A 72089-nucleotide genomic window follows, 5' to 3' on the forward strand; every position below is an offset into this window, starting at 1 on the left:
TTTTGTTATATTTTTGGTGTCTATTGAAACTTTAAAGAACACACTTGTAATTAAACTCACTATGTAAATGAAATGGTTGTTGTTTCTTGTTTTTACTATTATGCAATTGTGATGATACTATACATGATGTCCTCCACCCCGGAACGTATTCCGCCGTTATTGGTTTTGGGGTGTGACAGATTGGTATCAGAGCATTGTTTATAGTGAATCAAGTATATCAACCTATAAAAGATATACGAACTATAAACACTTCGGGACTAAAACACTCTGACCAAGAATATATATACTTCTAAATGCTAAAAGATTTAACTAAGTATATATATATACACTCATTACTACAAAAGGGTCAGTATCATACTAGAACAAAACAAAAGTATTAACATTGTTGAACAACACAATTAAGATTAGAGACATATAGTCACATCTGGGGGGATGTAGCCTGATCAACTACATTTATCCAGGAGTGACTAGCATGTGCCTAAGAAAGATTGTGGTGTTGCAACAAGTCTAAAACCTTACCAACACTACCACAAGAACGTTAGAACAAGAATACTATAGGAATATTCTGGATACCACTAACTGCATATGTGATAACTAAAAGGGTCGTTACTGGTAGGACAATAGTTGCTAAGTGGATACACCATGGTTACATGTGACTAGGGCGCTATAGACTCAGAATCTGTGGCCTTTGCTTCATTTCCTATTCTTGTTTGATTGGGGATCTGAAGTTAGGGTTGCTTATTCGAAGGACTATCTTGCTTCGGTTACATGTAATTGGTATGCACTACGCAAGTATTGGGTCGAATAATAACGATTCATCTTATAAGTATCCTAGATTAGTACGTCTATTAACTTTCAGTCCCCCTTTCTCGCATAGATAGCATGGCTGACTTCCACCATCCCAACGATCCGTATTATCCAAACCAGGGCAACGGAGGATGGCTCGATGAGGAGTCAAACGATGACCACCCGATCCCTTTGGATGATCATCATGTTGGAGGCTTCTTGGATAGCTCCAGCTCAGAGCCAGAAGTTAACAACCTACCCCCTGAAGCTCCACACCCCAACCCCCGTCCGACATTTCAAGGTCCCACTCCCATGTGGGTAATATCCTTAAACCGATGGAGCGAGGAGCAGGACCAGCCTTTACCTTACAATGGAGACCGAAGCTTCTACAACATAAGCGATGGAGGATCAGCGGACCGAGTTTTGCCCATCATGGTCCGAAGGATTGCCAGGAATGTCGAGCAGGGTCAAGCAGCCATTGGCCGAGTTGTAGAAGTGGACGCCAGCTCGAATCTCAACACTGTTCGCATCCGCCAACTTGAAGAAGCTATGGATATGACAAGGAGGACGAACGAGGCTCTGCAGCAACAACTAGCTGCATCCCGAGCCGAAGTTAGGGAACTGCGAGCACGTCAAAGGACTCATGAACGACATCTACAAGAAGTTATGCTTCAACTAGCTTATCTGAGGGTCCGCCCAACGAGTACCCGTCGCCCATTGAGGATGTCTAATTACCTCACCCTTTTGTTAAGGACTAGCCTTTCCTTTTTATGCTCCGGAGAGCACTTGTCTGTAAACATTTCCAGCTTTGAAAGTACTCTAATTAGGCCTCTAGACTGCCAACATTTTCCTTATGGTTTGATGTAAGACCTACTATTAGGTCACTTTTCACGAACTTGCATTACATCATTAATACCAGTGAATTGGCAGTTAACTACTCTATTGCTATGAATCTCTTTCTGATCTTTGGATTATGTTGATTTAGTCCATAAAACACCCTTATCATATTAGCAATAGACTCTTACTATTGCTATCACTTCTATGAACTTTCAGTGAAAGTTGTCTCCACGCAAGCGTCTAAACAGAGGCAGACCAGCAACTCAAACCCCTCCTCCACCACCTCCTCCTCCGCAGTTCGATCCAGTGCTGTTTCAAACAGCTGTGACTGCAATTATAACGACAACCATGGCTCAAATGAACTCTGGATATACGAGCGGTGGCAACTCTAGATTTGGTGAAGTCCATCAAAGAGTGCAGGGATGCACTTATAAGGACTTCATGAACTGCAAACCTACTTTCTTCGATGGGACCGGAGGAATCCTAGCATTGTCTCAATGGTTCGAAAGAACTGAGGCTGTCTTTGAAATGTGCTCATGCCCCGAGGAGAGCAAAATTAAGTACGCTACTGCCACCCTCACTAACAGCCCTTACATGGTGGAACGACCATGTCAATGCACTCTCTTTGGTAACAGCCAATGCCATGGGCTGGGACACACTGAAGGACCTCATGAGGGCGGAGTACTGCCCTAGGGTGAAATTCATAAACTTGAGGAGGAACTCTGGAACCTCAAGATGACAGGGACCGCCATAGCAGCTTACACCGCCAGGTTCTGCGACTTGGCGGCTATGTGTCCCAACATGATCCCATCGGAGAGCAAGAAGATCGAGCTATACATTTGGGGTTTAATGCCCCCGTATTTAGGAAACGTTCTAGCTTCACGCCCTACGACCTTTGACAGCACCAAGAAATTGGCCCAGAGTTTAATCAATCATGAGGTTTCTTCCACACCAGCAACAACCCCGACAAATACCACCGTGCCACCCAACTCATCCGATAACAAAAGGAAGCGTGGGGATCAGAAGAAGGACAAAGGGAATCGATCTTCTTCCAAAAACCAACAAATCATGGCTGTCCATGCTGCCACCACTCCTGCTACTCCTGTATAGGCAAAAGCTTATGTTGGAAACCTGCCCAAGTGTCCCAAGTGCCCCTTCCACCACAACGACCCCTGCCGTGAATTGCAATGCTGCAACTGCGGCCGGAAGGGCCATACTGTCCGATTTTGCAGAGCCCCACCCAAACCTAACTCGCAAGTTCCCGGTTCGGGAGTGACCCAGACTTGTTATGGCTGCGGTGAAGCTGGCCATTTCAAGAAAAACTGTTCGAAGGCTAGGAATGCAGGAGGAACCGGAAGACTACTCGATATTGGTCACAACGAAGCAGTGGCGGATCCCACAGTAGTCATGGGTACGTTTCTTCACAACAACTCTTATGCCTGTGTCTTATTCGATAGTGGTGCAGAAAGAAGCTTCATAAACCAAAACTTTAAACACTTACTTAAATAATCCCCGCAACCACTAAAAGAAACATCCGTCGTAGAAATGGCTAACGGGAAGACCAAAAGCTCTAACGAAATCTACATAGGCTGTACCCTCACGTTAGACGACCACTCATTTCCAATCGACCTCATACCAGTCTCAATCAAGAATTTCGATGTCATCGTTGGCATGGATTGGTTGAGTCTTCATCGCGTCGATATCCTATGCTTCGACAAAGCCATTCGCCTTAATCCACCAAAACACGAAACTCTATTGATCTATGGAGACAAACCCGGTACGAGCCTTCGTATCATCTCCAGTATTTAGGCCCAGAAATACTTGCGTAAAGAATATCATGCCTTCCTTTCACACGTCGTTGACACAAGCCAGAAAGCAAAAGATCCAAAAGACATCCCCGTTGTATGCGATTTCCCTGACGTCTTCCCCGAGGACCTTCCGGGTCTACCTCCCAAACGTCAGGTTGAGTTCAGAATCAACCTAGTCCCAGGAGCTACCCCCGTAGCTAAGTCTCCCTATCGTTTAGCACCTACTGAGATGCAAGAACTGTCCGGTCAACTTAATGAGCTGCTTAGCAATGGCTTTATAAGACCAAGCTTCTCATCTTGGGGAGCTCCGGTCTTGTTCGTGAAGAAGAAGGACAGATCATTCCGTATGTGCATCGACTATAGGGAACTCAACAAACTCACGGTCAAAAATCGCTACCCTCTTCCCTGTATCGACAACCTATTTCACCAACTACAAGGAGCGAGTTACTTTTCCAAGATTGATCTCAGGACCGGGTACCACCAGTTACGGGTGCTAGAGGAGGATGTCCCGAAGATAGCCTTCCGAACCCGTTACGGGCACTACGAGTTCGTAGTGATGCCCTTTGGATTGAATAACGCACCCGCAGTGTTCATGGACTTGATGAATAGGGTGTGCCGTCCATACTTAGATCAGTTCGTCATCGTCTTTATTGATGATATACTCGTCTACTCTCGGAGCGAGGAAGAACACAGGAATCATCTACGACGCGTCCTAGAAACCCTACGATCAGAGAAGTTATATTTGAAGTTCTCTAAGTGCGAATTTTGGATCCGAAGAGTTGAATTCTTAGGACACATGGTTAGTGAAGAAAGAATCCGCGTGGATCCCTCCAAGATTAAAGCTATCGAGAACTGGTCAGCATCGAAGACGCCTACGAAAATTTGTCAATTTCTAGGCCTCGTGGGCTACTACCGCAGATTCATTCAAAACTTCTCTCGGATTGCGAAACCTCTAACCATGTTGACACAGAAGGGCCTAACATTTGACTGGGAAGAGAAGCAGGAGAAAGCATTCCAGACCTTGAAGCGAGCTCTACGCACTGCACCGGTCTTATCTCTTGTGGCATACTGCGATGTGTCGAACCAAGGGCTCGGTTGTGTCTTGATGCAACGAGGTAGGGTCATCGCCTATGCCTCAAGACAGCTGAAGACACATGAGGTTAACTACACCACTCATGACCTCGAGTTAGGGGAGGTCGTCTTCGCTCTAAAAATCTGGAGACATTACTTGTATGGAACGAAGAGCATAGTATACACTGATCATAAAAGCCTCTAGCACATATTGAACCAGAAAGAGCTCAACATGAGACAACGTCGATGGGTCGAACTACTCAATGATTACGACTGCGAAATTTGTTATCATCCAGGGAAAGCCAATGTGGTAGCAGACACCCTAAGCAGGAAAGAGTATTCTGGTCGAAGAGCCAAGTCGTTAACGATGACTATCCATTCGCATCTATCTGCACAGATTAAGGAGGCTCAGCTCAAAGCCTTAAAGCTTGAGAATGTGACGGGAGAATCCCTGCATGGAATGGATAAGAGTTTGGAGGTCAAGGATGACGGAGCCTATTATCTCATGGACCGAATCTGGACTCCGTGCCATGGAGGTTTCAAAGACCTGGTGGTGAAGGAAGCACATAACACTCGATAGTCCGTTCACCCATGTTCGTATAAGATGTATCTGGATCTCAAAAAGCTATACTGGTGGCCTAATATGAAAGCAGAGATTGCTACCTTCGTGAGTAAGTGCCTTACTTGCGCAAAGGTTAAGGTCGAATACCAGAAGCCATCGGGTCTTCTCCAACAACCGGAGATACCGGAATGGAAGTGGGAGCGGATCACAATGGATTTCATAACCAAGCTGCCCAAGACAACGAGTGGATTGGATACCATTTGGGTCATCGTCGAAAGATTGACCAAGTCCGCGCACTTCCTACCCATCAAGGAAACAGACAAGATGGAGAAACTCATGAGAACATACATTAAGGAAATAGTACGGCTGCATGGCGTCCCCATATCTATTATCTCGGATAGAGATAATAGGTTTACTTCGAGATTTTGGCAATCACTACAAAAGGCATTAGGGACGAGTCTAGACATGAGTACAGCCTACCATCCGCAGACTGACGGAAATAGTGAGAGGACGATCCAAACCTTAGAAGATATGTTGCGAGCCTGTGTGATTGACTTTGGTAAATCGTGGGATACGCACTTATCTCTTGTGGAGTTTTCCTACTACAATAGTTATCATACGAGCATCAAGGCAGCTCCATTCGAAGCCCTCTACAGCCGGAAGTGCAGATCCCCTCTGTGTTGGGCTGAGGTGGGTGACACTTAGTTTGCTAAAGGACGAGTTCCTGACAGCACTCTCACGGGTCCGGAGATCATTCGAGAAACGACCGAGAAGATTGTACAGATACACGAACGATTAAAAGCCGCCAGGGACCAACAGAAAAGCTACGCAGACAAACGAAGAAAACCCTTGGAATTCCAGGTGGGAGACCGAGTCCTTTTGAAGGTCTCACCCTGGAAGGGCACGGTACGCTTCGGAAAGCGTGGAAAGCTAAACCCAAGGTCTATAGGGCCTTTTGAGATTCTCGCTAGAATCGGCCCCGTAGCTTACAAACTCAACCTACCCCACGAGCTAAGTAACATACACCCTACCTTCCACGTCTCAAACTTGAAGAAATGCCTGTCCGACGAGACTCTCGTCATTCCACTCGACGAGATCGAAGTTAACGAGAGCCTCAACTTCATGGAAGAGCTTGCGGAGATTATGGATCGAGAAGTAAAACGAAAGAAACAAAGCCGCATCCCAATTGTGAAGGTTCGATGGAACGCCAAACGAGGACCGTAATTCACTTGGGAGCGCGAGGATCAAATGAAGCTCAAATATCCCATCTCTTCTCTTAGTAGTACTGTAATAACTTAACTGTTTGAATTCTAAATTTCGGGACGAAATTCCCTTAACGGGGGGGGGGGGGGGGGTGATGTGACAACCCAAAGTTTATTCCGTTATATTAATCCGTATCCACTAACGGAATATGTCATTTTATAAAAGTTCCGTAATTTGGGGTCGTCAAATAAATAAATATTTATTTATTTGTATTTCATGTGATTATTGTCATAACAAAATAAATATAACTTGTAAATTTTATTTCCATTTAATGGGATAAAGTTATAATATTTCAACCATTTAACCCGGGTAAAAAGTTTAACCCTCGCTAATCTTTAGCATCGGGCAGTCGTGTACCAGGTGCAACACCCGAGACCTATATAAGGAAGGTGAAACACTTCCTAGAACTCTTTTACCACTCAAGCTTCACTCTCTCTCTCTCTACTCTCTCTCTAGCTCGTTTTTTACTCCAAAACTGCAAATTCCGCCTCCAAAACGTAAGATCTTCTACCCTAACTTGTTCTAAACATCAATTATTGTTGCAATAGCTCAAAAATCACACAAAATGGCCATCAAAAAGGAGTTTACGGCCTAAGAACCTCCTTAGGCCGTAAACACCTAAAATGGTGCCAAATGTCCCGATTTTCCTTCTTTTAAGCTTAGATACTGGTTGGGGAATTTACCTAGGAGTGTTTAAACCTCAAAACAATAATTTTTAGGGTATAAAAGAGGGTTTACGGCCCAAGCACATGCTTAGGCCGTAAACACCCTCTAACCATTCAAAAATGCCCCAAAAACACTTCCAAATCATGTTTAGGCTTGAGATATGGCTTAGGGAATTTCCATTTCGAGTTTGGAACAATTAAACATCATCATTTGAGGGGTAAACTCCCCCAAACCATGTCAAATGAGAGTTTAAGTCCCCTAAATGGCCCTATACCTTCACTAGAAATTGTTGGGATTGAAACAAGGACTTTAAAATCAAAGATTTGATGGTGCACAAGAGTTCACGGCCTAAGCCATGGGGCTTACGGCCGTAAACTCCCAAGGAGTGGCCTTTGGGCCGTAAACTCCAAGGGGGTAAACTCTTGGACCCTTAGACACCCCTTTGGCCTTGTATAATTCCCTAGAACCACTTCTAAATCCATATGAAACTTAAAAGCTATCAAAAACACTCCTCCCATGAGTTTACAGACGTAAACTCATGGGGTATGTGGCCTCCTAACCGTAAACTCACTTAGGGTGGGTTTTAGGAGAGTAAACTCCAGTGTGAGGTCATACACTCCTTCCATGCAACTCATTAACCTTCTAGCACTCAACCATAAGACTTTTAATCAATTTTGGATGTGTAAATGTTTTAATAAAAGTATAAGTCACTAATTTCTTGTAAAACATATATCTCATATGATACTAGGGTCATAAAGGGTGTACAAGTCCTTACTTGACACCAAACGCTCGTCCAACACATTCACCCGATTTACTCGTTTCAGGTGAGTTCATACCCCTTAATGAACCTTTTTAACTGTTTTTACATGTTTTAGGGGGGGATACAAGTCAAATGTACAATTTATGAAAATCAATCACATGTGATTTACAATTCATAGTAAAAATCACATGTGATTTATCACCATTCTTTATAAAAGATCTCTACATTTTAAAAAACTGCTTTGAAAACAAAACTATTTTTAGAAAATATCTAAATGCATTCTTTTTGTTAAATTGTTATTAAATTATTTTCAAACTGTGTTTAAGTTACTTTTCTTATAAAAAAAATGTATCTACATTAATATATTTATATAAGTAAGACTTGAAGGACTTAGGACCGATAGCTCGCCTTATTTCCTTTTCTTGTTTGATGTGGTCTTAGGGTATCTGTTATCCGTCCGACTGTCGTTGATTTCTTAGTTATATATCATGTATATTTCTGTTAGATATAAAAGTCTTCATCATATTCAATACCTTTGTTATACAAAAGCCAAGAACCATACACACTAAGTTAACTATAATAGGTATAGTTAAGGCTACTACGACTCGTTACTGCTACTAATAAACACACTATAACTATTATCATTACAAGATGATACATGTATAAGAGAACGCTCTATGAACTATACAAAAGACTACTACTCTATAATACAAGAGAAAACACTAATCTAGAGTATAACACACTATTCCTCTATAAGACACTCTACCGCGCTTACATTTTGTGACCAGAGCTTTCCAGAAGGAAGGCGACACTACATGTATAGATCTATATAGGACAAACACTATTATATCCCGACTATTAAATACAGTCCGAGCCGACCAGGCTCAGGGGTGGCACTACTTCACTACACTACGTATGACCGGGAAGGTCATCGGACTCTCTATTTCTCACACTATTGGTCACATAAAAAGGAATACACTTATATCCACATTAATACACTAAGACTAAAGTCTAAGCTAACATCCCGAAGTAAGTAAGTATCTATTACTAATGGAAGTTTGCACCACTACTAGTGACAACAGGCATAACTTTTCCTTATCTACACTACATACTTGAGATTTACTATTGTGCCTGTACAACTAAAAGTTTTCAATGATAAAGTTTACACGCAGCTCAAAGGATTTCACTTACGATATACTTTCTGGAAAATATAGGATTTTCTAGAGTTTTCTACTACTTATAAATGCAGATTGCAGCTTTTAACACTATAAGTTTTAACACATTTTATACCTCAACCACACTAAATACTTATGAGCTCACCAGCTTTATGCTGATACTCGTTTTCAAAATAACTTGTATCCTCAGGTCAAAGATAGACAGGTATAGATGCAGCATTTTGGAAAAGATGGAGCATACAAGGTCCATCTCTTATTTTTGTTATATTTTTGGTGTCTATTGAAACTTTACAGAACACGCTTGTAATTAAACTCACTATGTAAATGAAATGGTTGTTGTTTCTTGTTTTTACTATTATGCAATCGTGATGATACTGTACATAACGTCCTCCACCCCGGAACGTATTCCGCCGTTATCGGTTTTGGGGTGTGACATTTACGGCGTTGAACGGTGTTCTTGAAGGAATTATGAATTTTTGAAGGGTTCACAGTCGTGACCGGTTTGCGGCCCTTGAAGGTTTGAAGATTTGAAGGGTGTACGGATGTGAACTCAAGAACAACTATGCTTGATCCGACGAAAAACACGTTTTAGATGCTCCACAATAACGCCCAAAGGTGATTCTTGATGATTTTTGGAAGAAAAGAGGGTATTTTGTTGTTTGCAGTTGAGAGGTTAGAGAGAGAATGAGGGAGTTTTCGGCCAGAAAAGTGTATATGAGGGTAGTAATGACGTATATATAGGAGGGGGTTCATGGTCGGTGGTGGGGTCCACCAGCCGTGAACTAGTTTACGGCTGTCATCGGGTTTATCGCTGTCAACACCAGTCAGGCCGAAAACTGCTGATTTTTGAAGGAAATTCGGGTTATCGCTCGATTTTGGTTCTGACCCATATATATATATATATATATATATATATATATATATATATATATATATATATATATATATATATATATATATCTTAGATGATTTTTGTTGGGTATTCAGTGTTGTGTCATGGGCTCTTTTTGTATATCTAGATTGGGCTTGTCCATCCGTTATTATTGGTTAGGGTTACGTTATTTATAATGCATTCATGTATGCCTTAGATAGGAGGTCAGTTATTATCATCATTGTTGCTTTGTAACCCAAAACACCTCTACAGTCGAAGTTCCTAAATGAGCTCTTCTGAGGTGTTAAAGTTTAATTATTCGACACCAGTCAAACCATTCATGTGTTCTTTATTGTGTTATCTATTACGTTGTCGTTTCTTATTCTGCTTGAATCTATCGATCATTATGGAATATCATTCCAACAATTGGTATTAGAGCAGGAGTCTGTTTTACTCATACGAATTCCTTCTGTGTGAATAATTCTTTAGGGTTTCCGCTTTTGTCAAATATATTAAGGCCGTCTTCTTCTTGTCGACGGTATTTATAGTGTTTGATAAAACCCTAATCTCAAGCTTTCAAGTCTGATTCTAGCAGATTCGAGGAATAAGATCATCCTGTCACACAACGATTCCCAAACCAATCCCATTAACATCTCAAACAATATTGGATCCACTACAAGGGTTCCTATTCTCTACACCCAAGATTACGAAGTATGGGCGCATCACTTTGAAGATTACGTAGTTGGATCTGAAGATAATGGTTATCTCATCTCGGAAGCTATCACGATCGTTTCGTTTATTCATTATGGAACAAACAGGACAGTGAAGACTCAAAAAGAGTATAATCAACTTTTGGTGGACGTAGAAAAATACTTCAGGACAAAAAAGATAAGTTGTTGTGTAATCTCAAAGCCTTGAGGATGATCAGATTTGCATTACAAGCCAATACCTTCCGTCTGGTCAGTTCATGCACTACCGCTAAAGAGATATGGGAGAAGCTGAAAGAACTGTATTCAACCAATGAGGATCTAAAGCATTCGATCCAAACCCGACTGCTCTCTAAGTTTGGAGCATTTTCACAAAAACCTGAAGAGACACTGCTCCAGACGTTTTATCGTTACAATAATTTGCTGAGCAAGATGATGAAGCATGGTATTGAAAGGAAGGAGATCGAACAGAAAGTAACATTCTTGAATGGTTTGAGAGCTGAGTGGATGGCAGTGGTCTCAACAGTAAAGGCTCATGAACAATTTAAATCATACTCGCTGGCGAAACTGATGGGTATCTTAAAATCACATGAAAGCACAGTAACTAAAGAAGCGAAGGTTGTGTCAGGTATAAGTTCTCTGGCACAGGTTTCAAAGAACAAAAGTGTGGCTGAAGAGGAAGAAGAATCTGACATGTCAGAATGTGATCCAACCAATGAGGAGTACGCATTGATGGTGACAAACCCAAAGAAGTTTGCTCGAAAGAAGTTTCCTGTCAATAAGAACTGAAACTGGAAAGGAAGCTATAGTTCTAAGAAGGTGAAGGAAGAGACGAAGAGCAATTCTTATAAGGAAGATGAAAAGAAAGAAAGCAAGGTTATGGGAGACTCAGGGTATGATTGTCACTACTGTCATGGCAAGAACCACTTTGCCAAGGACTGTATGCTGAGAAAGATGGCTGAGAAAAGGGATGGTGAAGATGATGAAGATTATTACATGCGAAAGTTGGAAGAAATAAAGAAAAAGAGGGCAACTAATGTTTGAATGAATGCCCTGATTGTGCAGGAAAATGTGGATGAAGATGAGTTTGGTGGCGTTGAAGTCTGTTCAACCGATTCTGAGGATGAAGAAGTTAGAAAACCCTAACATGGAAGAGCATACTTGGTAGGAGAGGAAGCTACTAGTTCGGCAAGGAGATGTCTAATGGTTACTGCTGGAAGAACATCTGAAGATGAGCATAAGGAGCCGAACCTGACAGGGAATAAGTGTTTTGTAGCCAAGCCCGTGAGTGAAAGGATCAACGACTGCGATCGGTTGAACAAAAAGGTACAAACCATCCTTGAATCACTTAAAGTTCCTATCACTAATTATGAAGAAGAATTAAACGAACTAAAATTTAAATTTTCCAACTTAAGTGGTAGTCTCATGCAAACTTGCCCAGCGAATTCTAACCTAACTGACCAACTCAGAAGGAAGTCTTCCAAGAGTGAGGAAAGGAGGGCATGGATACAACTGAAGGAGCAGGAGTTAGTTACGACTAGGGATGAGATTATTTATTTACGAAGCGATAACTTAAAGTTTTTGAAACAACAAAATGTTTTTTGTTTGATTGCAAAACGCTTATATACAAATATAACTTAGCTGCACCTAGATTGTGAAATAGGGAAAAAGATTCATAAGATGATTTTACCCTTCCTTGAATTTATGGAGGATGAAGTCATTGTTGAATGGGAATAAATAATGTCCTCAGATGAGATTTCGGTCACTTACAAATATGGACTAGACAAGATTGAAACCTTTATCGACTCCAAGAAGCACAAATGTATGCTTAAAAATCTTTTGGATGAAAATGATAGGTTGAAAATCAAGTCCGAGACCAAAGAAACATTTGACTCGTCAAATGCCAAATTATGTTCAGAACATAAAATGAATGTAGAAAACACGTCTGAAATTGATGAGGAAAGTGAGAAGGGCCATATCTCAGTGGATGATGTGGTTGATTGTTCTGAGTTTTTGAAGAGTGAAACCGAGACAGAAAAACCCCTCATCTCTGAAAACTCGGTTGAATATGCCAACTTTTCTAAAGACAAATCAAAGAAACTCAAAGATAAAGCAATGGTCTATCAAAAAGTTTAAACGGTGCCAAATCATGTGTATGTTGCTAAAGGTATCATCGAAAAACAAACAGCAGAATCGAAAATCTTGGTTGACACAGACAATGCTGAAGGGTGCGACGATTACTTATAGTCTTCCCCTATCGATAGTGTGACAACCCAAAGTTTATTCCGTCACATTACTCCGTTACCGTTAACGGAATATTCCATTCTATAAAAGTTCCATTAATTTGAGGTCGCTAAATAAATAAATGTTTTATTTATTTATATTTTATGTCGTTATAGTCGTAATAACATAAATGAAAACACTTAAATTACATTTCCATAGTAATTTGGAAAAAGGTTAAATTTTATTACGACCACTAAATCGGGTGCGACCAAAAGCCCCGTTTAACGACAGTATCGGGTAGATTCCCACTGAGCTCCAACTCCAACCCATATATAAGGGGGAATGGACTTCATTCCACCCCTTTTCACTCTCTCTCTATACTCTCTCTCATAAAACACGATTTCGTCCCGAAAACCGCAAGTTTCCGCCTCCAGATCGTAAGTTCTTGTACCCTAGCTTGTTTTAAAACCCATTTCATGTCATTATAGCTCAAAAATCATCTAAGAAGGCAAGGAGTAAGGAGTTTACAGCCCAAGAACACTCTAGGGCCATAAACCCCTAAAATGATGCCAAACTTGCCTTTAAACTCATCCTTGAGGTTGGAAACTAATTAGGGATTTAGCCTAGGAGTGTTTGCACCACAAAACAATCATTTTTGGGACATAAAAGAGGGTTTAAGGCCCAAGCACATTCTTAGGCCGTAAACACCCTCTAAACCATGTCAAATGGTAGTTTTAATCCCCCCCCCAAATGGCCTTATACTTCATTATAAATTACTAGGAGTGTAGTAAGGGCTTAAAACTTCAATAAAATCAAGGTATAGGAGTTCACGGCCGTGAACTCCCATAGGGGTGGTTCATGGGCCGTAAACTCCCATTTGGTCCCTTTAAATGCCTTAAACCCATTCATACCTTTTGGATTTGGACCTAGCAAAATTCCACGATCGAGATAAAGCCTTTGAACATCCTAGAACCCCTCACCATGAGTTTACGGCCGTAAACTCATGGGGAGTTGTCCCAGGGCCGTAAACACCATACGGAGAGTTTACTCTTGGAGAGTAAAGTCCATTCCTAAGCCATTCACACGCTTAAATGTTACCCGGGACACCCCAAACACTTAACCAAAGTGTTTTCCGCTCCTTAGAGTGTGTATACTTATTTAATTAGTATTAAATGTACTAATTGTATGTGAACATATGTTATCATATGTTAAATAGGTCACTAAGTGTGTCCAAGTCTTTACTTGACACCGAGCACCCAACCGGCACCTTCTTCGGATCCACTTACACCAGGTGAGTTCATACCCCTGAATGAAACTTTTAAATGTTTTTACATGTTTTATAGGGGGGAATACAAGTTAAACATGCCAATTATCATATCAATCACATGTGATTGATAAACCGCATGCACAAGGATTTACCACACTGTAAACTGTTTTACCGAGTACGACACTATAAATGGCTTTCTAAAATGTTTTCACTCGTTCAAATATTACTTATATTGTTTTACCAATGTTTCATTTAAAACTGATTTATGAGAGTTTTCTAAAGAATTTCCAAAGGTTTTCAAACTTATTTTACAAAAGAATACCCTGTCGTGATTTCTCAAGAATAAAGGTTTTCTTCCATGTTTTGATACTCCTTCTTAGTTTTAAACTCCTACTTGATAACGCTTTCACGCCGTGATGCGTTTATACTTGTTATTGCCTCTATTTCTCTTCTACTTGTAGTCGCTTATACCTGTTAGCTGCTCTTACTTCACCTGTTGTCGTTTCCACTTCGTGATACACTTATACCTGTTAACGCTTATACTTTACGATCCGGTTATTCCACACTGTACGCTTACACTCCACGATTCGGTTATTCCACACTGTACGCTTATACTCCACGATTCGGTTATTCCACACTGTTCATTATACACCACGATTCGGTTATTCCACACTGTACACTTATACTTCATGATTTGGTTATTCCACATGATCTGGTTATACTTCACGATATGTCTCCACTTGTTACACACTCAAGCGTAGGTGGATGTATGCCTATGCTTGTATAGATGTATATAAATAATGGTTGAAGGACTTAGGAAATTTTGTCCGCCCTATTTCCTTTTCTTCGTTGAGATGTGGTCTGGTGGGATCGGATGTCCGTCCGAAGGTCGTTTGATTCATTAGTTATATATTATGTATACAAGCATAGACATATAGGTTCACTCTAGTCAGTTCAGTTATGAGTCTCTACCTCTAGTTCAACACTTATATTGGAAACACACTACCCACTATTTGGGATGCATCTTCGGGACACGACCTTCTCTGTCGTCTAATTGGTAGCCAGAGTCTCCTGTAGGGAGAGCGGACATTGTGTGTATAGATCTGTATGGGATTGACTCCCCTGCACCCTGACTACTAGCTACAGTCCACGGCCTACCAAGCCAAGGGGTGACAAATGTCACATTTTATAGACGCTTGTAAGGCGTCAGGTACTCTAGTGTCGGTTAGTATGGTTACGAGTATCCCAGGTTACCTTATAATTCATGGCCTTAAGGTAACGGTATTTTACCAGCAATTTACACTGTATGTTGGGAACCCACTCTCAGAGTCACACTGTTTTTAAACCTTGCAAGCTGTATCTTTCATTTGATACTGTCTGGGGTCTGTATCCTATGTTTTAGACCTTGCTAGTTGTATCTTTCATTTGATACTGTCTGGGGTCTGTATTCCCTGTTCTTAGGCCTTGCTAGCTATACCTATCATTTGGTACCATCTGGGGTCTGTGTCTCTCTTTGTTAGACTGAGCGAGGCGTGTCGTTTGTTCGATACCCTCCTGGAGTCTATGATTCCTTTGCCTTAGTCACCAGTCTTCACTGCTGAGGCATATGTTATTTCCTTGATTCTCTTGCTTTCTTTAATAATCAAATTATGTATGTTGATAGTGATAGCGATTAAGGGAAAACTACTTTATACCTGTCACACCCCCGAACCAGACGGCGGAAACGTCCGAGGGCTATTGTGACTCAATTGAATACCATCACAATGAATATACATGAAACATAACATCATACATCACCAAGCATTGAAGTATTACAACTGGTAACGTTTACATTCAGTACATTGATCCATAACATTACATGCCCAAAAGTAAATTGTTCGATACTAATTAAACAAACAGCAAGACATTACTGAGTACATTTTTCCCTTTCGATTTACCTGTTACCTGAGAATACAAGTATTTTGAAAAACGTCAACATATGAAATGTTGGTGAGTTCATAAGTAATGTTTGAAATATAATGTTTTGTATTGTTTTGAAAACCACCAGAAAATCCGATATTTTCTGAAAAGAGCATAGTATAAAAAGTGTGAAGATCCGTAAGTATGCTTGTTTGTTTCTATAAATGTAAAAAAAAGGAATTTGTTAAACTTGGTATGCATCTCGTAGGTGTATGAATTGAAAAACCCTAGGAAAACCCGATGTTTTCCTAATACTTTGAATTAAGCGTCTTATATTTTGTTATTTTGTTGCGACGTGTGTATTCGATGAGTCCCGGTGACATTGGATTAATTATGGATTGTGAATTGTTATAAACACACATTAATGAAAATGACTAGTTTACAACTATACAACCGATCCCTTTGGCGCCGTCCGTACTATTCACTTAATCCAACCACCCGACTTCTCATAGCCCCACAACCGAGGAGGAAAAGAGGGTACGAAGCCCCCGATAATTCCATAAGTCGTTCAAGGCTATCGTGAATGCGAAGGGCCCTTAGCCCGACTCGCATTGGTGAATCTCGACTTCGGTAGTAGTACCAAAGGACCCTTGGGGCCCAACAGCACAAAAGCCGTTGAAATTCCTTTTACACGGAATTAGGTCATATAAGACCCAACTACATGTAAGCGAGTTTCCTTCGGGCCTAAAGATCATGTCATTGGGCTAGCTAGGCCCAACAAGCACGATTTGAAACTTTCGGGCCCAAAGATGGTGTATCGACATCTGGTGTATTCCCACGTGTGTATTGACTTCCCGAAATTTTCGCGTGTGTATTGAAGTAGCGTCGTGTTATTAAGCTCGGATTCGTTATTGATTCGAGACCGAATCAGTTCGTTTGATAACGATTTTGGGTGTTGAAGGTGTATTATATTTCGTCGATAGTCGTGGTACTAGTATTCCATCCTAACAGATTTATTGTTTAAAATCACTAGAATTTTTCTTTTGCAGCCCCTTTCTTTTGGATAAATTTTCAATTTTGGCCCTTTGTATAAAAGAACTTCCGTTTTAGTCCTTAAACCATTTTTCTTAACACTTTAGTATCAAAACTTATTGAAAGGGTATTTTTCAGCTCAAGTTTATTTGAAAAATAGTTTTAGTCCCTCAAGATGAAGTTTTCTCGGCTGAAACCTCAATTTTCGCAATTTTTACATTTTTGGCCCAAAATAGAAAATTTTTGCATCTTCAGTCCCTTTTGAAGATGAAAAGTATTTTTAACCCTTGAAATGGACTTGGAGCACTAGTAGTCCTCTGTTTTACATAAAAATACAGATTCAGCCCCTCTAGTTTGAAAATCTCGCAATTTGGGCCTTGTTGGGCCGAAAAGTGCATTTTTGGCCCATTAGGTTTAAAAATTTCCATTTTAGTCCTTCAAAAGAGTAATTTTCCAGAAAATACATTTTTGAAACTGTTTTAACTCACCTCAACCATCAGAATTTGTATTTTGACATTTTGGGCCCTTTAACTTTATATTTTTAACATTTAAAGTCCAAAAATGGGATTTTAGCCCAAAGGAGTTCATATTAACCAACTTGGTTAGTTTTCTAGAGTTGATTTGTATGAAATAATATGATTTATACTTATTTCATTCAACATAATGTAGATCTTGGTTTTTAGTTCCTTTTTGACTAGATCCAACACCATAATCACATAAGAATATGTAAATAAACATAGAAATCACACAAAGCATACATACACTCATAGATCTACACATTTGCTTGTATTCTCCTCCAAAAAAAACTTATAAAAACCGAAAAATAGGGGGTATGAAGCTCACCTTTGGGTGTGGTTTCGGTTTTGGAGAAGAGATGGAAAGAAATGACGTGATTTTCGGCCCTAGCAACCTTTCCTTGAAGATCTCGAGTTTAGGAGCTTCTAAGGTGCAAGATCACAAGATTGAATGAATTTAGAAGAGATTTTTATGAAGTGAAGGGAGTTAGATCATAAGTTAGCCATTAACTTACCTTAGATGATGAATCACTTTATGAAGATCCTTAAGCTTCTAGCCAAATTTTCAAGATCTTGGATGGAGAGAGTGGGTGATTCTTGAGTAATTTAGAGAATGTTTTTGTGAGGTGTGTGTGTGTGTGTGTGCTCTTGGCCGAAAAAAGAAGGGAGGGAAGGAGTGAGAAGCTTGACAAGATTGTTGCATGGAGATATGTGTGTTGCATGGAAAACCTAAGGACAAAAATGAAGTGTCATGAAATAAGTCAACTCTTCCTTTTCTTTTGGGCTTGTCTTGGGCCGAGAATAGAGAGAGGAGAGAAAGGATTTTTGGGCTTTTTTCCCCTAAGCCCATATTAGAATTAGTTTGAATGATTGTTGGCCTTATAAAATATAAGTGTGATTTTTATGCTTTATTAGGCTAGATTAGGTTAATTATGGTCCATAGTAGTTCATATAATTGATTTATTTCATTCTAGGCCCAATATGGCCCAAAATGTTGGAAATAAATGAAAGTGGGTCCAATTAGAGCCCATTTAAGGTTCTAAGCCCAAGATAGCCAAGTTGGAAGCTTATTGGCCTATTGGGCCCAATAAGGAAGTCCTAGTCCAAAATGGACCTACACAAGAACTTCTAGGGTTTCCAATTACTTGTTGACTATTTGAAATGCTTGTATGGTGTACTTGATTGAAATTTTGTTGCCATGAAGTAAGTATCTTACATGCTCTTAAGTTTTTGATTCAACATTTTACTTGAGTGTTGTGATTACAAGACACAAAATTTCTAGTTGTGACATTACCACATTTGTAAAGAAAATATAGGATTTTCTAGAAAAGACACTAATGTAATGGACAATCTAAAACTACCACTTTTATTGAAGTTATTTGGAGAAAATGACACTAAATACTTATAAACTTACCAGCATTTGTAAAAATGCTGATACTTGCTTTTCAAATAACTTGTATTCTCAGGTCAACATTAGACAGGTACATCCCGGAGCTGTTGATGAAGATAGCTTAGTACCAGGCAGTACTTATATTATTACTTGTATTACTTTGATGCATTGATATGTAAACCATGTAAAACTATTACTATTAATGCAATGGTTGTTGTACTTTGATTACTATAATGCATGTGTTGTGATACTTGACATGACGTCATCCACCCCAGAACGTTTCCGCCGTTCCGGTTTTGGGGTGTGACAGATTGGTATCAGAGCATTGTTTATAGTGAGCTAAGTATATCAATTCATAAAAGATATACAACCTATAAATACAAAGGGATAAAACACTCTGACCAAGAATTATACTTTAAAATATAACCATATTTTACCAAAGTATAAGAACATCCAAAACCTAAACACTCGAACACAAGTATCACAAGAAGAACAATAATAAAAGTCTTCGGATGTTAAGCATTACCGTCAAACCTGGGTAGTTATGTAATCGTAAGTTGGAACAAATGTAACCTGATCAACTACATTTATTCGAGATGCGATGAACGTGTGCTTGGGAGTGATGGTGGTATTGCAACAGGTCTGAAACTTACCAACTAGGAATGCTAGAGCCAAACATAAAGTTAAAAATACTATAGGAGTATTTTGGAACACTAAAAGATTCACACTAATCCGAGAACCATATTCAGAAGATAAGAACCAAACAAGAAATTAAAATACCATAGGGGTATTTTAGGATCCATAATTAACGTTGTGTGAAGAACTAAAAAGATCCTTATTGATATACCTACAATTGCAGAGAGTATACTCCCAAGGTTATATATAATAAGGATCCCATAGGCTAAGAATGTGTGGTTTCTCTCTACTTCCTTTTCCTTGTTTGGATGTGGATACCGAGTAGTATCATATATTCGAAGGCCTATCGGATCTAAGTTATATATGATTTGTATACCCTATGTAATTGTAGCAGGACTCGATATGGATCACTCAGTGAAATGTTAATAATCTCTTAGGATTCTTTAGACATTTCCATTCTCGCACGAACCCGGTAGACAACCCTATCCACTTCAGTGCTTGACAGAAGAGTTGATGCAGAACCAGAAGAGGTTCATTGAGAAGATTACCTGCTCGGAAATAAATGAACTGGGTTGAGACTATTGAATTCACCAAGTGCCTATATCTTTTTAGGGACATCGGTGAGAAATTCGCCTAAACTTCCGAGATTTCCTGTCATCCATCATGAAGTGATGACACCCGGAGTCGGATTCGGAAGTAAGGGGGAGTAGAAATTCAATGCGTCTTCACGAGAAGAGAACCCTAGGTAACTACCCGAAGGAAACCAACGCCGATACAAGTCAAAGATACGAGGCAGACAGAGGGAGCCAGTACATGGAACCCGAGAAGTGTCTTTTCCTCGTGTTCATCACACTAATACACCCATAAAATAATACAATTTAGTGACTTAGTGGTGACACTACTCACGCTACGTGTTAGGTAAAATCGTCTTTTCCCGTTGCCAGTAACATGATTAGAGTGGATCCCCACACCTCTATTGAGAGTGTTTAGCCATGAGCTTTCATGATGCCTCTCTTTCCGCGATTCTCGTTCCGAACCGTTCTCAAATCTCTCCAGGCCGGAGAGTGAAACCTTTCCCAGTATTAAGGTAACTTAGTAGGAACGACACCCATCTTATGGAATTTTTCCGATACTCACACTCCTACCTTGTACACCAGGACTACATCATAGGGATGTAGGTCGACACTCAGACAACCAGTACCCGAGGCACGGGAAAAATTTATGCCTAATACAGTCAGGACAGATATGTCCAGGGTTAGCCATCATCTCTCATTATCTTGTATTCCTTTCCGTGTAGGAAAAACCATGCCTCCGAAGAAGCGTAACCAGTCCACAAGCAAGAAACCTACTCTATTATTCGATGAAGCTACATTCCAAGTTGCGGTCTCGACAGCCGTAGCAGTTGTCATGGCTCGCCTGAATGCTAACAACGCTAATGTTAGCAAGGGCCTTATCAGGATTTCTGATCCTAGAAATGGACAGCAACAACCAACACCTGCATACCCAGCCACCCAAGGACCTCAATCGAATCCACTAAAGAGAAAACTCAAGATCGAGGAGGGAGGTACCTCGGCTCAAGGACCTTCCGAAGGTCAACAAGCTGAGACAGTCAATACCCCTGTCAATCCTTCCCTCCTGACTCCAAGAAGACGATACCTAGGAAGCCTCCCCCACTGCAGCAAGTGCAGCTACCATCATCATGGTGTCTGCCGGGAACTCATATGTGCTAGGTGCAACATGAAGGGGCATACTGCTCGTGTATGCAGAGCTCCAGTGGAGCGTATTGCATCAATCACCAATGTGACGGCCAATCCAGTTTGCCGACTATGTGGTGAGATTGGACACTTCAAAAGAGATTGCCCAACTGAAGGAAACAACAAGGACACATGAGGAGCCTAACTCTACTACTTAGGGAGAAGCATCAAGGAACCCGAAAGATTTTGGTACGTCTCTCGATCTCATATAACTAAACTGAAAACATTAAAAGGCTAATTCAAATGTAAATACTCCCCCATTAAGGCGAAAGTCGCAGCACTATTATAAAATTTAAAATTCATCAGGTAAAACTATAATGGCTAAACATATACGTTACGGCCATGTATAGTTAAGATCGATAGACCTAGAGTGAGTGAATGTCGCCTCATTTCCTGTCCCTCGTTTGGTTGTGGATTTAGGGAGGAGTCGCTCAGTCAACAGTCCTCCCCACCTTAATTATACATGACTAGTATATGTTAGGCGATTATAGAAATGCCTCGTGAGAATCCATTCATGAGAAGGTACTCTACTCGGAAACACTTAGGACTCTCTATAGTTCCACGTCGACTCTATCGGTCCAAGTATCCGCGGAAGTGATACGCAGGACGAAACCCGAGATGCCTAGAACTTGTGTGCCTGTTCGGCGCATGACCCTATTGATCTTCATTTATGTCATGTCGAAGTATGCAAATTTCGACGACTCTACCTATCATGGTTTGACGTAGTGCAACCATGTGTATGCCCTTTGTGCTGTGTAAAAGGAACTTTCTCTGTAGCCATGTCGGCAAATAAAGGTTCTTCCGAACCTAAACATAATACAAATAATCAAACCTAATACGATCCGTCAGTCGTCCCTCTTATTTCAAACCTTCCGAAGTACCCAAGAGAAGGGTACCGCGCACTGTTGACCGACCCCTCTTAGTCATATGGAAACCGAAGCGAAAGACACTGCAAGATACTCCAGAAGACAATAACCATCCGAAGCATACTTCGTAGATTCCCCATAAAGACCCTTCGCACCTCGCACATCAGGTTCGTGAACCCAGAGAATAGAACTCATAGGAACGACCACTATAACCAGGTATATGCATAAGGTGGTATGTAGTTGAGATCAAGAAGATTTAAGATGTGTGCTTCCTCCCTACTCCCTGTTCCTCGTTGGGTTGTGGGTCTAGGGTGGAGTTGCACAACTGAACATCCTACCGACCTCAATTATATACCTCCTGCATACACCAAGTATTAGTGGTTAAGCCAAGTATGAGCTCTACCACGAACCTCATAGTAAAGCCCTTCATCCTATTCCATAAAATAGGAGCTGGAGTCAAGAGAACCACTGCGGGTTGAGCCACTATACTGACCACAGACCCGAAATTTGTTGTCATACCGGTTAAGCTCACATGATAACTAACACCCTCAGTTAGTAAAGAGATTAAAGTTCCGAGTGATGGGAACCTATACTCACTAGGTTTGACCTAGACCGGGAAACACTCAGGAACTTTGGAAAAGTAGTTGCAGAAGATGTTCGCACTACTCAGGCACTTCGTCCACCCTGTTACAGACAAGTAGTGCCTATAACCCTCCACCCTCTCGCATGGAGGAAATCGTCGTCGCCCTGTAGACTATAGACTTCATTCTCCGAAGTAAACACTAGAATACCGAGAACCACAGGATAACCTCCGCAGCCAAGAATACTTGATCAAAGTGCAAAATTAGTTGCGTTAAGCCTCATGAACCAGATCCCGAAGAGATTATAGACTTAACACCAGCCTTGGTGTTAGTCGAGGGGTTATGCAGGAGCATGCACTTTCAACACTAGAATAAACCAAAGCCTTAGAGATTCATTGGACTATCAGGTGTTCCAAGAATACTATCCCACGCAGAGATAGTAGAACCATCTCCCGAGATAGTCCAACACTCGTCTGGTGAAACCCTATCTCCATGACCCCGAGGGTTTCCGTTAGAAATATCTCAAGATTCGCAAGTGCAGGTTCATTTTGCACGAGCTTGAGATATACACTCTACAGCAGACAGATAACCATAAATACACAACCCATCCGATGATCTAGAAAGCCTCTAAAAACCAATTTACAGGAAACACGAAACTAAAGACAACCCGAGCTTCCTAAGAACCAACCTAAAGGACTACACTACCAGTATAATAGAGAACGTTAGGAACTTCGAAATGGTGATCACGCCAGTGATGATCTTGCCATAGAAGTACACTATGTTCTAAGTGCTGAGAAGCTCTACCCTTCCGAGAGCTCAGGACCATCTGAGAATCCTCACGGAGATTTGGTCCAACCCTCGTCAGAACACTACTACTTCCGGATATTCCACAAGTTTCACAACCGATCGATCCACTTCTTAGACTTGATGTGTGTTTACCCGACGTCACTCTTCGTATCCCACTCATCTTGATATAAACCATTGAGAACCCTAACCTCGTAGATACACCAGTCGGAAAACGCTAACTACACAAGACGGAATCCGCATCCCGTAAGTGAAGGTTTGTTGGAATGACAAGCACAAACCAGAGTTCACTTGGGAATGCGAGGACAAAACGAATAGGAAGTACCCTCCTGCCTCTATCATTCATACCTACTTCCTTGCCTAGACCTGAATTTCGGGATGAAATTCCCTCTATCGATAGTGTGACAACCCAAAGTTTATTCCGTCACATTACCCTGTTACGGTTAACGGAATATTCCATTTTATAAAAGTTCCGTTAATTTAAGGTCGCCAAATAAATAAATGTTTTATTTATTTATATTTTATGTCATTATAGTCGTAATAAAATAAATGAAAACACTTAAATTACATTTCCATAGTATATTGGAAAAAGGTTAAATTTTATCACGACCACTAAATCGGGTGCGACCAAAAGCCCCGTTTAACGGCAGTATCGGGTAGATTCCCACTGAGCTCCAACTCCAACCCATATATAAGGGGGAATGGACTTCATTCCACCCCTTTTCACTCTCTCTCTATATCTCTCTCATAAAACCCGATTTCGTCCCGAAAACCGCAAGTTTCCGCCTCCAGATCGTAAGTTCTTGTACCCTAGCTTGTTTTACAACCCATTGCATGTCATTATAGCTCAATAATCGTCCAAGAAGGCAAGGAGTAAGGAGTTTACGACCCAAGAACACTCTAGGGCCGTAAACCCCTAAAATGATGCCAAACTTGCCTTTAAATTCATCCTTGAGGTTGGAAACCAATTGGGGATTTAGCCTAGGAGTGTTTGCACCACAATACAATCATTTTTGGGACATAAAAGAGGGTTTACGGCCCAAGCACATGCTTAGGCCGTAAATACCCTCTAAACCATGTCAAATGGTAGTTTTAATCCCCCTAAATGACCTTATACTTCATTATAAATTACTAAGAGTGTAGTAAGGGCTTAAAACTTCAATAAAATCAAGGTATAGGAGTTCACGGCCGTGAACTCCCATAGGGGTGGTTCATGGGCCGTAAAATCCCATTTGGTCCCTTTAAATGCCTTAAACCCATTCATACCTTTTGGATTTGGACCTAGCAAAATTCCACGATCGAGATAAAGCCTTTAAACATCCTAGAACCCCTCACCATGAGTTTACGGTCGTAAACTCATGGGGAGCTGTCCCAGGGCCGTAAACACCATATGGAGAGTTTACTCTTGGAGAGTAAACTCCATTCCTAAGCCATTCACACCCTTAAATGTTACCCGGGACACCCCAAACACTTAACCAAAGTGTTTTCCGCTCCTTAGAGTGTGTATACTTATTTAAATAGTATTAAATGTACTAATTGTATGTGAACATATGTTATCATATGTTAAATAGGTCACTAAGTGTGTCCAAGTCTTTACTTGACACCGAGCACCCAACCGGCACCTTCGTCGGATCCACTTACACCAGGTGAGTTCATACCCCTGAATGAACCATTTAAATGTTTTTACATGTTTTATAGGGGGGATACAAGTTAAACATACCAGTTATCATATCAATCACATGTGATTGATAACCCGCATGCACAAGGATTTACCACACTGTAAACTGTTTTACCGAGTATGACACTATAAATGGCTTTCTAAAATGTTTTCACTCGTTAAAATCTTTTACTTATATTGTTTTACCAATGTTTCATTTAAAACTGATTTATGAGAGTTTACCAAAGAATTTCCAAAGGTTTTCAAACTTATTTTACAAAAGAATACCCTGTCGTGATTTCTCAAGAATAAAGGTTTTCTTCCATGTTTGATACTCCTTCTTAGTTTTAAACTCCTACTTGATAACGCTTTCACGCCGTGATGCATTTATACTTGTTATTGCCTCTATTTCGCTTGTACTTGTAGTCGTTTATACCTGTTAGATGCTCTTACTTCACCTGTTGTCGTTTCCACTTCGTGATTCACTTATACCTGTTAACGCTTATACTTCACGATCCGGTTATTCCACACTGTATGTTTACACTCCATGATTCGGTTATTCCACACTGTACGCTTATACTCCACGATTCGGTTATTCCACACTGTTCGTTATACATCACGATTCGGTTATTCCACACTATACACTTATACTTCACGATTTGGTTATTCCACATGATTTGGTTATACTTCACGATATGTCTCCACTTGTTACACACTCAAGCGTATTTGGATGTATGCCTATGCTTGTATAGATGCATATAAATAATGGTTGAAGGACTTAGGAAGGTTTGTTCGCCCTATTTCGTTTTCTTCGGTGAGATGTGGTCTGGTGGGATCGGATGTCCGTCAGAAGGTCATTTGATTCATTAGTTATATATTATGTATACGAGCATAGACATATAGGTTCACTCTAGTCAGTTCAGTTATGAGTCTCTACCTCTAGTTCAGCACTTATATTGGAAACACACTACCCACTATTTGGGATGCATCTTCGGGACACGACCTTCTCCGTCGTCTAGTTGATAACCAGAGTCTCCTGTAGGGAGAGCGGACGTTGTGTGTATAGATCTATACAGGATTGACACCCCCACACCCTGACTGCTAGCTACAGTCCACGGCCTACCAAGCCAAGGGGTGACAAATGTCACATTTTATAGATGCTTGTAGGGCGTTAGGTACTCTAGTGTTGGTTAGTATGGTTACGAGTATCCCAGGTTACCTTATAATTTATGGCCTTAAGGTAACGATATTTTACCAGCAATTTACACTGTATGCTGGGAACCCACTCTCAGAGTCACACTGTTTTTAAACCTTGCTAGCTGTATCTTTCATTTGATACTGTTTGGGGTCTGTATTCCCTGTTCTTAGACCTTGCTAGCTGTACCTTTCATTTGGTACCATCTGGGGTCTGTGTCTCTCTTTGTTAGACTGAGCCTGGTGTGTCGTTTGTTCGATACTCTCTTGGATTCTATGATTCCTTTGCCTTAGTCAGCAGTCTTCACTGCTGAGGCATATGTTATTTCCCTGATTCTCTTGCTTTCTTTAATAATCAAATTCTGTATGTTGATAGTGATAACGATTAAGGAAAACTAGTTTTTACCACATAACTCCGTCCAGTCTTGGTAGAAGACTGCTTTTATTAAAGAAAATATAGGATTTTCTAGAAAATACACTAATGTAATGGACACTCTAAAACTAACACTTTTATTGAAGTTATTTGGATAAAATGATACTTGCTTTTCAAATAACTTATATTCTCAGGTCAACATTAGACAGGTACATCCCCGGAGCTGTTGATGAAGATAGCTTAGTACCAGGCAGTACTTATATTATTACTTGTATTACTTTGATGCATTGATATGTAAACCATGTAAAACTATTACTATTAATGCAATGGTTGTTGTACTTTGATTACTATAATGCATGTGTTGTGATACTTGACATGACGTCATCCACCCCAGAACGTTTCCGCCGTTCCGGTTTTGGGGTGTGACAAATAGTGCAGACGAAATTGTCGGCTTATCAAAGCGAACATCATGGAAAGTAAGGGGAAGGTACGTTGCTGAACCCATTAACAAACACTCAAGTTTTGATAAACCAAGATCAAGTGGAACCAAAGAGATACCGGAAGAATCAAAGAAAGCATCCAATGTATCTTCCAAGACAACCGAAGCTCACAAGGAGAAGCCGAAGTCAAGCTTCAATATTCATAAATCTCAAAAGCAATTGGCTGAATAGAAACGGGAAAGATATCAGAGATACATGAAAAATCTGCATGAGCGAAAATGGTTTTGGGAGTCTCAAAACCATAACCATGTTCCTTCCAAGAAAGAAACAAATGTCAAAGGAAATGCAAGTCAAAGAACAACCGACAGTCCGGTTTCGGTCCAAACTCTTACTATTCTCGGACCGAAAGCCTTATTTGAGTCCCAATTTATCTCAGAACCGAACATCTAGTCTCAGTTCCAACCCCAGATCTCAGAACCGAACTTCAAGCTTTGGTCCCAACACCAAGACTGAGAACCGAAAGTCTAGTTTTGGTAATTCTCGCAATCAACAAAAGCCTTATTCAGCGAAGGATATTAAAGGAAAGGGAAAGCTTGATTCAAACTCTAACATCAATCATAAGAAAAAGTCAGCTAACCCTAGGTCTCAAAAGAATATTCCAAAACCAACTAACAAAACTTCAATCGATACACTATAATTTAGACAAGACAAAAATAAAATAAAAGTTTACACCATCAAAAGGAAAGACGAAACCACTCTAATAAAAGGAACCTATTTGGTTGATCTTTCTGTTGTTGTTCCTTTTTCTGTAAAAGACTCACCAGGGCCCAAAAGACTTTGGGTTCCTAAATCTTCTTGAATTTCCAGGTTATAAGTGACGAGCAGTTCGATGACGAATGGTAAATAGATAGTGGATGCTCACGTCACATGACAGGAAGGAAGGAAGAGCTGAGGGAGTTTCGGTCCCTTAAGGATGGTAAATGTGTAAAGTTTGGCAATAACTCTTATGGAACTATCAAAGGATATGGGATGATAACCAACAGAGAGTTCACAATTCGAAAAGTGGCGTACGTGGAAGGATTGCAGCACAATCTCATAAGTTTATCTCAATTGGTTGTGGGAACAGGACTGAAAGTCTCATTCGATGATGAGGGATCATAAATTATTGAAAAACAATCCAAAAGAGTGATGTTGAAGTCTGAGCTCAAGGGATAGATGTATCCTTTAAAACTCAACCCAATTCGAGGAAAACCAACAATATGCCTTTTGTCAAAGGCGAACTCTAACGAAAGCTGGTTTTGGCACCGAAGGCTATCACACATGAACTTCAAAGATATTAATAAGTTGGTGCTTGGTGATCATGTTCGAGGCCTCCCTCTTCTTAAGTTTGATAAGGAAGACCTGTGTGCAGCATGTAAGATGGGAAAACAAATCCGAAAGAGCCATCCTACACGTATCAATACCAAGATCATTGAAGCTCTTGAACTTCTGCATATTCACTTATGTGGACCTTCGGCTATAGAAAGCATCGGCGGTAGTAAGTTCATACTTGTCATAGTAGATGATTTTTCACGCTTCACCTGGTTTACTTTCTATAACAGAAATCAGAAGCGACTCCCAAGTTGAAGGTGTTTATCAAGCAAGTGGAACTACAACTGCGAAAGGTGGTGAGGAACATTAGAAGTGATAATGGGCTTGAGTACAAGAATAAAGAGTTTGAAGACTTTCTGGCCAAAAAAGGAGTATCTCACAACTTCTCTACTCCTTATACTCCACAACATAATGGAATTGTTGAAAGACAAAACCGTTCCTTATGTGAGGCATCCAGAACCATGCTGAGCTTCGATCTCTTCTATTATACTTCTGGGCTGATGCTGTTGCAACTACATGCTATACTCAAAATTGATCCTTACTTAACAAGCGATTCTCAATCACTCCGTATGAGATTCTGAACAATTGAAAGCCCAACGTTAAGTTTTTTCATGTGTTCGGATCTAGGTGCTTCATTTTCAACTCCAAAGAGAACCGAAACAAGTTCGACGTTAAAGCCGATCAGGGAACCTTCCTCGGTTATTCACTCACTTCAAAGGATTATAGGGTTTTGAATAAACACTCTAAACGTATTGAAGAAACCTATTACGTAACCTTTGATGAAAACTATATGAAGAAGGTTCAACCTAGCGAAAATACCATGGGGGAAATATTTCCAGAATTAGGACAAGTCTTGGTTCCCATTTCCAACTTATTTGAAGAGTACAGAAGGCTATTTGATGAAGCAAAAAAGGCTATACACTCAGAGGTGAATGCAACAGACAACAAAATCAACCATCTAAAAAGGATCATCGATGAAGCTGTGAAAGACATGGAAAAGGATCCTTCTAAACAAATTGATGATCAACCCTCAATTGAACCTTCAAATAACAGCTCAATATTCAAGGGGATGGTTCATCTATATCTAATACAAACGAATTATCAACCGAGGGGGAGAATCCAACTCCAACCGAGGGTGAGAATCCAACTCCAATCGACGGGGAGGATCCTGAACCTGACAAGGGATACACTTTGCCATTTGAGGGGGAGAATGAAAATTCAAAGGATGAAGTCGATCGATCAGAATTCGCAGAAGAGGTAAATGCAGAGTTGGATCCTATTTATGACCCGAATTACCCACCTCTAACAAAGTGGACTAAGGATCATCCCAAAATAAAAATTATTGGTGAATCATCTGAGCGAGTTCTCACACGCTCTTAATTGAAAGCGAAACAAACTGCTCTATTCTCTCATGTTGAATTCTGCATGTTTAATTCGTTTGTCTCCAAAATCGAACCGAAGACGGTTAATGCTGCACTTGATCACGTTGATTGGGTACAAGCTATGCAAGATGAACTCAATGAGTTTGAATGTAATCAAGTTTGGAGGATAATTCCCGCCCAAAGGATGCTTCTGTAGTCGGCTTAAAATGGGTCTTCAGGAATAAATTAGACAAAGAGGGCAACATCATTCGCAATAAGGCTCGGCTAGTGGTGAAGGGATACTGTTAGGAAGAAGGAACAGATTACGAGGAGACTTTCGCTCCAGTGGCAAGGTTGGAATTGGTTAGAATCTTTTTGGCATATGTTTCACATAAAAACTTCGAAGTTTTCCAGATGGATGTAAAATGTGCTTTCTTAAATGGAGAACTAGAAGAAACTATATACGTTGAACAACCACCTGGGTTCGTAAACGAGAAATTCTCTGATCACTGCTATGTGTTGGATAAAGCTGTATATGGACTTAAGCAAGCACCGAGGTCCTGGTATTAAATGTTAACTCACTTTCTTAAAATGTCAAAATTCAAGCAAGGTTCGGTTGACCCAACCTTCTTTCGAAAGAAAGAAGACGAACATTTAATGATAGTTCAGATTTATGTCGATGATATCATCTTCGGCTCCACAAATCCTAGCTTAACAGTTGAATTCAGGAAGCTGATGGAGACTAAATTTGAAATGAGCGCAATGGGTCCAATTAATGTTTTCCGTGGATTGAATATAAGACAGGGACCAGAAGGCATTTTTATCAACCAGGAAGCTTACACGAAGAATTTGCTAGTGAAGTTCGGTATGGCGGGAGATTCAAAGGTGAAGGTTCTCATGGCTTTTGGCACGAAGTTAACTTCATCCCTAGAGAAACCTGGTGTTGACGTAACACTCTATCGTCAAATGATAGGGCTTCTTATGTATCTAACGACTAGTAGACCATACATTATGTTCTCTGATTGTTATTGTGCCTGGTTTCAAGCAAATCCAAGAGAACCTCACATGGTAGCAGTGAAAAACATTTTTTGCTATCTGAAGCGAACATCGTCTCTCGGTCTCTGGTACCCTGCTAGATGCGGATTCTTTGTTCAAGCCTTTTTTAATTCCAATCATGGAGGATGCGGTATGGACCGAAAGAGCACAACTGGTGGACACCAATTACTTGATGGCAAACTCATTAGTTGGCAGTGTAAGAAGCAAACCTGCGTGTCTCTTTCAACAGCCGAAGCTGAGTACATAGCTACAGCATCCTGTACCTCACAAGTAATCTGGATATAAAGCCAATTAAGGGACTACGGATTAAGTATGAAGAAAGTACCTCTCTACTATGACTCTAAAAGCGCAATAAGAATATGTCACAATCCGGTGCAACACTCAAAGACAAAGCATATTGCACTAAGATATCATTTCATCAAGGACCATGTTGAAGATGGAAACATGGAAGTTCATTTCGTTCTGTCCTCTGATCAAGTCGCTGGCATCATCACTAAAGCCTTACCATAAAAAACATTCAATAAAATTTTACAAGGTTTGGGGATGATGGAAGCAGAGTCGGTACCGAACCCTCAAACCTCTTTCTAAAAATTAGACAAGCGAAATAGAGCGAACGCTCGGTCTATTTCGGTTCCGGATTTTTTGGGGACCGAAATGAACCGAACGCTCGATTTATTTCGGCTCCGGAATTTTCGGGGACCGAAATGAACCGAACGCTCGGCTTGTTTCGCTTCATTTTTTTAAAGGTTTGGATTTGGTTGTATACTTTATAAATTATTTTAAGCTTTATATTTGCTTTCTCTTCTTTTTTATATTTCATTTCTTCTAAAGTTTTTAAAATTAATTTCATTTATTCTTTTTTATTTTTCTATTTTTATTATTTTTCAGAAAATTAAAAATACCAAAAGGATTTTATCTTCTATTTGTCGTGAATATATTTGTTTTGCTTGTATGTGGTTTGTTTGTCTTTATTCATTTCTTTACTAGGTACCAAGGATAATGTTGCAACATGATTTGGAGCTAGGGCATGTATGACAATTCTTATTTGAACTAGTTAAGTGTCCCTAGAAGCATGCTGCTGCATGTAGCCCAAAGTCTCTAAGACTATGAGTAAGGCCTTAATGATTCGATCTATACCTATCGTTTCTTCCGAATTAGGCTGCTACATTCGCTCAAGTCATGAGCTACCCTACTCTTCTCAAATGAGCCACAAGTTTTCTGCTTTGTCACTTTTATATAGCAGGGGTACTTTCGGTTCTTTAACCACCTCCTCTATATTCTCCATAAAATTTCATTTCACCAATGTAACGCTTGAGACTCTCAGCTATTACCACTGAGGTTTATGGTTACACAAAATTTGTGTCTATGATCTTAGATGCGTACACCATGTGCTAAGTGAGACCCAAAATCCAACACCTATAAAGAATTGACGGCGAATTTTAAAATTCAAGATCTCACTTGTTACTTATCGAAATCTCTTTTTATTTTTGCGTGATCTTTATGAAATTTCCTAACACCAAGGCATTTCTTCCCAAAAGATCCAGATTAGTTTTTGTTTTTTAGATTTCAATTACATACTTAGTCACAACAAATGATATCCAACCCACTTGTTCAACAGACCACATCGGTCTCACAATTGCTTCACTCAACTTTTGGTCTTATATTAAGTATCGAAGTTCGGTTGAAGATAAGCCACCCCTTAAAGCCATTATCTAAAAAGAAGCCTTTCGGTGTTTCTTAACAAACACTCGATTCTATTTTTCGGGGAACCATACAAGCACTTCAAGTCTCTCTTGACTTTGAAGGAAGAGATTCGTGCCCGGAATTATCTGCTTCATGTCATACTTGACATCACTCACATCCGATACATATTTTGATTTATTTCTTTATCTTTGGCACACTCTCGCACGAAAATTCTTTGTAATTTTCCAAAATTCTAGTTCATGTTACCAATGGCTTGTTTTGTTGTCAAACGGAGCGAAAGTGGTCACTTTGAAGCGAATGAATGAGTTATGTTTTGTTTGGGCCGTAAGTTGAAGATTCTTTTGAAGCAACAATATGTGGATAAGATTTTGCATCGAATCATAAGATATGTATTAAATTTGGGCGCCTGAATTTGAAACGGTTCCTATACCCACGCGTGAGGACATCTATCTAAGGAATCCAAGCTGTCACATCTCGCTTTTTCAGGCGACGTTTCAGCGATCATATAATCATTACATACAATTTTTTTTCTTTAATACAAGAGGATTCTCACACCTCTTGTACATCACTACCTTCTTTGATACAATAGGCGATTGTTTCTATTCATCTTCTTCTTAACATCAACAATGGCGGATTCATCATCTCTTCAAGATCAAACTGCATCCTCTTCATTGCTTGCAATCGAACCTAATCAGAACATGATCATTCACCTATCTCCATTCTTATATGATTCCTATATGTTACATGTCGTTGAATGTCTCAAGTACTCCCCACTCGTAATCGCTCTTACGCAGGTGGAATCAGTTCCCATGTCCCTGCTGTCTCAAGTATATTCTACTGCGACGTACGTCAAGACCAAGGAGAGGATCTACTTTCAAATTTTTAATCATAAGGCATCAATCTCAAAAGGTCGTTTTTGCTCTCTGTTAGGGCTTGCTGTCGATGCTTTAGTTATCTCTCCGGATTTCATCACCACAACTCAGCTGTTTACAATGTTCTATGAAATGGATTATACTGAGGTACGTACCACTTTCACAAAGTTCAAGAAATCTTTTTTACCTCCACAATGGAATGGTTTACTTACTATTCTTCACAAGGGGTTATCTGAATGGGTCGGTGGGTCTAATGGATTAAACAAGTGTTTCATGACTATTCTGTATGGTCTCTACAATGGACTCAACTTTGATTAAGGTTCCTTGCTCCAGTCTCAACCGCTGCAGAGTTTGACATTATCGAACAAACACTCTGAAATTTCTTGTGGTCGTTTCTAAACTCTTGTCACTCGTGGGGAAATTAACTCTCTTCAGATCCCTGTCATGAAGGATGTTGTGCTTTCCTCTATAGCACCTTTCACACCAAGAAGATTATTGTTGCTGATCCAACAAAATTTCCACACATTGGTTCAATTCTTGAAACAATGTATCGATGTGTTTCTATGGAAAGTAATGTGATGGCCGAGTACCGATTGCTTCCTCTTAAGAATCCACGACAATTGACTCATGAAATGCAAGTTGCTCTAGATGATGTTGAGAAGCCAACAAAGCGAGGAAAGAAAGCAAACTCCAAGAAGGTGGAAACCGAAGGACCTTCTTCCAAACCTGTTAAATCCAAGAAGCGAAAAGCTGAAAAAGCTGCTTCATCGGCTCCTAAGAAAGTTAAGAAGATGGCTCGGAAACCGAAGACTCATTCACCTTCCAGCTCTGGTAATGATGAGGAGCAGTATGCTGATGAGGAAGAGAAAGATCAACGTGAAGGTTCTCTTAGGGGTAATACACCACCTCGGTCTTAACTCAAGAAGGCACTCTTAATGATTTTGTTCCCACTCCTCCTCCATCACCATCGAAGACTACTGTTCAAGTTTCGGTTGCCCCAATTCCTCCATCTCCTACAACTCAAAATACTACCACTGTTCCACCACCACCACCTGTCAACTCAATATCCTTATCCACAACCCCATTACCACCTCCAATTATTTCCCAAGCAACTATCACCACTACACCGATCATCACAACCACAACCGAATCTCCAGTACAAGTCAACACATCTGATGTGGGAGAAAAGACTGAAGATAATCCTAAAGTTACATCCGATTCTTACTCTTACCGTCAGGAATCACCTTTCCTCCAAGCTCCTTCCAGCGATTGAACTTTTACGTGAGATGAAGGGTGTTTCGGAGAGGATTGTTTCTCCGCACCAAGGGGGAGAGGGTAGATCACAAGCTTCTCCTGTTCAACCTACTATTAAACCGAAGGTGATTGTCAAAACCGAACTGAAGGATAATGTAGCTTCGAATTCTGGTAATCGAGAGAAGAAGAAAGGTGCCACTGATGAAAATGATGACAGTGATGAAGACAAAGAGACTATTGTTGATGCCCTGAAACGCATGAAAAGGGATAAGGAGATAGATGAAATTAAATCTTCGGGTTGCAGGGGAAGAATAAGAAAGGGAACGAAAGAAGAAAGAAGAGCATGATACTATTATCTGCAAACAAACTCTTTTCCCTCCTTGGACTAGGGAAACACTGATCAAATAAGAAATAGAGTTTCCTAGCATGTACTTGCTAGAATCTGTTACTTTGTTTGATTGTGAGAATACGAGGGACTCACAGTTTGATATGCCTATAACATGAAAGGCATTTACTTTTCGCTTCTTTGCTTCAACTGTTGAAGTTCCCTTCCCACATCCTCAAGTTGATCGTGAACTCATTGATTTCTATCTCAACTTTGGTCAACCTCAGTATCTGACCTGGAGTGCACATAATATTACAACGGTTAAGGTGTTGAAACCTAGGCCTGCAAGGAAATTTGTTAATGTTAATTTCAAAATAACCCGAGGTTCAAACTATTGGGAATAGAGCATTGTAACACTCCTATGGTATATATGTGTCACACCCCGCTAAAGCGGAAACACGAGGCGTGACAGTATAAAGGGTTTCATAGCAAAAGTTAAAACACAACACCAACCATAGTATTAAAAATCATTACAAATTTACAATGGGTTTGAACAACTTTTAAAAGAAATTACAATGAAAATAGAAATACAACACATGCGAATGCTCCTAAAAGTGAAGTGTCCCTAAGTGCCACTTACTCGATAATTCCTGAAAAAGCATGTAAAACGAGCGTCAACTATAAAAATAGTTGGTGAGTACTCATAAATTTATAACATAATATAGTTTGAAATTCATGATAATCTGAATATTTATAACAGTTTCCATAAACAAATGTTCATTGCTAAAATAAGTAAATAAGTTTTTGTAAACAAAGTTCGTTTTCATCATGAGAAATAAAGTATGTTGCCCAAAAGAGATGCAACGTTCATATTCTCATGGGAAATAAAGTTGACTGCTATAATTTATAAACGAGCTTATTGCCATAATAAATAACAAGTTTATTGCTATAATGAGTAACGAGTTTGTATGTGTATGAGCAAACAATGAGTTCTCAACCAAACCTATGACTCAATCCCTATCAAGATCTATGCTTATTGTTCCATAGATGAATATGGTATCATGCACTCCAGCAATAGGGCGAGTGAGGAGTTGTCAATTCCTAATAGCGCTATCCATAATGACTATTGGCTCAAAGAGTTAATGGTTAGAGATAAGGGAAGGGCCTTAATACGATAAGTTCTCATGTTCCGTGTTGCATAGACATACATAGAGAGATATAGCAATAAAATAGCAATCATGTTTGATACAAATCAATTTAAATACAACATTCAAATAATAGTTTTTCGAGACATGCTTTTCCACCCCAAAACATAAAAACTGAAAATAGGGGAGTGCGTGAATACTCACAATATGCATTGAGATGATGCAAATGGTACCTTAACTACGATCTACTCGTACCACAATCAATTCCTACAATAATGGTATTCGCTAGTGTCAAAATTTAATATTGATAAGTTACAAACATTTTTCTGTGAAAATTTAATTTCAATGAATCAATTGTTATATAACAATATAGGTGGAAAATTCTCATTATTGAAATGCTAATATTTAACATTTTAAGAGGCGTTCTAATGGTTAAATATTCTAAAACTAAATCAATTTAGTTCTAAAATTTCCTAAACTTTGCATTTCAATTTTATTTGAAGTCAAAGACCTCAAGATAAATTTTCTTGAATTTTTGATTCGTCTAACTATTTTTCACCATTTTTCATATATTTAATTCTCTAAATAGATAAAAATTCATGAAAAATAGGAATCGGTTAACAAAATACACCAAACTTTTTATAATACTGCCATTACACATAATTAATCTGAGAAAAATATAAAAATGGATTTCCAAACTATGTAACCCAATTTTATGATTTTTAATCATTTATTCTAATATAATTTGAAATAAATAGAAACCAGTTTCTAAAATTGTCCAATATTTTTGTAACACTGTTATTAAACATTATTAAGATTTGAAAAATATAAAAATGAATTTCTAAACTTTTTAACCCAATTTTATGATTTTTGAGCATTTATTCTAATAAAAATTGGGTTTAAGTGTATTTAATCTTGGGAAAATAGAAGAAAAATAGTATACAGAAGAGAAAAATCATCAAAATTTTATGTAGCCTCCTAATTTACTACAAGGTATTATGGTAAATTTGCATAATTTTTGGATGAGTAAAACTATTTTTCCTGTTTTTAGTCCATTATAAATACAAAATCAGAGAAAAATAGGAATACATTATGAAATATTCTGGAAATATTTTTCTAAGTCTTCCAAAGAGAGTATAAGCTGCAAAAATTATTATATACCATTTTTATATTCCCTAATATGGTTTTATGATTTCTTAGAGCTAAATAAAAAGAAATTTCAAAACCATATTAAACAGTAACAAAAATGGATGAAACTTAATGGGAGACGTTTATTAATTTCAAGCATCATCCCAGAGTTTTTCCAGAATTTATTCTCTAGTTTAATTATTTTATATGATTTAGCACTATATTTTCTTATTATTTTCATGTAAAAATAAAGAAAATATATATTGAGCTGAAAATTTCCAGAACACATCTTCATACAATTTAATAACAATGAAAAATTGTTTTCTTATTTTTGATGTCGAAAAACATGCCTAAAGGCTCAACAAATTACAAAGAAAACTTGGTTCTTGTGATTTTGGTAAAGATTATTGATGTTACTTTGAGAATTTTTGCAACATGTTCCAAAGACTTTTAAATCAGGATCCTTTTGTACCTCTTAATACATGATGTTAAGAGTTCAAAATAATTTTTGAGTGATTTTTAGTGATGAATAAGTCCTTTGAACATGCAACACAAAACAAATGTTCATAAGGAAAGTGCTGTTTGAGCAACAGTATTGTTAAAATTGTTAAAAATAGAAATATTCGAATTTTCCAGTGAACTCAGATGGGTGTGAAAGCTAACTCAAAATATTATATTTCAGAAAAATAATCACGAATTTTGGTTAAGAAATGAGTGAGATATGACAGTTTAAAGTCAGGTAAAGAAATATGGCAGATTGCATGCATGATGATTGGTTAGAAAAGTGAGTTTTCATCATTTCCTTGAGTAAATCTTTTGAAATATTTTAAATATATCATTATAAACTCATATTTTAGTCATGTTTCCAGAGATCAAAAGATTAAAACTTATCAAAATGTATACACGCATTTATGAACAAAATTTTGTTTCTCAAAAACTCTTAACTTAATTTTGATGTTTTAGTCCTTAAAATCGATTTTTGCACTAAAATCATGAACATGCAACCTTTTTAATCATACATGCATGGTGTCAGAACACATCCATGATGTTCTAAAAACCATTTTAACAAAAAAAAAAGTTTGAAGAAGATGAAGAAGGAAATGCAAGAAAAACCTTGAAAACATGGAGGAAAATGAAAGGAAATCGTGTTCTACCTTAATGAACACCACTAGATGATGAATATTTTAGTTTGAGGTGTGTTCTTGGACTTATTCTCTGGAAAATTTCATGGGTATATAGAAATGAAGAGAGAAAACGGAGTGGTGTTTGGAGAAAAAAATTAGAGAGAAGGCAAAGAGAATTTTCTAGAGAGAGAAAGAAGAGAGATGTGTGTGTGTTGGAGAATGAGAGTGCAATACCCATTTATCATTCATTTTCTTTTATAAAATTTAAGTTCTTTTATAAAATATCTCAATTTTTATCTAAAATGTGCACTAAAATCAAGTTTTTATTCATAAAACCTTAATTTTTGATTTATAAATTAAGGGTAAATGTTAATGAGTTAAATTATATTTTCCATGAATGCATTTTTATAATCTTAATTATTATAAGATCATATTATGAGGTTCATAACTATTTTTACAGAATTGTTAAGGTTAAATTTCATAAATTCGGGTTTTTAGGGCATTTAGGGTTTTTGAGAGTTTGTAAATCTTTGGATATCAAAATCAATAGAATCTTTGAGACTTAAATTTATCTTATGGTATTATAACTCGTTTATAGTTATAATAATGTTTATAACTTATTTTATTGGCTTATTGGCATTCTATGTAGTGGTTTCGAGATTCAAGCGAAATTGAGGAATCAAGTATACTAGTCCTACTCTTCAACTTTGACTTAAGTTTCTATGTGACTTTGACCTAATTTCTACCACTAGGTCAAGTGCATGATGTGTGTATATGATTCATGAAATGGTGTTCAAGTCAAAGAGTGACCCAAATATGGATAGCCTCTACAGTAAAGTAGTAGTAGAATTCACATACCAATGTGAAATCCAAGCATATTAACCATTGTTTCTAATATTTCCAAGTTTCTAACAAGTTATATCTTAAGATCTAGTTACTAAGTCTAGTATGTGTCGTGCCTATATGTGCAACAAAGTTTATTCAAATCTAGAACCGACTCGAATTTTGACGGTTGTCACAGTCTCCCCCGGTTGAAAGAATTTCGTCCCTAAATTCAATTTGTGACTTGAAGAGATCTTTGATTATTTTGGGTTAATTCCTCAAGGGAAGAGCCCAGCTCTTTAGCTATAATCAAATTAATGTTTCCCTAATTCGAGTTCTACAGTCTAGATTGCGAGAAATTAGGATCATGGAAATCATGATCCAACCATGTTGACCTAGTTGAAAAAGATTATCTAGTTAGATATTATTTGAATTAAGAGAGCAGTATAAGTTTTGCTGAATCACCAACTGCACTCAACGTTAAATCAAAATTGATGCTTAAGTCGCACTCTAAATTAGCACTAAGTGTAAATTTACCACCTAATAAAGAAGAGATTAGGAATAATTTGTTCACTTCTGGGTTAGCTATTACCTCCAGAAAAGATATATTTCGAAATAAGAAGGGGTAGCACGAATGAAAGGGAAGCGATCAAGGGTAAGTTCCTAAAAATACGTAGTAAGGGTAGGCAACGAAGTTTTGGTACATCTCAAATGTAAAGGCTATTTAAGTGTCATCTACAAAATAAATTATGAAATGATTGAGGATCTCCGAGTCTATAATTACTACTAGGGTTACTCTTACAATAATAGAACTATTTTCGAAGAGTATATATAATTATAGAGTCATTGTTTCTAATGAAGGCGGTGAAAGTTTATGATAAATTAAATCACATTGTGTAGATAGAATTTTAAGTGCTAAGAAGTGATAAAAATCTCACTGGTATCAAAATGTGTGTTTAGAAATGATAATTAATCTCACTATTATCAAAATGTGTAATAATTCTATGATAATGAAGATACATGTGTGGTGATCCAACAAAGTAGTGAAATAATATAAAGATTAATTAAGGTTAAAGGTTTAAGTCGTCATTAAAGGAATTTGTGTAGAAATATTTGTATTAACTTTTGAGAAATTGTCAAATTGTCAAACTCAGGACAAATTCAAGTTTATAAGGAGTCAGAATACTTATGAAAACAAGTTTGAGAGTTTAGGAACTCACTGAAAATTGCAAAGTAAAATACTATTTTAAGAAAGGTGTAAAAATAAATGTCAATCTTTGGAAATAGTGCATTCATAGTTTAGTGTTTCTACAAAAACAATCATTTAGAGAATATATAATATTAAAATTCAAGACTTTTGATGTATTTAAAGAAAAGAAGAAGCATTAGAAAATGTATTCTTTCACATATATTTTATGGATTTAGAAAAATGATAAGAACAATGGTATTCATCTTGTGTATTAATTGTAACAAAAATACAATGAAAATTACATTTTAAATCAAGTTTCCGACTTTAAACCAAAAGAGCAAATGTAAATAAGGATTACTTGTTTAAGAGTAGATTTCAAAATATAAATAAAAAGGATATGATAAATAATGTATTTGAATATGTTAAAGTTGACTAAATCAAAATTATTCTTCAAGACTATACACATATTAATCGCTCAAAACGAAAGGGTAGTCTTCTAGTCTTTATGTGTACGAACATGATACCACGAGAAGCAAAATAGACAGAAACAAAGTCAGACAATGTATTATGTTAATATTATGGCGTGCGAGATCTAAAATCAGAAGGAGAGCGAGAAATAAAGTTCGGACGAAAGAAAAAAAAAAGGAAGGTAGCGGCGACAATGATTGTCAGTTTTGACCTTTTTGACTGGTGTGCAACAATGGTTAAAACGGATAAGGTAAATAATTAATGTATTTAGATGAATAACTGTGCATTGTCAAAAGTACGTTGCTGGAAGTTTAATAGTGAACACTAAGTTTTGCAATGCTGTAAGTTTTATAAACACTGATTATAAAACTAACATGAAATAAAATAAACAAATGATGTGTGTGGGAAATTTAGGAATTAGAGATATCTTAGAAACATGTGTGAAGTAGAAAGTTGTGAAAAGATAATGTTGGGATTCAAGAAAATACATTTAAGTAAGTACAATGCTTAAATGAGAAAGTAGTCAAAAGACTTAAAACAAAAGTTATTTGAAGATCCGATGAAACTTTTACACATAATATGAACTTTAACTTCATATGTTTAAAGTTTTATAGCATAGAGTTTAAGCACTTTTTATAAAAGAAAATGTTTCTAAGTTTTTCGAAAACATGCCAAAATGGTAAGCAAGGTTTAAAATGGTTTATATGCCCTTAAAAGCACATATATCCATTGAAATGGATTTGAAATGAAATTGAAATAGCAATGTTAAAACCAATATTGGTTAAATTGAGTTTTGAAGAAACGTGTTAAGTTAAAGCAAGTTGTAAAAAGATTTTTAGCGAGAATATGGATTACATTGCTAGGAATTGTCTAGTAAGTTGTATGAAGTGGTTATAAAGTATTTTATCGATGATAAATAAAACCGATGAAACGAACTAAATTTTTGATGGCAGATTAAGAAATAAGGAATAAGTATGTTAATGTAGCTGATCGTACCTAAATACTAAGGCGAGTACAAGGCAAGTCTAAGGCCAGTACCGGTGTCTTTTCCCCAAGATAAAGAACAAGAAAAAAAAATTATTTGAAAAACATTTTATGGTGTCAATGTAGTTTCACCGCCTTTTAAAGAGGTCAAAGGGACAACCTATGTTAAGTTTTAAGCTCAAGGTGGTAACAACGTAGAGTTAAATCGTAGCACATTAATAAGGTCTCATGTATGGGTAGCAATGGGTTAAACCTCTGTGTCTCCTCGTGAGTCGAATCTGGAGTGTCCACTAATGGTATCCAAGTGATTACTTAGTGGCGACTCATCTACCTCCTTACGCGATGCTCCAATTATCATTTGCGTCGGTATGGAAATGTTTTTTTTAGTTGTAACTCTAGTACGAAGACGATGAAGAGGTATTGAGGAATAATTGGTATAGGTTTCGACTTAATATTATTACTAGTGTATATCTTGCTACTAACCTTATATCTAAAGTCAATAGCTACCGAGGAATACCCATTCTCAGTACTAAGTGCATTTCTCCTAGAGTGGCTAGTGATATAACCTAAGTGGTTAACCTAACACTTGATAAGGGACAAAAATATTTCTAAATAAAGGCATTGTTATAATAGTGCACTTAGTTTCTAAGTGTATCTAGATGAATGCCTATAATATGCACCCGTACGCACACCGAAAAATTTTGTTTTTCAAAGTTGAAAATTGTTTTGAACATGATTCTAGTATAACCGTTTCCAGCCTCACATTAACTTTCCTTAATTAAGCATATTTGGCAAGGCTATACTTAATTAAAGTCCAATAATGCGTACTCGAATTAGTTATACTAGTAGGATGTTCAGTTTAAAAAAAAACGTTTAGAAATTTTTTGGCTATAGTTGTGGTTTTCCAAAGGAAAACCGGTATTCTATATAACCTTCGGCTCTGATACCATTTTCTGTCACACCCCGCTAAAGCGGAAACACGAGGCGTGGCAGTATAAAGGGTTTCATAACAAAAGTTAAAAAACAACACCAACCATAGTATTAAAAATCATTACAAATTTACAATGGGTTTGAACAACTTTTAAAAGAAATTACAATGAAAATAGAAATACAACACATGCGAATGCTCCTAAAATTGAAGTGTCCCTAAGTGCCACTTACTCGATAATTCCTAAAAAAGCATGTAAAACGAGCGTCAACTATAAAAATAGTTGGTGAGTATTCACAAATTTATAACATAATATAGTTTGAAATTCATGATAATCTGAATATTTATAATAGTTTCCATAAAAAAATGTTCATTGCTAAAATAAGTAAATAAGTTTTTGTAAACAAAGTTCGTTGTCATCATGAGAAATAAAGTATGTTGCCCAAAAGAGATGCAACATTCATATCCTCATGGGAAATAAAGTTGACTGCTATAATTTATAAACGAGCTTATTGCCATAACTAATAACAAGCTTATTGCTATAATGAGTAACGAGTTTGTATGTGTATGAGCAAACAATAAGTTCTCAACCAAACCTATGGTTGAAGCCCTATCAAGATCTATGCTTATCGTTCCATAGATGAATATGGTATCATGCACTCCAACAAAAGGGCAAGTGAGGAGTTGTTAATTCCTAATAGCGTTATCTATAATGACCATTGGTTCAAAGAGTTAATGGTTAGAGATAAGGGAAGGGTCTTAATACGATAAGTTCTCATGTTCCGTGTTGCATAGACATACATAGAGAGATATAGCAATAAATTAGCAATCATGTTTGATACAAATCAATTTAAATACAACATTCAAATAATAGTCTTTCGGGACATGGTTTTCCACCCCAAAACATAAAAACTGAAAATAGGGGAGTGCGTGAATAGTCACAATATGCATTGAGATGATGCAAATGGTGCCTTGACTACGCTCTACTCGTACCACAATCGATTCCTACAATAATGGTATTCGCTAGTGAGTCTCTAATCGAAATCTAACACTAGTATACTTACTACTACAATAGAATTATGCCAATAGTGTGTCAAAATTTAATATTGATAAGTTACAAACATTTTTCTGTGAAAATTTAATTTCAATGAATCAATTGTTATATAACAATTTAAGTGGAAAATTCTCATTATTGAAATGCTAATATTTAACATCTTAAGAGTCGTTCTAATTGTTAAATATTCTAAAAATAAATCAATTTAGTTCTAAAATTTCCCAAACTTTGCATTTCCGTTTTAATTGAAGTCAAAGACATCAAGATAAATTTTCTTGAATTTTTGATTCGTCTAACTATTTTTCACCATTTTCATATATTTAATTCTCTAAATAGATAAAAATTCATGAAAAATAGCAATCAGTTAACAAAATACACCAAACTTTTTATAATACTACCATTACACATAATTAATCTGAGAAAATATAAAAATGAATTTACAAACTATGTAACCCAATTTTATGATTTTTAATCATTTATTATAAGACAAATTGAAATAAATAGAAAAAAGTTTCCAAAATTGCCCAAAATTTTTGTAACACTGTTATTAAACATTATTAATCTGAGAAAAATATAAAAATGAATTTCGAAGATATTTAACCCAATTTTATGATTTTTGAGAATTTATTCTAATAAAAATCAAAATAAATAGAAAATAGTTTCCAAAATTGCCCAAATTTTTTGTAACACTGTTATAAAACATTATTAAGATGGGAAAAGTATAAAAATGAATTTCTAAATTGGTTAACCCAATTTTATGATTTTTGAGCATTTATTCTAATAAAAAATGGGTTTAAGTGTTTTTAATCTTGGGAAAATAGAAGAAAAATAGTATAAAGAAGAGAAAAATCATCAGAATTTTTATGTAGCCTCCTAATGTAATACAAGGTGTTTTGGTAAATTTTCATAATTTTTGGATGAGTAAAACTATTTTTCCTGTTTTTAGTCCACTATAAATACAAAAATCAGAGAAAAATAGGAATACATTATGAAATATTCTGGAAATATTTTTCTAAGTCTTCCACAGATAAGCTGCAAAAATTATTAGATACCATTTTTATATTCCCTAATGTGGTTTTATGATTTATTAGAGTTAAACAAAAAGAAATTTCAAAACCATATGAAACAGTAACAAAAATAGATGAAACTTAATGGAAGATGTTTATTAACTTCAAGGATCATCCAAGAATTTTTCCAGAATTTATTTTGCTAGTTTAAGAATTTTATATCATTTAACACTATATATTCTTATTATTTTCATGTAAAAATAAAGATAAATATATATTGAGCTGAAAATTTCCAGAACACATCTTCATACAATTTAATAACAATGAAATTTTTTTGTCTTATTTTTGATGTAGAAAAACATGCGTAAAGGCTCAATAAATTATAGAGAAAACTTGGTTCTTGTGATTTGGGTAAAGATTATTGATGTTACTTTGAGAATTTTTGCAACATGTTCCAAAGACTTTTAAATCAAGATCTTTTTGTACCTCTTAATAAATGATGTTAAGAGTTCAAAATAATTTTTGAATGATTTTTAGTGATGAATAACTCCTTTGAACATGCAACACAAAACAAATGTTCATAAGGAAAGTGCTGTTTGAGCAATAGTTTTGTAAAAATTGTGAAAAATCGAAATATTGGAATATTCCAGTGAGCTGAGTTGGGTGTAAAAGCTAACTCAAAATATTATATTTCAGAAAAAGAATCACGAATTTTGGTTAAGAAATGAGTGAGGTATGACAGTTTAAAGTCAGGTAAAGAAATTTGGCAGATTGCATACATGATGATTGGTTAGAAAAGTGAGTTTTCATCATTTCCTTGAATAAATCTTTTGAAATATTTTAAATATATCCTGATAAACTCATATTTTAGTCATGTTTCCAGAGATCAAAATATTAAAACTTATAAAAATGTATACACGCATTTATGAACAAAATTTTGTTTCTCAAAAACTCTTAACTTGATTTTGATGTTTTAGTCCTTAAAATCGATTTTTGCACTAAGATCATGAACATGAAACCTTTTTTATCATACATGCATGGTGTTAGAACACATCCATGATGTTCTAAAAACCATTTTAACAAATAAAAACAAGTTTGAAGAAGATGAAGGAAATGCAAGAAAAACCTTGAAAACATGGAGGAAAATGAAAGGAAATCGTGTTCTACCTTAATGAACACCACTAGATGATGAAGATTTGAGTTTGAGGTGTGTTCTTGGACTTATTCTATAGAAAATGTCGTGGGTATAGAGAAATGAAGAGAGAAAATGGAGTGGTGTTTCGAGAAAAAAAATTAGAGAGAATGTAGAGAGAGTTTGCTAGAGAGAGAAAGAAGAGAGATGTGTGTGTGTGTTGGAGAATGAGAGTGTAAGAGAGATATGGGGAGAGAGGGATCCGAATTTTTGAGTATATGGGGAGAGAGGGATCCGAATGTGTGTGTTGGAGAATGAGAGTGTAAGAGAGATATGGGGAGAGAGGGATCCGAATTTTTGAGTATAATACCCATTTCTCATTCATTTTCTTTTATAAAATTTAAGTTCTTTTATAAAATATCTCAATTTTTATATTAAATGTGCGCTAAAATCAAGTTTTTATTCATAAAACCTTAATTTTTGATTTATAAATTAAGGGTAAATGTTAATGAGTTAAATTTTATTTTCCATGAATGCATTTTTATAATTTTAATTATTATAAGATCATATTATGAGGTTCATAACTATTTTTATAGAATTTTTAAGGTTAAATTTCATAAATTTAGGTTTTTAGGGCATTTATGGTTTTTGAGAGTTTGTAAATCTTTGGATATCAAAATCAATAGAATCTTTGAGATTTAAATTTATATTATGGTATTATAAGTCTTTTATAGTTATAATAATATTTATAACTTATTTTATTGGCTTACTGGCATTCTATATAGTGGTTTCGAGATTCAAGCGAAATTGAGGAATCAAGTATACTAGTCCTACTCTTCAACTTTGACTTAAGTTTCTATGTGACTTTGACCTAATTTCTACCACTAGGTCAAGTGCATGATGTGTGTATATGATTCATGAAATGGTGTTCAAGTCAAAGAGTGACCCCAATATGGATAGCCTCTATAGTTAAGTAGTAGTAGAATTCACATACCAATGTGAAATCCAAGCATATTATCCATTGTTTCTAATATTTCCAAGTTTCTAACAGGTTATATCTTAAGATCTAGTTACTAAGTCTAGTATGTGTCGTGCCTATATGTGCAACTAAGTTTATTCAAATCTAGAACCGACTCGAATTTTGACGGTTGTCACAGTCTCCCCCGGTTGAAAGAACTTCGTCCCGAAATTCAATTGGTGACACATTCTATTAGAACTCAGCTGAATACAATTGTATAATTGGAGAGGTGGTGACTTGAAGAGCTCTTTTATTATTTTGGGTTAATTCCTCAAGGGAAGAGCCCAACTCGTTAGCTATAATCAAATTAATGTTTCCCTAATTCGAGTTCTATAGTCTAGATTGCGAGAAATTAGGATCATGGAAATGATGATCCAACCATGTTGACCTAGTTGAAAAAGATCATCTAGTTAGATATTATCTGAATTAAGAGAGCGGTATAAGTTTTGCTGAATCACCAACTACCCTGAGCATTAAATCAAAATTGATGCTTAAGTCGCATTCTAAATTAACACTAAGTGTAAATTCGCCACCTAATAAAGAAGAGATTAGGAACAATTTGTTCACTTCTGGGTTAGCTATTACCTCTGGAAAAGATATATTTCGAAATAAGAAGGGGTAGCACGAATAAAAGGGAAGCGGTCGAGGGTAAGTTCCTAAAAATACGTAGTAAGGGTAGGCAACGAAGTTTTGGTACGTCTCAAATGTAAAGGCTATTTAAGTGTCGTCTACAAAATAAATTACGAAATGATTGAGGATCTTCGAGGCTATAATTACTACTACGGTTACTCTTACAATGATAGAACTATATTCGAAGAGTATATATAATTAGAGAGTCGTTGTTTCTAATGAAGGCGGTGAAAGTTTATGATAAATTAAATCACATTGTGTAGATAGCATTTTAAGTGCTTAGAAGTGATAAAAATCTCACTGTTATCAAAATTTGTGTTTAGAAATGATAATTAATCTCACTATTATCAAAATGTGTAATAATTCTATGATAATGAAGATACATGTGTGGCGATCCAACAAAGTAGTGAAATAATATAAAGATTAATTATGGTTAAAGGTTTAAGTCGTCATTAAAGGAATTTGTGTAGAAATATTTGTATTAACTTTTGAGAAATTGTCCAATTGTCAAACTCAGGACAAATTCAAGTTTATAAGGAGTCAGAATACTTATGAAAACAAGTTTGAGTGTTTAGGAAGTCACTGAAAATTGCAAAGTAAAATACTATTTTAAGAAAGGTGTAAAAATAAATGTCAATCTTTGGAAATAGTGCATTCATAGTTTAGTGTTTCTACAAAAACAATCATTTAGAGAATATATAATAGTAAAATTCAAGACTTTTGATGTATTTAAAGAAAAGAAGAAGCATTATAAAATGTATTCCTGCACATATATTTTATGGATTTAGAAAAATGATAAGAACAATGGTATTCATCTTGTGTATTAATTGTAACAAAAATACAATGAAAATTACATTTTAAATCAAGTTTCCGACTTTAAAACAAAAGAGCAAATGTAAATAAGGATTACTCGTTTAAGAGTAGATTTCAAAATATAAATAAAAAGGATCTGATAAATAATGTTTTTTAATATGTCAAAGTTGACTAAATCAAAATTATTCTTCAAGACTATACACATATTAATCGCTCAAAACGAAAGGGTAGTCTTCTAGTCTTTATGTGTACGAACATGATACCACGAGAAGCAAAATAGACAGAAACAAAGTTAGACAATGTATTATGTTAATATTATGGCGTGCGAGATCTAAAATCAAAAGGAGAGCGGGAAACAAAGTTCGGACGAAAGAAAAAAAAAGGAAGGTAGCTACGACAATGATTGTTATTGTTAAAATTATAAGAACAATACATATATGTAGATTTAAAACCAGGTTGAGATATATTTCAAACTTTAATATTTGATGTATATTAATGGTTAAATAGAAATGCAGAAGTTCTAAAGTGTTTTCTAAGTTTTGCTAAAAATTCACGAGTTATCTATTAAGTTAAACGCCATTTGTGAAAAAGAAGAAACACTAAAACTTGCAATTAAATTATGACAGTTTTGACCTTGTTGACTGGTGTGCAACAATGGTTAAAACAGATAAGGTAAATACTTAACGTATTTAGATGAATAATTGTGCATTGTCAAAAGTACGTCGCTGGAAGTTTAATAGTGAACACTAAGTTTTGCAATGTTGTAAGTTTTATAAACACTGATTATAAAACTAATATGAGATAAAATAAACAAATGATGTGTGTTGGAAATTTCGGAATTAGAGATATCTTAGAAACATGTGTGAAGTAGACAGTTGTGAAAAGATAATGTTGGGATTCAAGAAAACACATTTAAGTAAGTACAATGCTTAAATGAGAAAGTAGTCAAAAGACTTAAAACAAAAGTGGTTTGAAGATCCGATGAAGCTTTTTCACATAATATCAGCTTTAACGTCATATGTTTAAGTTTTATAGCATAGAGTTTAAGCACTTTTTATAAAAGAAAATGTTTCTAAGTTTTTCGAAAACATGCCAAAATGGTAAGCAAGGTTTAAAATGGTTTATATGCCCTTAAAAGCACATATATCCATTGAAATGGATTTGAAATGAATTGAAATAGCAATGTTAAAACCAATATTGGTTAAATTGAGTTTTGAAGAAAAGTGTTAAGTTAAAGCAAGTTTTAAAAAGATTTTTAGCGAGAATATGGCTTACATTGCTAGGAATTGTCTAGTATGTTGTATTAAGTGGTTATAAAGTATTTTATCGATGATAAATAAAACTGATGAAACGAACTAACTTTTTGATGGCAGATTAAGAAATAAGGAATAAGTATGTTAATGTAGCTGATCGTACCTAAATACTAAGGCGAGTACAAGGCAAGTCTAAGGCCAGTACCGGTGTCTTTTCCCCAAGATAAAGAACAAGAAAAAAAAAATTATTTGAAAAACATTTTATGGTGTCAATGCAGTTTCACCGCCTTTTAAAGAGGTCAAAGGGACAACCTATGTTAAGTTTTAAGCTCAAGGTGGTAACAACGTAGAGTTAAATCGTAGCACATTAATAAGGTCTCATGTATATGTAGCAATGGGTTAAACCTCTGTGTCTCCTCGTGAGTCGAATCTGGAGTGTCCACTAATGGTATCCAAGTGATTACTTAGTGGCGACTCATCTACCTCCTTACGCGATGCTCCAATTATCATTTGCGTCGGTATGGAAATGTTTTTTTTTAGTTGTAACTCTAGTACGAAGACGATGAAGAGGTATTGAGGAATAATTGGTATAGGTTTCGACTTAATATTATTACTAGTGTATATCTTGCTACTAACCTTATATCTAAAGTCAATAGCTACCGAGGAATACCCATTCTCAGTACTAAGTGCATTGCTCCTAGAGTGGCTAGTGATATAACCTAAGTGGTTAACCTAACACTTGATAAGGGACAAGAATATTTCTAAATAAAGGCATTGTTATAATAGTGCACTTAGTTAATAAGTGTATCTAGATGAATGCCTATAATATGCACCCGTACGCACACCGAAAAATTTTGTTTTTCAAAGTTGAAAATTGTTTTGAACATGATTCTAGTATAACCGTTTCCAGCCTCACATTAACTTTCCTTAATTAAGCATATTTGGCAAGGCTATACTTAATTAAAGTCCAATAATGCGTACTCGAATTAGTTATACTAGTAGGATGTTCAGTTTAAAAAAAACGTTTAGAAATTTTTTGGCTATAGTTGTGGTTTTCCAAAGGAAAACCGGTATTCTATATAACCTTCGGCTCTAATACCATTTTCTGTCACACCCCGCTAAAGCGGAAACACGAGGCGTGGCAGTATAAAGGGTTTCATAACAAAAGTTAAAAAACAACACCAACCATAGTATTAAAAATCATTACAAATTTACAATGGGTTTGAACAACTTTTAAAAGAAATTACTATGAAAATAGAAATACAACACATGCGAATGCTCCTAAAATTGAAGTGTCCCTAAGTGCCACTTACTCGATAATTCCTGAAAAAGCATGTAAAACGAGCGTCAACTATAAAAATAGTTGGTGAGTATTCACAAATTTATAACATAATATAGTTTGAAATTCATGATAATCTGAATATTTATAACAGTTTCCATAAACAAATGTTCATTGCTAAAATAAGTAAATAAGTTTTTGTAAACAAAGTTCGTTGTCATCATGAGAAATAAAGTATGTTGCCCAAAAGAGATGCAACATTCATATCCTCATGGGAAATAAAGTTGACTGCTATAATTTATAAACGAGCTTATTGCCATAACTAATAACAAGTTTATTGCTATAATGAGTAACGAGTTTGTATGTGTATGAGCAAACAATAAGTTCTCAACCAAACCTATGATTGAAGCCCTATCAAGATCTATGCTTATCGTTCCATAGATGAATATGGTATCATGCACTCCAACAATAGGGCAAGTGAGGAGTTGTTAATCCCTAATAACGCTATCCATAATGACCATTGGTTCAAAGAGTTAATGGTTAGAGATAAGGGAAGGGTCTTAATACGATAAGTTCTCATGTTCCGTGTTGCATAGACATACATAGAGAGATATAGCAATAAATTAGCAATCATGTTTGATACAAATCAATTTAAATACAACATTCAAATAATAGTCTTTCGGGACATGGTTTTCCACCCCAAAACATAAAAACTGAAAATAGGGGAGTGCGTGAATAGTCACAATATGCATTGAGATGATGCAAATGGTGCCTTGACTACGCTCTACTCGTACCACAATCGATTCCTACAATAATGGTATTCGCTAGTGAGTCTCTAATCGAAATCTAACACTAGTATACTTACTACTACAATAGAATTATGCCAATAGTGTGTCAAAATTTAATATTGATAAGTTACAAACATTTTTCTGTGAAAATTTAATTTCAATGAATCAATTGTTATATAACAATTTAAGTGGAAAATTCTCATTATTGAAATGCTAATATTTAACATCTTAAGAGTCGTTCTAATGGTTAAATATTCTAAAAATAAATCAATTTAGTTCTAAAATTTCCCAAACTTTGCATTTCCATTTTAATTGAAGTCAAAGACATCAAGATAAATTTTCTTGAATTTTTGATTCGTCTAACTATTTTTCACCATTTTTCATATATTTAATTCTCTAAATAGATAAAAATTCATGAAAAATAGCAATCAGTTAACAAAATACACCAAACTTTTTATAATACTACCATTACACATAATTAATTTGAGAAAATATAAAAATGGATTTTAAAACCATGTAACCCAATTTTATGATTTTTAATCATTTATTATAATAAAAATTGAAATAAATAGAAAACGGTTTCCAAAATTGCCCAAAATTTTTGTAACACTGTTATTAAACATTATTAAGCTGGGAAAAGTATAAAAATGAATTTCAAAGCTATTTAACCCAATTGTATGATTTTTGAGCATTTATTCTAATACAAATTGAAATAAATAGAAAATAGTTTCCAAAATTGCCTAAAATTTTTGTAACACTGTTATAAAACATTATTAAGATGGGAAAAATATAAAAATGAATTTCTAAACTGTTTAACCCAATTTTATGATTTTTTAACTTTTATTCTAATAAAAATTGGGTTTAAGTGTATTTAATCTTGGGAAAATAGAAGAAAAAAAGTATAAAGAAGAGAAAAATCATCAAAAATTTTATGCAGCCTCCTAATGTACTACAAGGTGTTCTGGTAAATTTTCATAATTTTTGGATGAGTAAAACTATTTTTCCTGTTTTTAGACCTTTATAAATACAAAAATCGGAGAAAAATAAGAATAAATTATGAAATATTCTGGAAATATTTTTCAAAGTCTTCCACAAATAAGCTGCGAAAATTATTACATACCAATTTTATATTCCCTAATGTGGTTTTATGATTTATTAGAGTTAAACAAAAAAAAACTTCAAAACCATATTAAACAGTAACAAAAATAGATGAACCTTAATGGGAGATGTTTATTAACTTCAAGGATTATCCAAGAATTTTTCCAGAATTTATTTGCTAGCTTAAGTATTTTATATGATTTAACACTATATTTTCTTATTATTTTCATGTAAAAATAAAAAATATATATATTGAGCTGAACATTTCCAGAACACATCTTCATACAATTTAATAACAATGAAAATATTTTTTTTTTATTTTTGATGTCGAAAAACATGCCTAAAGGCTCAATAAATTATAGAGAAAACTTGGTTCTTGTGATTTTGGTAATGATTATTGATGTTACTTTGAGAATTTTTGCAACATGTTCCAAAGACTTTTAAGTCAAGATCTTTTTGTACCTCTTAATAAATGATGTTAAGAGTTCAAAATAATTTTTTAATGATTTTTAGTGATGAATAAGTCCTTTGAACATGCAACACAAAACAAATGTTCATAAGGAAAGTGCTGTTTGAGCAATAGTTTTGTAAAAATTGTGAAAAATCGAAATATTGGAATATTCCAGTGAGCTCAGTTGGGTGTAAAAGCTAACTCAAAATATTATATTTCAGAAAAAGAATCACGAATTTTGGTTAAGAAATGAGTGAGGTATGACAGTTTAAAGTCAGGTAAAGAAATCTGGCAGATTGCATACATGATGATTGGTTAGAAAAGTGAGTTTTCATCATTTCCTTGAATAAATCTTTTGAAATATTTTAAATATATCCTGATAAACTCATATTTTAGTCATGTTTCCAGAGATCAAAATATTAAAACTTATAAAAATGTATACACGCATTTATGAACAAAATTTTGTTTCTCAAAAACTCTTAACTTGATTTTGATGTTTTAGTCCTTAAAATCGATTTTTGCACTAAGATCATGAACATGAAACCTTTTTTATCATACATGCATGGTGTTAGAACACATCCATGATGTTCTAAAAACCATTTTAACAAATAAAAACAAGTTTGAAGAAGATGAAGGAAATGCAAGAAAAACCTTGAAAACATGGAGGAAAATGAAAGGAAATCGTGTTCTACCTTAATGAACACCACTAGATGATGAAGATTTGAGTTTGAGGTGTGTTCTTGGACTTATTCTATAGAAAATGTCGTGGGTATAGAGAAATGAAGAGAGAAAATGGAGTGGTGTTTCGAGAAAAAAAATTAGAGAGAATGTAGAGAGAGTTTGCTAGAGAGAGAAAGAAGAGAGATGTGTGTGTGTGTTGGAGAATGAGAGTGTAAGAGAGATATGGGGAGAGAGGGATCCGAATTTTTGAGTATAATACCCATTTCTCATTCATTTTCTTTTATAAAATTTAAGTTCTTTTATAAAATATCTCAATTTTTATCTAAAATGTGCACTAAAATCAAGTTTTTATTCATAAAACCTTAATTTTTGATTTATAAATTAAGGGTAAATGTTAATGAGTTAAATTTTATTTTCCATGAATGCATTTTTATAATTTTAATTATTATAAGATCATATTATAAGGTTCAAGACTATTTTTATAGAATTGTTAAGGTTAAATTTCATAAATTTAGGTTTTTAGGGCATTTAGGGTTTTTGAGAGTTTGTAAATCTTTGGATATCAAAATCAATAGAATCTTTGAGATTTAAATTTATCTTATGGTATTATAACTCTTTTATAGTTATAATAATATTTATAACTTATTTTATTGGCTTATTGGCATTCTATGTAGTGGTTTCGAGATTCAAGCAAAATTGAGGAATCAAGTATACTAGTCCTTCTCTTCAACTTTGACTTAAGTTTCTATGTGACTTTGACCTAATCTCTACCACTAGGTCAAGTGCATTAGATGTGTATATGATTCATGAAATGGTGTTCAAGTCAAAGAGTGACCCAAATATGGATAGCCTCTATAGTTAAGTAGTAGTAGAATTCACATACCAATGTGAAATCCAAGCATATTATCCATTGTTTCTAACAGGTTATATCTTAAGATCTAGTTACTAAGTCTAGTATGTGTCGTGCCTATATGTGTAACTAATTTTATTCAAATCTAGAACCGACTCGAATTTTGACGGTTGTCACAGTCTCTCCCAGTTGAAAAATTTCGTCCCGAAATTCAATTCGTGACACATTCTATTATTACTCAGCTGAATACAATTGTATAATTGGAGAAGTGGTGACTTCAAGAGCTCTTTTATTATTTTGGGTTAATTCCTCAAGGGAAGAGCCCAACTCTTTAGCTATAATCAAATTAATGTTTCCCTAATTCGAGTCCCACAGTCTAGATTGCGAGAAATTAGGATTAAGGAAATCATGATCCAACCATGTTGACCTAGTTGAAAAAGATTATCTAGTTAGATATTATTTGAATTAAGAGAGCGGTATAAGTTTTGCTGAATCTCCAACTGCACTCAACGTTAAATCAAAATTGATGCTTAAGTCGCACTCTAAATTAGCACTAAGTGTAAATTTACCACCTAATAAAGAAGAGATTAGGAACAATTTGTTCACTTCGGGGTTAGCTATTACCTCTGGAAAAGATATATTTTGAAATAAGAAGGGGTAGCACGAATGAAAGGGAAGCGATCGAGGGTAAGTTCCTAAAAATACGTAGTTAGGGTAGGCAACGAAGTTTTGGTACATCTCAAATGTAAAGGCTATTTAAGTGTCGTCTACAAAATAAATTACGAAATGATTGAGGATCTCCGAGGCTATAATTACTACTACGGTTACTCTTACAATAATAGAACTATATTCGAAGAGTATATATAATTAGAGAGTCATTGTTTCTAATGAAGGCGGTGAAAGTTTATGATAAATTAAATCACATTGTGTAGATAGCATTTTAAGTGCTTAGAAGTGATAAAAATCTCACTGTTATCAAAATGTGTGTTTAGAAATGATAATTAATCTCACTATTATCAAAATGTGTAATAATTCTATGATAATGAAGATACATATGTGGCGATCCAACAAAGTAGTGAAATAATATAAAGATTAATTATGGTTAAAGGTTTAAGTCGTCATTAAAGGAATTTGTGTAGAAATATTTGTATTAACTTTCGAGAAATTGTCCAATTGTCAAACTCAGGACAAATTCAAGTTTATAAGGAGTAGAATACTTATGAAAACAAGTTTGAGAGTTTAGGAACTCACTGAAAATTGCAAAGTAAAATACTATTTTAAGAAAGGTGTAAAAATAAATGTCAGTCTTTGGAAATAGTGCATTCATAGTTTAGTGTTTCTACAAAAACAATCATTTAGAGAATATATAATAGTAAAATTCAAGACTTTTGATGTATTTAAAGAAAAGAAGAAGCATTAGAAAATGTATTCCTTCACATATATTTTATGGATTTAGAAAAATGATAAGAACAATGGTATTCATCTTGTCTATTAATTGTAACAAAAATACAATAAAAATTACATTTTAAATCAAGTTTCCGACTTTAAAACGAAAGAGCAAATGTAAATAAGGATTACTTGTTTAAGAGTAGATTTCAAAATATAAATAAAAAGGATATGATAAATAACGTATTTGAATATGTCAAAGTTGACTAAATCAAAATTATTCTTCAAGACTATACACATATTAATCGCTCAAAAAGAAAGGGTAGACTTCTACTCTTTATGTGTACGAACATGATACCACGAGAATCAAAATAGACAGAAACAAAGTTAGACAATGTATTATGTTAATATTATGGCGTGCGAGATCTAAAATCAAAAGGAGAGCAAGAAATAAAGTTTGGACGAAAGAAAGAAAAAAGGAAGGTAGCGATATATTTCAAACTTTAATATTTGATGTATATTAATGGTTAAATAGAAATGCAGAAGTTCTAAAGTGTTTTCTAAGTTTTGTTAAAAATTCACGAGTTATCTATTAAGTTAAACGCCATTTGTGAAAAAGAAGAAACACTAAAACTTGCAATTGAAATATGACAGTTTTGACCTTTTTGACTGGTGTGCAACAATGGTTAAAACGGATAAGTTAAATATTTAACGTATTTAGATGAATAACTGTGCATTGTCAAAAGTACGTCGCTGGAAGTTTAATAGTGAACACTAAGTTTTGCAATGCTGTAAGTTTTATAAACACTGATTATAAAAAAATATGAAATAAAATAAACAAATGATGTGTGTTGGAAATTTCGGAATTAGAGATATCTTAGAAACATGTGTGAAGTAGACAGTTGTGAAAAGATAATGTTGGGATTGAAGAAAACACATTTAAGTAAGTACAATGCTTAAATGAGAAAGTAGTCAAAAGACTTAAAACAAAAGTGGTTTGAAGATCCGATGAAGCTTTTTCACATAATATCAACTTTAACGTCATATGTTTAAGTTTTATAGCATAGAGTTTAAGCACTTTTTATAAAAGAAAATGTTTCTAAGTTTTTCGAAAACATGCCAAAATGGTAAGCAAGGTTTAAAATGGTTTATATGCCCTTAAAAGCACATATATCCATTGAAATGGATTTGAAATGAAATTGAAATAGCAATGTTAAAAACAATATTGGTTAAATTGAGTTTTGAAGAAAAGTGTTAAGTTAAAGCAAGTTGTAAAAAGATTTTTAGCGAGAATATGGATTACATTGCTAGGAATTGTCTAGTAAGTTGTATGAAGTGGTTATAAAGTATTTTATCGATTATAAATAAAAACGATGAAACAAACTAACTTTTTGATGGAAGATTAAGAAATAAGGAATAAGTATGTTAGTGTAGCTGATCGTACCTAAATACTAAGGCGAGTACAAGGCAAGTCTAAGGCCAGTACCAGTGTCTTTTCCCCAAGATAGAGAACAAGAAAAAAAAATTATTTGAAAAATGTTTTATGGTGTCAATGTAGTTTCACCGCCTTTTAAAGAGGTCAAAGGGACATCCTATGTTAAGTTTTAAGCTCAAGGTGGAAACAACGTAGAATTAAATCGTAGCATATTAATAAGGTCTCATGTATGGGTAGCAATGGGTTAAACCTCTGTGTCTCCTCGTGAGTCGAATCTGGAATGTCCGCTAATGGTATCCAAATGATTACTTAGTGGCGACTCATCTACCTCCTTACGCGATGCTCCAATTATCATTTGCGTCGATATCAGAATGTTTTTTTCTAGTTGTAACTCTAGTACGAAGACGATGATGAGGTATTGAGGAATAATTGGTATATATTTCGACTTAAGATTATTACTAGTGTATATCTTGCTACTAACCTTATATCTAAAGTCAATAGCTACCGAGGAATACCCATTCTCAGTACTAAGTGCATTGCTCCTAGAGTGGCTAGTGATATAACCTAAGTGGTTAACCTAACACTTGATAAGGGACAAGAATATTTTCTAAATAAAGGCATTGTTATAATAGTGCACTTAGTTTCTAAATGTATCTAGATGAATGCCTATAATATGCACCCGTACGCACACCGAAAAATTTTGTTTTTCAAAGTTGAAAATTGTTTTGAACATAATTCTAGTATAACCGTTTCTAGCCTCACATTAAGTTTCCTTAATTAAGCATCGTTGCCAAGGCTATACTTAATTAAAGTCCAATAATGCGTACTCGAATTAGTTATACCAGTAGTATGTTCAGTATTTAAAAAAAAACGTTTAGAAATTTTTTGGCTATAGTTGTGGTTTTCCAAAGGAAAACCGGTATTCTATATAACCTTCAGCTCTGATACCATTTTCTGTCACACCCCGCTAAAGCGGAAACACGAGGCGTGGCAGTATAAAGGGTTTCATAGCAAAATTTAAAACACAACACCAACAATAGTATTAAAAATCATTACAAATTTACAATGGGTTTGAACAACTTTTAAAAGAAATTACAATGAAAATAGAAATGCAACACATGCGAATGCTCCTAAAAGTGAAGTGTCACTAAGTGCCACTTACTCGATAATTCCTGAAAAAGCATGTAAAACGAGCGTCAACTATAAAAATAGTTGTTGAGTACTCACAAATTTATAACATAATATAGTTTAAAATTCAAATAATAGTTTTTCGGGACATGCTTTTCCACCCCAAAACATAAAAACTGAAAATAGGGGAGTGCGTGAATACTAACAATATGCATTGAGATGATGCAAATGGTGCCTTGACTACGATCTACTCGTACCACAATCGATTCTTACAATAATGGTATTCGCTAGTGAGTCTCGAATCGAAATCTAACACTAGTATACTTACTACTACAATAGAATTATGCCAATAGTGTGTCAAAATTTAATATTGATAAGTTACAAACATTTTTCTGTGAAAATTTAATTTCAATGAATCAATTGTTATATAACAATTTAAGTGGAAAATTCTCATTATTGAAATGCTAATATTTAACATCTTAAGAGTCGTTCTAATGGTTAAATATTCTAAAAATAAATCAATTTAGTTCTAAAATTCATGAAAAATAGCAATCAGTTAACAAAATACACCAAACTTTTTATAATACCACCATTACACATAATTAATCTGATAAAATATAAAAATGGATTTTAAAACTATATAACCCAATTTTATGATTTTTAATCATTTATTCTAATAAAAACTGAAATAAATAGAAACCAGTTTCCAAAATTGCCCAATATTTTTGTAACACTGTTATTAAACATTATTAAGCTCTGAAAAATATAAAAATGAATTTCTAAATTGTTTAACCCAATTTTATGATTTTTGAGCATTTATTCTAATAAAAATTGGGTTTAAGTGTATTTAATCTTGGGAAAATAGAAGAAAAATAGTATACAGAAGAGCAAAATCATCAAAATTTTATGTAGCCTCCTAATTTACTACAAGGTGTTCTGGTAAATTTGCATAATTTTTGGATGAGTAAAACTATTTTTCCTGTTTTTAGTCCATTATAAATACAAAAATCGGAGAAAAATAGGAATACATTATGAAATATTATGGAAATACTTTTCTACGCCTTCCACGGAGAGTATAAGCTGCGAAAACTATTAGATACCATTTTTATATTCCCTAATATGGTTTTATGATTTATTAGAGCTAAACAAAAAGAAATTTCAAAACCATATTAAATAGTAACAAAAATGGATGAAACTTAATGGGAGACGATTAGTAACTTCAAGGATCATCCAAGAATTTTTCCAGAATTTATTTACTAGTTTAAGTATTTTATATGATTTAAAACTATATTTTCTTATTATTTCCATGTAAAAATAAAGAAAATGTATATTGAGCTGAAAATTTCCAGAACACATCTTCATACACTTTAATAACAATGAAAAATTGTTTTCTTATTTTTGATGTCGAAAAACATGCCTAAAGACTTTGAAACATGTTCCAAAGACTTTGAAATCAATATCTTCTTGTACCTCTTAATACATGATGTTAAGAGTTGAAAATAATTTTTGAATGATTTTTAGTGATGAATAAGTCCTTTGAACATGCAACACAAAACAAATGTTCATAAGGAAAGTGCTGTTTGAGCAACAGTTTTGTAAAAATTGTTAAAAATCGAAATACTGGAATTTTCCATTGAGGTCAGATGGGTGTGATAGCTAACTCAAAATATTATATTTCAGAAAAATAATCATGAATTTTGGTTAAGAAATGAGTGAGATATGACATTTTAAAGTTAGGTAAAGAAATCTGGCAGATTGCATGCATGATGATTCGTTAGAAAAGTGAGTTTTCATCATTTCCTTGAGTAAATCTTTTGAAATATTTTAAATATATCATGATAAACTCATATTTTAGTCATGTTTCCAGAGATCAAAAGATTAAAACTTATCAAAATGTATACACGCATTTATGAACAAAATTTTGTTTCTCAAAAACTCTTAACTTGATTTTGATGTTTTAGTCCTTAAAATCGATTTTTGCACTAAGATCATGAACATGCAACCTTTTTTATCATACATTCATGGTGTTAGAACATATCCATGATGTTCTAAAAACCATTTTAACAAAAAAAAAAACAAGTTTGAAGAAGATGAAGAAGGAAATGCAAGAAAAACCTTGAAAACATGGAGGAAAATGAAAGGAAATCGTGTTCTACCTTGATGAACACCACTAGATGATGAAGATTTGAGTTTGAGGTGTGTTCTTAGACTTATTCTCTGGAAAATTTCGTAGGTATAGAGAAATGAAGAGAGAAAATGGAGTGCTGTTTGGAGAAAAAAAATTAGAGAGAAGGTAGTGAGAGTTTTCTAGAGAGAGAAAGAAGAAAGATGTGTGTGTGTGTTGGAGAATGAGAGGGTAAGAGAGACATGGGGAGAGAGGGATCCAAATTTTTGAGTATAATACCCATTTCTCATTCATTTTTTTTTATAAAATTTAAGTTCTTTTATAAAATATCTCAATTTTTTCATAAAACCTTAATTTTTGATTTATAAATTAAGGATAAATGTTAATGAGTTAAATTTTATTTTCCATGAATGCATATTTATAATTTTAATTATTATAAGATCATATTATGAGGTTCATAGCTATCTTTATAGAATTGTTAAGGTTAAATTTCATAAATTTAGGTTTTTAGGGCATTTAGGGTTTTTGAGAGTTTGTAAATCTTTGGATATCAAAATCAATAGAATCTTTGAGACTTAAATTTATCTTATGTTATTATAACTCTTTTATAGTGATAATAATGTTTATAACTTATTATATTGGCTTATTGGCACTCTATGTAGTGGTTTCGAGATTCAAGCGAAATTGAGGAATCAAGTATACTAGTCCTAGTCTTCAGCTTTGACTTAAGTTTCTATGTGACTTTGACCTAATTTCTACCACTAGGTCAAGTGCATGATGTGTGTATATGATTCATGAAATGGTGTTCAAGTCAAAGAGTGACCCAAATATGGATTGCCTCTACAGTTAAGTGGTAGTAGAATTCACATACCAATGTGAAATCCAAGCATATTATCCGTTGTTTCTAATATTTCCAAGTTTCTAACAGGTTATATATGTTAAGATCTAGTTACTAAGTCTAGTATGTGCCGTGCCTATATGTGTAACTAAGTTTATTCAAATCTAGAACCGACTCAAATTTTGACGGTTGTCACAACATGCAACCCTATAAACCTTGGATCTATGTTTTCTCTATTATATATGCAAATAAGGACTTTCTAAGGCCTTAATCCTAACTAGCATATTATGAAGCTCTTATACTACAAAGTACTAGTTAGATGACATACCTTTTGATGTAGCTTGATGTCTTCAAGCTTTAAGAGCTTAGCCCCAATAGTGTGGAAGCCTCAAGTGGAATCACAAATCACCAAAACACCTTGGAAGGCTTTAGAGAATATGGATACTTGGTTCTCTCTAATGAAATCGGCTAGCCCTCTTAGTGTACCCACACTAGTGCCAATTTCACCAACTAAGGACATCTTTATATAGTGTGTAGACTAGGGTTAAACCCATGACCTTTCATTTCATATGATCCATGGGTTAAACACTCCATGGACTATCTATGAAAGCTTAGCCCAACCTAAATGAACTTGGCCCATCACACACATATATCTAAGAGTCCATATTTAATTAGTTCATTTTGATCATTGAATTAATTCTAAATTAATTCTTGATCAATACTAATTAAATAATATGATTCCATAGTAATATATTTGAACTTATAATATATTAATATAATCATATATACTATTCTCAAAAGATTATCCATATAAATTGTGCCGGTGAAGTGCAACCCAAATGGACCATGTCGGGTCGGGTTAAGTATATACCAAATATAGTTATGGACTTAGACATTAATCCAACAGTCTCCCACTTGGATAAGTCTAAAACTATTATTGAGTATGACTTCAAAACCTAACTGGCAATCATAGTTCTTAAAGCTGCTGTCGAACTCTGATCTTGTTAACGAACTCTAACCTTTGTCGATGACTTGTCCATTAGATAAGGGATCATATATTCTTCCATTCTAGATATCATATGGACTGAGACATGGATTATAATCATTCTCTCTGTCCATTTGTTGTTTCTGATGAGTTGAAAAACTCTTTGATCGATTAGATCTTAAAGAGGTTGATCAAAATAATTCAAACATAAATATCAAACAAGAGAATGAATCAAAATATGCTGAATGATTCAATAGATTCACGCCTCAGCAGAGCTCGATAAAGAACTTCCGCTATAGAGGCTTTCTAGGGTTACAATCGATAAAAGATATATTATGTGAATAATCGACTCTGAAAACTTACGTACAAAGATGCATGGAAGCATCTATAAATACTAAGCCCTAATAATAAAATCACGGATGGACCGGCCCAATCCGGATAAAAAATTTGGACTATGGACCGATCCCAAGACGCAACACCTAATGGACCCTACAATCTCCCCCTTTGCGTCAATTGGAGCGAGACTCTACTTAGGCTTGCTGGGTCCTGCTGCAGGAACTTTCTTCGTGGTATCGAACAGACGAGGAATGATGGCAAGAATGGTCTGTCTGAAACGAATGTACCACTGGATCATATCATCAAAATACTTCTTGTCATCTTCAGAATTCTGCTTGCACCGATTAATGATCCCCAGAACATGCTCCAAGCACGAAGTGGTATAAAGATGCTTGTCTGCCAAGGCGAATAGGCATTTTTGGCCTTCATTCCTGGTGAACATGATTGAGTTCCACTTTGGATTGATTCTCCCCATCTGCATCATATTCAAATCACTTGCAGAACCAACTGGAGAGATGGTGGGCTTCTTCTTGAAGACACTTGCAATTTCCTGATCCATCTTGGCAACCTCCATGATGTAGCAAACCAACATCCTCTTGAAGTGATCTATGATCGGCCCATATTCAGCTTTATTGGTGAGGAGGATGTTATGCAAAATGATCCAATCATATGGATTCAGGTTAGGAAGATCAGTAAGTGAAATGGCATGTTAGGTTTTAGCTGACCCCCTCAAAACTTTGAACCTGGCATTTGTGAAGTTACCCTCCCGAAAGGGTTTGAGGACCCGAACATGGATGATCTTCTGCGCACTCCACGTCTGATACTGAGGCTGAGCAGACCTCAGATAAAATTCAACAAGCTCCCTATCGACCTTCCGGTGAGGATGAGGGACATCAGCAACGTGGGAAAATGCATGAAATATTAAGGGCTTTCGGGTCAAAGGCATGTCGAACTGAGAGTCGACAGAATTAACCCTGTCCAAGGAAATCACCGGTTCAAGCCAGAGGATACTGGGAGTATCGATAGCTTCTTTGATAAGCTTCTCTAGAGTCCATGGAGGGAATAGGGTTTTTCGACTTTCAAGGAGATCATGAGCCTCCTTCATCTTCCTTTCGTTCGCTTCTGCCTCTCTAGCGATTCGAGCACTCATGTCTGAATCTTTATCCCTGGATTGTTTCTTCAAGAGATCAGCAATGGTCTCTTTGTCATCATCACCATCACTGTCAACCATAGCCTTTTTCCCTTTATCTTGAGCTCTCGAACCCGAAGCCTGACCAGTTGTTGGAGGTTCGGTTTCTTTAGTTGAAGCTGATGTAGAAGTAGGAGGCGGTTGAGATTGATTTTCGCCCTTTGAAACTCCTTCTCCCCCTTATTTTGGATGGGCCACGAACTCAGGAAGCCCCTCAATTTTGCTGAGCAAGGCAAGGGCAGGAGCAAGCTTCTCAGCAAGAGTTTGCCTTACTGAGTAGTTGAGGATAGGTTCGTGTGCTTCAATAATGTTGGAGGGGGCGCCGTGGACATCCGAAACACAAGTTGAAATGACCGCTCGCTCAGATCGAAGAGACGCAACCTCCTTTTCTGATTGGGAAAGCTGAAGACTCTTGACCTTTAGAGCAGTGGTTTTACGAGCAAGCACATCCATCACTGAATTCTCCGAAGCAAGATCTTCTTGGAGCTTGGTCAATCGCTCCTCAACAGTCGCCTGGAAAGATTTATTGTCAGCTTCAAGAGACTGACGAAGACCGGCAAAGAATTGTTGTTCTGATGCGAATGAAGAGCCAGCTTCTCGACAACGAAATCGACCTTCGCTGCACTAGAGTCAGCTGCTCCCTGTAAAGACTATAAAAGACTGTTAGCATCGTGAAATAGTTTTTTGACTTTTTCAGTCGCAGCAGCACAGGCCTTTGTAGATGCTTCTATAGTAGCAGTTGATAGAAGCTTCATGTGCCTTGGGGAAAGAATCAAATAGGGCCTGAATGGCAGTCTATGAGATGTTGGACCAAGAGGAGGAGGAGGAAGCGATGAGACTCTCAATTTTCTCATGAAGTTCCTTGATGTGCTTTTTGGTGACAGGAGCATCATCGTCATCATCGCTTTGAACCTGGTAGGGACTGTAGTAGACAGAATCGAAGGTCATATCTTCCCCTCCAAGAAAAGTCTCAGTATCTGCTGAGTGATTTGGAGATGAAGGCGAAGGTGGAGGTTCGGTTGAGGTAGTAGGTTCGGGTTTGGAAGTAGGTTCGGTTGCAGGTGTGTGTTTGGGTGCTGAAGTGCGAGCCCCCATATCAGATACATTGGTTCGAACTCCAGTGGTTGTTGTTGTTGTAGCGTCTGAGAAAATGGGAGGTGGTACAGGAATAGAAGTGGGTGGAATATGAGTAGTGGAGGTTATGGGGGGAATGGAAATAGAGATATAGATTGGGGAGGAGAAACAGGTTTGGTTGAAATTGGTACCTCAGGTGAAGGCGAGCGAGGAGGAGTGTCACCACGAAACGACTCCTCTGTGTCTGAACCCTCATCCTCTGATTCACTGGAGGAAGAGGCAAGAATGAGTTTTCACCTGGGCTGGGTTTTCCTCTTCTTTGGTGAAGGTAATTGGGCTGCCTTCGTGGGTTTTCTCTTTTTAGGAGAAGGGCCTTTCGCCCCTTTGACCACCTTCTTGTCTTTCCCCTTTTCTGGTTTCTTGCCCCTGGGAGCAGGCTTGTCAGCGTCATGGATTGACTGGATCATCTCTAGAGTGAGCTCTCTGGGACCCGAAGGAAGAAACTCCTTGTAGGTCTTGATGATGCGACTCTCCCCTGATACACACGTATACATTGATTCTGGAATAGAACCAACAAACTAAAACTTGGAAGGATCCGTCACAATGATCTTCGTAGTGTGGAAGACTCCGATAGATGAGAGTGGAGATGTAGCCACAATCGGGACATGATACTTGTCCATTGCCCATTTGGTGACGAGCGTCCAGAACCTTGCATATGAAATTTCAGAATGGCGAGAAGTAAAGGCAAGACTTTGGATTAACTGCTGCCATAAAACTGAGCCATAGTTGAGGTTGACACCAGTGTACAGCCCATAGAGAATCGTCATGAATAGACGAATAGCCCCATCAGAACCTGCGCTCCTCTCTGATAGACCCTTGAACAGGATTGTGAAAAAGCCATTCCACTGAGGAGGAAGACACGATTTCTTGAACTTCGTGACAGTGGTCAGGATTTCAGTGTAACCCATGTTGTAAAACATGGAGAACAACTGTCCCACAGAAATCGACTCAGGGTTAACCCTCGACTCATCAGGTTCAAACCCTAGAAGCGAGCATAATCGCTATATTGAGATGGAGGTTTTGGTATCAAGAATGTCGACGAAAATGCTATCAATAGACTTGTCGTAGTGGGCAATAGAGAAAATCAGGGATAAACACTCCATAGGTACGATTTCGACCTTGGTCAGTGCGAGAACCAGTGGAGAGTGTTTAAGACACTCCACTATAGGGTACATGAAGGCATCGTATGAAAATGGGGTGAGATCAATGACCGAGCTTTGCTGGGGTCGGATAGGGAGAATGTGGGAGGTTTCATGAACAGAGGAGGAATCCGCCATTGTTAAGTGCTTCGAAGAAGGAGATGAACAGTGGTAGAAAAGTGTCTTTGTTTGCTCTCAGAAAATTGGGTGCAGTAAAGAGGTAAAAAAACTTAGGGTTTACCCTTTATACCGTGTGTAGAGGTGAGAGAAAAATCCGCCCCCAAATCTTCTTGAAAAACGAATCGGTTCCTGAGTTGATTGACGCGTGACAGTTAGCAGCTCCTATGATTACGCATGAGACAGAAAAACGTTTCCATTTTGCACGCTTCCCATCAGATACCTTTTTGAATTCCATGAAACCTTTAGTCTCCCGGCTGAGTCATCATCTTATCCTTAAAATGAGCTGTCTTCACTAAATAAAAGCAACCACGTAAATAAACCACAGCATCCCGTTGAGAATATAGCATTAAATACCAGAACTATAAAAATAGCTTGTAGTGAACGAAACCAGACTTTTGGAAAATCAAAAAGATTTTCATGCGTAGAGTGTCAAGAATAAAGAAATAAAGCAACATATATGTGGGAAATTGTGATGCCAATATAGACACCAAACAATGCATCCCGGGCACGAATCTCTTCCTTCAAAGTCATGAGAGACTTTAAAGTGTTTGTGTGGTTTCCCGTTAAATTACGATCAAGCACTTGTTAAGAAGTGTTGAAAGGCATCTTTTAATGAGGCTTATAAAGGTGGCTTTCGCTTCAGTTTAGAATTCCTGATCTTGACATAAGATAGAAACCGAATGAAGTACTTGTGAGACCGATGTGATCTATTGAACAAGTAGGTTTGAACAATATTTTAGTGACTTGTTGAAAATGTTTGGTGTGAAATCTCAAGAAAATTTAAAACCGGATTCTGTGTGAAGAAATGTTATGGTATGTAACAATTTCATAAGAATCACGCAAAGGGAAAATAGAGATTTCATGGTACAACCACTTGAGTGGATTCGTTAATTCATAAGTGAAAGCTAGAGCAAATTTAATTGTTCACCGTCAATGCATAGTGGGTATTGAATTGTGGGTTTCACTTAGCACGTAGTGACACGAATCTAAGATTACAAACAGAGAGATTGTGTAACCATAAAAAACTCAGTGGTAAGTTCTGAGAGTCTCAAGGGTTACTTGTATGAAGTGAATATGATGGAGAAAAATTATTTGAGGTGGTGTAAGAAGACTAAAGTACCTCTGCTATAAAAATAGTAACCAAGCAGAAAACTCTTAACTCATGTGAGGAAAGAGTAAGGTAGCTCATGATTAGAATAAATGTTGCAGCCTAATTGGGAAGACAAGGTTTGTATATACCGAGTCAATAAGGCTTTATTCAAAATCAGTTGAGGCTTTGGACAACATGCAGCAGCATGCTTCTAGGGACACTTAGCTAGTAAAAAGTGTGAGAATGATACCTGCCCCATCGATATTCCATAAACTGTTAAAATAAACAGAAGTAGAGACAAAAAGAAAGAAAATATTTTTGGAATTTTTGATACTTTTTGTAAAGAGAAAAATAAAACAAACCAAACTGAAAATTTTTTGAACCGAACCCGAAATAGACCGAACGCTCGGTTTATTTCGGTTTTAAAAAAAATATTTTTGGAATTTTTAGAAAACAATTGTACAAAAGTATACAACCAAAGATATCACCTTTTTGAGATAAGCAAAAATAAGTGCAGTGGGACCGAACCTGAAATAGACCGAGTGTTCGGTTCATTTCGGTTCCCATGTGAACCGAGCCCGAAATAGACCGAGCGTTCGGCTCATTTCGCTTCCAACTTTTAGTTTTGAGAAGGTGTTATTGGTACCGACTCCGATTCCATCATACCTAGGCCTTGTAGGATTTTATTGAAACTTGCTTCAGGAAGGGCTTTGGTGAAGATGTTGGCCAGTTGATCATTGGTTCGAACAAAGTGAATTTCTACGTTTCCTTCTTCCACATGATCCTTAATAAAGTGATACCTCAGTGCTATATGCTTTGTCTTGGAATGTTGCATTGGGTTATGACATATCCTAATTGCACTTTCTGAGTCGCAATATAGTGGGATCTTTTTCATATTGAGTCCATAATCCCGGAGTTGGATTTGGATCCAAATCACTTGAGATGTGTAGGAGGCAGCGGCAATGTACTCTGCTTCGACTGTAGACAGAGAAATACATGTTTGTTTCTTAGATTGCCAGTTCACCAATTTCTCGTCAAGGAATTGACAGCCTCCTGTAGTGATTTTCCGGTCTAGACCACATCCTCCTAGGTCTACATCTAAGTAGGCTTGAACGAAGAAACCTGAGTTTGACGGATACCAGAGACCGAGAGAGGTGGTTCGCTTCAAATACTGGAATATATTTTTCACTGCCAACATATGTGGTTCACGAGGATTTCCTTGTAACCTGGCACAATAACACACTGAAAACATTATATCTGGCCTGCTAGCGGTGAGGTACATCAGGGAACCAATCATTTGGCGATATAGCGTTATGTCGACTGCTGGTTTTTCCAAGGATGGTGTGAGCTTGGTACCAAACGCCATAGGGACTTTGACCTTCGAGTCTCCCATCATGCTAAATTTGGCAAGGAGGGTCTTTGTGTATGCTTCCTAGTTGATAAAGATGCCTTCGAGTCCCTGTCTAATATTTAAACCAAGGAAAAAGTTAATCGGACCCATTGAGCTCATTTCAAATTTAGTCTCCATCAACTTCTTGAATTCAGTTGTTAGGCTAGGATTCGTGGAGCCGAAGATGATATCATCAACATAGATTTGAACGATCATAAGGTGGTTACCTTCCTTTTTACGAAAGAAGGTTGGGTCAACCGAACCTTGTTTGAATTTAGACATCTTTAAAAACTTAGTTAATGTTTCATACCATGCCCTAGGTTCTTGTTTCAGACCATAAACAGACTTATCCAAGATGTAGCAGTAATCTGGATGCTTTTCATTTACAAAACCAGGAGGTTGCTCCACGTACACAGTTTCTTGAAGTTCCCTATTCAGAAAGGCGCACTTCACATCCATCTGGTAGACCTCGAAATTTTTGTGTGTAGCATAGACAAGAAATATTCGAACAGATTCCAGCCTTGCTACCGAAGCAAATGTCTCTTCGTAATCGATTCCTTCTTTCTGGCAATAACCTTTCACCACTAGTCGAGCCTTATTTCGAATCACATTTCCCTCCTTGTCCATTTTGTTTTTGAACACCCATTTGAGACCGACAACCGATGCATCTTTTGGTGTTGGAATGAGTCTCCAGACCTTATTTCTTTCGAACTCATTGAGTTCGTCTTGCATTTCTTGAACCCAATCAGAATGATCGAGAGCAATATTAACAGTCTTCGGCTCTATTTTGGAGATGAAAGAATTAAACATGCAGAATTCTACTTTGGAGAATAAGGTAGTTTGCTTCGCCTTCAGTTGAGATCGAGTTAGAACCTTTTCAGATGCATCACCCACTATTTGAGATACAGAATGATCTCTGATCCATTTGGTGAGAGGAGGATAATTTGGATCATAGGATGGATCCAATTCAGAATTTACCATTTCTTCTAACTCTGATTGAATGTCATCATCATAGAGCATATCTGAGTTCTCCCCCTCGACAGATGATGAACCAAGAAGTCTTTCTTCGACTGAGCTTTCGGGTTGATCCGGACTTCCGGGTGCAACTGGGCTTTCCGGTGCAACGGGGCTTTCGGGTGCTACCAAACTTTCGGGTGCTACAGGACTTTGGGGTTCAACAGAGCTTTCGGGTGCGTCAAAGATTGGATTCTCCCCCTGGATATGTGAGTCTTGATGATTTGAAGAAAACTGATTCTCCCCCTCGACCGAAGTACCGCTCTGGGGAGGTTCTTTTCGAACTGGTTCTTCTTCTCCCATTTGTTTGGCTGCATTTTCGACAATCTTCTTAAGGTGATCAATCTTGTTGTCTACTGCCGTGGCCTAAGAGTGAGCAGCTTTCTCAGGTTCATCAAACAAATCCATGAACTGGTCAAAGAAGTTGGCGATCGATGCTGTGACTTGACCTGTTTGAGAGAAAATCTCTCTAATTGCTTCTTCAGTAGACTTCATCTTTTTGACGTAATTGTCATCGAACGTCACATAATAGGTTTCTTCAATTCTTTTAGAACGCTTATTCAAAACCCTGTATGCCTTTGAAGTAAGAGAATATCCCAGAAAGATACCTTCATCAGCTTTGACATCAAACTTGTTGCGATGTTCTTTGGAGTTGAAGATGAAGCACCTTGAACCGAATACATGAAAGAACTTGACATTCGGCTTCCTATTGTTAATAATCTCATAAGGGGTGAGTGAGAAACGCTTGTTGAGATAAGATCTGGTTTGAGTCAAACAAGCTGCAGCAATGGCGTCAGCCCAGAAATATAGAGGAAGAGAAGCAAAACTCAGCATGGTTCGGGCCGCCTCACACAGTGATCGGTTTCTCCTTTCAACAATTCCGTTCTGTTGAGGTGTATAGGGGGCTGAGAAGGTGTGACTGGTGCCTTTTTCTGCTAAAAAATCTTCGAATTCTTTGTTCTTGAATTCCAGTCCATTGTCGCTCCTGATGTTTCGAACGACTTTTCTCAGTTGCACTTCGACTTGCTTGATAAAGATCTTCAGTTTGGGAGTCGCCTCAGATTTGTGCTTTAGAAAGAAAACCCAAGTAAAACGTGAGAAGTCATCAACAATCACAAGGATGTACTTGTTACCGCCAATGCTCTCTATTGATGATGGACCACATAAGTCGATGTGAAGCAATTCAAGTGGTTTAACAACTTTGGTGTTTATGATTGTTGGGTGACTTTGGCGACTTTGTTTCCCCATTTCACATGCAGTACATAAGTGTTCACGATCGAACTTGAGAAATGGAAGTCCCCGAACATGACCACCGGTGACTAGCTTGTTGATGTCTTTGAAGTTGAGATGTGAGAGCCTTTAGTGCCACAACCAACTTTCGTCTGAATGAGCTTTGGACAAAAGACATATTGTTGGATTCCCTTTGATTGGTCTGAGATTCAGAAGGAACATTTCACCTTTTCGTTCAGACTTGAGAATGAATTTGTTGGATTTCTTCTCTATTATCTTTGAACCTTCGTCATCGAATAAGACTTTGAGACCTGTACCTCCCACCAATTAAGACACACTGCTGAGGTTATGCTGCAAGCCCTCTGCATACGCCACCTTCCTGATTGTAAAATCTTCATTGGTTATCATCCCATAACCCTTTATCGTTCCATAAGAGTTGTTACCAAACTTGACATTGCCACCGTTTTGAAGTGACCGAAACTTCCTTTGCTCTTCCTTCCTTCCTGTCATGTGACGTGAGCAGCCACTGTCTATGTACCATTCTTCGTCGAACTGCACGTCACTTATA

The sequence above is a fragment of the Lactuca serriola genome, chromosome 2 (assembly GCF_051521515.1).
Source record: "Lactuca serriola cultivar US96UC23 chromosome 2, Lser_US96UC23_V15, whole genome shotgun sequence".
Taxonomy (NCBI): domain Eukaryota; kingdom Viridiplantae; phylum Streptophyta; class Magnoliopsida; order Asterales; family Asteraceae; genus Lactuca; species Lactuca serriola.